This window comes from Muscardinus avellanarius (assembly GCF_963383645.1).
Source record: "Muscardinus avellanarius genome assembly, chromosome: 1".
NCBI classification, from domain to species: Eukaryota; Metazoa; Chordata; class Mammalia; order Rodentia; family Gliridae; genus Muscardinus; species Muscardinus avellanarius.
This window is the reverse complement of record NC_137786.1, coordinates 145,380,282-145,441,240: the sequence shown is the minus strand read 5'-3', so window position 1 is coordinate 145,441,240 and position 60,959 is coordinate 145,380,282. Positions and strand designations below refer to the sequence as shown.

The 60,959-nt window shown below is 41.6% G+C and overlaps 3 protein-coding genes across 5 annotated transcripts in view; 1 reads left to right on the top strand and 2 right to left on the bottom strand.

Annotated features, from left to right (window-relative positions):
- LOC308279845 (protein MFI) overlaps window positions 1-17,259 on the bottom strand; it is a gene marked incomplete at both ends in the record, with an annotated part of 34,328 nt that extends 17,069 nt beyond the window's left edge. The window contains 5 exons of the mRNA XM_080720041.1: window positions 10,101-10,228; window positions 11,192-11,392; window positions 11,493-11,546; window positions 16,026-16,118; window positions 17,179-17,259. Of these exons, the coding sequence (XP_080576167.1) occupies window positions 10,101-10,228; window positions 11,192-11,392; window positions 11,493-11,546; window positions 16,026-16,118; window positions 17,179-17,259 (557 nt within the window). The remainder of the gene's footprint in view (window positions 1-10,100; window positions 10,229-11,191; window positions 11,393-11,492; window positions 11,547-16,025; window positions 16,119-17,178) is intronic.
- Window positions 5,509-7,645, top strand: LOC308275609 (triacylglycerol hydrolase DDHD2-like; the record flags this gene model as incomplete). Its single annotated transcript, XM_080713966.1, is given in 4 exon segments — window positions 5,509-5,797; window positions 5,800-6,109; window positions 6,111-6,264; window positions 6,266-7,645. Coding segments are annotated over 4 exon segments (2,133 nt in total).
- Window positions 17,260-35,771: 18,512 nt separating the features above from the next.
- On the bottom strand, window positions 35,772-58,795 carry POGLUT3 (protein O-glucosyltransferase 3; the record flags this gene model as incomplete). Of its 3 annotated transcripts, XM_080719726.1 has the most annotated exons (8): window positions 35,772-36,104; window positions 40,050-40,154; window positions 41,155-41,349; window positions 44,238-44,434; window positions 46,994-47,210; window positions 52,741-53,027; window positions 54,861-55,058; window positions 58,594-58,795. In XM_080719726.1, 8 exons carry the CDS (start codon window positions 58,793-58,795, stop codon window positions 35,979-35,981), a joined length of 1,527 nt encoding a protein of 508 aa, XP_080575852.1. In that variant the 3' UTR covers window positions 35,772-35,978. The 3 variants fall into 3 exon arrangements, with proteins under 3 accessions (XP_080575852.1, XP_080575853.1, XP_080575854.1); XM_080719727.1 differs by lacking the exon at window positions 40,050-40,154; XM_080719728.1 differs by lacking the exons at window positions 44,238-44,434; window positions 46,994-47,210.
- Between the last annotated feature and the right edge of the window lie 2,164 nt (window positions 58,796-60,959).

Sequence of the window (60,959 nt, the reverse complement as noted above, 5' to 3'; positions counted from 1 at the left end):
CCTTTGCAATAGGTGATTACAAATAGATGCAGTTGATATATTTTGTTGCTAATAACACATTAAAACTATCTATATATTAATCAAGTTTCTATTCTATTTAACTCTGATGCACCTAAACTAAGACCTATGTGATGGAGTCTTTTTTGGTGGGATGGGAAAGCATGAAGCAACTTAATCACATTAACCAGAGAGACCTCACTTAAAAATCACCTGTCAATAAGTTGAATATAGCCAAGCCTGGTGGCACACACCTGTCATTTCCGTGTTTGGGAGCAGAAACAGGAGATAGCATGTTCAAGGCCAGCCTCAGCAACTTAGCGAGACTCTTGGCAACCTAGCAAAACCCTCTTTCAAAATAAAAAAATAAAAAGGGCTGTAGGTGTAGATCAGAGGAAGAATGGCCCTGGGTTCAATCCCCAGTACCAAAGTTAATAATAATTTAAAAATAACAACAACAACAACAACCAGTTGTGTGTGTGTGTGTGTGTGTGTGTGTGTGTGTGTGTGTGTGTGTGTGTAGTACTGGGGATTAAACCCAGGGGTATTCTACCTCTAAGCTACACCTCAGCCCTTTTTTCTTCTTCCTTCCTTTCTTTTCTTCTTTTTTTTTTTTTTTTTTTTTTGTGGTACTGGGGTTCCTGGAAGACCTTCTACCTCCGGGTTACACTCCCAGACCTATTTTATATATTTTTTTATTTATTTGGAATCTCTTAAACCAGCAAGGCTGACTATGAACCTGCGCCATCCTCCTGTCTCTGCCTCCCAAGCGCGGGGATTACAAGCGTGTGCCACCATGCCTGGCTTCTTTTTTCTTTTGAAACAGGGTCTCACAAGTTGCTGAGGAGCCGGGTGTGGTGGCGCATGCTTGTAATCCCAGCATTTGGGAGGCTGAGACTGGAGGATCACGGTTCGCGGACAGCCTCAGCTACTTAGTGAGGCCATCTGCAACTCAGTGAGACCCTGTTTCAAAATAATGAATAAAGTGCCAAGCGTGGTGGCGCACGCTTGTAATCCCCGCACTTGGGAAGCAGAGATAGGAGGATCGCACAGTTGAAGACAGCCGCACTGGCTTAAGAGACCCTGTTTCCAAATAAAATGTATAAAAATAGGTCTGGAAATGTAACCCACAGATAGAAGGGTTTCCAGGAATCCCAGTACCACCAAAAAAAATTAAAAAATAGGGCAGGGGGTGTAGCTCGGAGGTCAAAAGGTCAAATGCCCCTGGGTTCCATCTCCAGACCCGCAAAAAAAAAAAAAAAAAAAAAAAGTTGCTGAGGGCTTCAACTAAATTTTAGAGGCTGACCTTAAACCTGCAATCTTCCTGTCTCAGCTTCCTAAGTACTGGGATGACAGGTGTGTACCACCATGCCTGGTGATTTAGGTTTAATTTTTATAATACAAAGAAGAAATTAAGTTATTTAATCACTAAGTCATAGAAAGTGGACAGGATATTAGAGAACAAATAACTAGCCTACCCATTGTATAGATAAGAAAATAAATTCTAGCCGGGCGTGATGGTGCATGTTTGTAATCCCAGTACTTGGGAGGCAGAGACAGTAGGATTGCATAGGTTTGAAACCAGCCCCAGCTACTTAGTGAGGCTCTCAGCAACTTAGTGAGACGCTGTTTTCAAATAAAATATAAAAAATAGGTCTAGGAATGTAACCTGGAGGTAGAAAGCCCCTGAGTTCCATCCCCAGTATCATAAAAAAGAAAGAGGAAAGAGGAAAGGGTTAGGTTTATCTAGGAAACAGATATTAATATCTTTATGCTAAGTAATTTTTATAATTGTTCTTGTTTAATTCTCTTTAAAAATACAGCCATTTTTGGCAGGATTTGTGTGTGTGTGTGTGTGTGTGTGTGTGTGTGTGTGTGTGTGTGTGTGTGTGGTGGAACTGGGGTTTCTGGAAGCCCTTCTACCTCTGGGCTACACTCCCAGACCTATTTTTTTTAAATATTTTTATTTGGAAACAGGGTCTCTTAAGCCGACGCGTCTGGCTTCGATCCTGCGCAATCCTCCTGTCTCCACCTCCCAAGGGTGGGGATTACAAGCGTGCGCCACCATGCCCAGCTGGCAGTTGTTTTTGAATAAAGAAATTGAGATAGGGAGAGTTCAAGACTGTGCAAATATAAAATGTATAAAAGACTAGTATTCACATTTGACTCTAAATCCAACCTCCTTCTGTCTGTCTGCTCTTAACTTGGGCACAGAAATTAGTGTATCTGCCAAACATGAGTAAGTAGAGAAAAGTTATCAGGCCTTTACAACAACACTGGAATGCAACCATACATTGACAATGAGAAATATCATATTAGCTAATTTTGTTGTGCAAATATCATAGTGTGCTTGCATAAATCGAAGTGGTATGGCCTACTACATACGTAGCCTATATGGCACCTACTGCTTCTAGGCTGCGGATCTATACAGCATTTGCTGTACTGAACACTGTAGGCAATTGTAACACAGGGATATTTGTGTGCCTAAACACAGAAAATAGTAATTTTTTACAGCTTGAAATAAGAGTATACTTTAAAAAGATTTAAAATGGTATCCATTTTGAGTATACTTCTCCCCTGACTTCCAATTTTTCTATTTTATTCTTTCCAGATGCTGGTCAGCCTAGTCAGTGAGCTTTATACCTCTGGCTATTTCCCATTTAACATAAAGCAGAAAACCAAAGGTGCCACCTGAAGTTGAACTCTCTGGAACATCCAGAGAGTAAGTACAACTGGGACTACTTGTCAGCCCATCGAGGGACTAATCTAATGACAATCCACCTTGGGATGGTGCCAGCATCCTGTACAGATCCACAGTGAAGGAGGCCCGATGCATCCCTCCTCCACTCCCTTGTCACAGGGACTTTGGAGCCAGTGGCATGGACATTGCACAGAGGTGATGCGGTGTCTGAAGGAAACAGAACCACATGCTCATGCAGCTCCTTAGGCCTTCTGTACCTTCCCATCCCCATCCCTATCCCCATCCCCACACAGACCACATCTATTTGTACCGAAACCATGCTGTGTGCCTAAATTGTATGGTTCAGTGGATTTGACAGACCCAGGTCAGTGCATAGTCATGAAGCACTTGGTATTCTGTTGTCAAGCACCCAGCCCCTGCAGGACACAGGAGTAAGCCTGGAACTGGTTTGCAAATGGAGAATAGTTTTTGGTAGAGGAAAGTCTTCATTACCTGGGTTCCTCGACCCCAGAGATCTGTGCCATGATTCTTTTATTAAGACTCTTTAGAGCTCTGTACAATATTTCATGGTCTGCCACAAATATTTCCAAAACTGTTGGAACTGCTGGGTCATAAAGCCCAAGTGAACACCCCGTGGACCTACTGTTGAGTTCTCTCTCGATCCATGTCCCACCGAATCTGGCGACTTCACTGGGCCACATGGCAAAGGGGATGGAGCATAAATGTCATATTTTGACTCCCAGATCAAGAGGGGGCCAGTCAGTGCTGCACCTGTTCCTCGTGGATGGTTCAAGATACAGCAACTCCTTGTCTTCCAAACTCCCTTGTCGGTGGGTGAAACTTCTGTTTCCCTTTTAGAGGAAAGCAGCCTTTTCCTTTGTGAGTGATTTTCAGAGGCTGCACTGGTGCTCTCGCCACACGAATGGGTGCTGATCTTCCTTGGCATTCCTCAGCCGCCATTTGCCACTGCCTTTAGCGCACATGAGCATCCTATCTCAAGACAGTGCAGACAGAGGGCCTACTCCATGTTGGGGTGGCTTATAAGCCTAGAGAGTTTCAAGTATTTACCGCCTCTATTGGCAGAGACCGCTGTAAGAGTGGATTCTGAGGTTGTTAGGTTGAGTTGCGTGGGCTCAGCTTGGGCTGAGCTGATTTATACACTTGCCTGGGATTAAGGATCTACAGTGTTGGCTTGAATTCACAGAAATTATGTTAATAGTGTCCCTATAAGTTTTCTCCGAAGGACTTATATGGGACGGACAGCTCTCTGTAATTAGATGGACACGATTACAAGACGGTCCACCTTAGTAAAAGCCACATACAAAGGCTCCAAGGTTACAGAGATGGCAGCAATAAGGATAACCACGTGGTCTCATCCAGACTGTTCTGGCTAGAGACACAACTGACTGTATAGCAAAGACTGGTAACTTGTCTCTTATTTTCTAAAAGATATCACTAAATGTCTTTAAACTCTGGCTAATCAGCAGGCTCCTAACATTTTGCAAAGCTCATCTTCCTCCTGGTGTGTATCTGTCCTACTAAGTCACCCTGGAAGCTGTTACATTTTCTATTCACTGCATCCAGTTAGCGTAAGGTTGTCAGTGTAATGGATGGGCATGATCTGTTCTGTTCTTGCCATAAAAATGCAAGTTTGAGGCCAACCTCAGCAAATTAGTAAGACCTATTTCCAAATAAAAAATAAAAAGGACCGGGAGTGTAGCTCAGAGAATGCCCCTGGATTAAATCCCCAGCACCAACAAAACAAAACAAAAAAACTCCTTCAAAATGTACAATTTTTTTTTTTTTTTTTTTTTTTGCAGTACTAGGTATTGAACCCAGGGGCATCCTACCTCTGAGCTATACCTCCAGCACTATTTTTATTGCTTATTTTGAAATGTTGCAGTTTTGACATATATACAGTCTGAGAATGCATCACTAAAATATAAATCTACCCATCCCCATCCAAAGTAGCCTTGTGCTCCTTTGTAATCCTTTTATACCCCCCTCATTTCTAGCCACTACGGGTCTGCTTTGTCGAGGTTTGTCTCTATCTTCTAGAATCCTATGTAAGTGGAATCATACAGTATGCATTCTTTTTTACTATTTTATTTCCTTCATCATCATTTTGAGATATATCCATATGATTACGTGCATCATTAGTCCATTTCTTAGTATTGCTGTATAGTATTCCATTGTGTAGATATACCACAACTTGTTTAACCATTCACCTATTGGTAAACATTTATGCTGTTTCTGGTTATTAGCTATTACAAATAAACCTGATAGAAACATTTATATACAACCTTTCTGTGAATATAGTTTTTATTTCTTTTGGGGAAATATCTATGAGTAGAATGGCTGGGTTGACTAGTAAGTGTGTGTGTGTGTGTGTGTGTGTGTGTGTGTGTGTGTGTGTGACCTTTTTCCAAAGGAGCTTTACCAGTCTGGCACAGCAGACTACTTTAGCCATGATGGTGGGTATATGGGTTATTTAATCATTTTAGTTTCCATTTCTCTAATGCATTAGGCATGTTAATTATTATTTGCATTGCTAACTTGCTATATCAAATCTTTTGCCCATATAAATGAGATGGTCTTACAATTACTTTTGAGAATTTAAGGCGGCCCCGCCCTGGGCAGGCGCGGCGCTGGCAGCCCCCTCCCCCGGCCTCGGCGTGCCGCCCGGGGAGAGCCAGGGCGCAGGCTCCGCCCGCCTGCCGCCCCGCCCCGCCCGCGACATGAAGTGCGCCCCTGGCGCGGACGGCGCAGTGCGGGGGTGGGGGTGGTGGGGGTGGTGGCCAGAGAGCGAAATGTCGTCATTGGAATCACACCAGGAGCAATTGTCTCAGTCAGATCCATCCCCATCACCAAACTCATGTAGTTCCTTTGAACTATTAGACATGGATCCTGGCAGTTTGTATGAACCAGTTTCTCCACATTGGTTTTATTGTAAAATATTAGATTCTAAGGAGACATGGATTCCTTTCAACTCTGAGGATTCACAGCAGCTGGAAGAGGCATATGGCTCTGGAAAAGATTGTAATGGGAGAATTGTCCCCACCGATGGGGGCAGGTATGATGTTCATTTGGGGGAGAGGATGCGTATGCTGTATACTGGGATGAACTAGCATCAGAGGTACGACGATGTACCTGGTTTTACAAGGGAGACAAAGACAATAAATATGTACCCTACTCGGAGAGCTTCAGCCAAGTTTTAGAGGAAACTTACAAGCTTGCTGTAACTCTGGATGAGTGGAAAAAGAAACTGGAGTCTCCCAATAGAGAAATTATTATATTACACAATCCAAAGCTCATGGTGCATTACCAACCAGTAGCAGGGTCTGATGAGTGGGGTTCAACACCTACAGAACAAGGTCGGCCAAGAACAGTGGAGAGAGGAGTTGAGAACATCTGTTGAAATTCACTGCGGGGAACCTTTACAAATAGATCACCTGGTTTTTGTAGTCCATGGGATTGGACCAGCTTGTGATCTCCGTTTCCGAAGCATTGTACAGTGTGTCAATGATTTTCGTAGTGTTTCCTTGAACTTGCTACAGACACATTTTAAAAAAAGCTCAAGAAAATCAGCAGATTGGGAGAGTAGAATTTCTTCCAGTCAGCTGGCACAGTCCTTTGCATTCTACTGGTGTGGATGTAGATCTGCAGCGAATAACACTACCCAGCATTAGCCGCCTCAGGCACTTCACCAATGACACAATTTTGGATGTCTTCTTCTACAATAGCCCCACCTACGGTCAGACTATCGTGGACACAGTAGCTTCTGAAATGAATCGAATATACACACTTTTTCTGCAGAGGAACCCTGATTTCAAAGGGGGTGTATCCATTGCTGGTCATAGTTTAGGTTCACTTATATTGTTTGATATCCTAACAAATCAGGAAGATGCTTTGGGGGATACTGACAGTGAAAAGAGTTCACTAAATATTGCTATGGATCAAGGAGATAAACCAACACTAGAGGAAGAGTTGAAGAAACTTCAACTTGCTGAATTTTTAAATGTCTTTGAGAAGGAAAAAGTAGATAAGGAAGCTTTGGCTTCGTGTACAGACAGAGATCTTCAGGAAATGGGAATTCCCTTAGGACCAAGAAAGAAGATATTAAACTATTTCAGGACCAGAAAAAATTTAGTGGGTATTGGTAGACCAACCACACAGTCAGCCTCAGGAGTGAACATCCCCAAAGAATCTGAACTCTGCAGTAATGTTGACCATACTAGCAATGATACTTATCTAAATGTTGGCATTGGGCAGGTTTCTGTAAAATATCCCCGGCTTATCTACAGACCAGAAATATTCTTTGCCTTTGGACCTCCCATTGGAATGTTCCTTACTGTCCGAGGACAAAAAAGAATTGATCCCAATTACAAATTTCCAACATGCAAAGGTTTCTTCAATATTTATCATCCTTTTGATCCTGTGGCCTATAGGATTGAACCAATGATAGTTCCAGAAGTGGAATTTGAACCAATGTTGATCCCACATCATAAATGCAGGAAGAGGATGCATTTAGAGCTAAGAGAGGGCTTGAGCAGGATGAGTATGGACCTTAAGAACAATTTGCTAGGTTCACTGCGGATGGCCTGGAAGTCCTTCACCAGAGCTCCATATCCTGCCTTACAAGCTTCAGAAACTGCAGAAGAAACTGAAGCAGAACCTGAATCAAGTTCAGAGAAGTCCAGTGATGTTAACACAGAAGAAACCTCTGTGGCAGTTAAGGAAGAAGACCCACCTATCAATGTGGGGATGCTGAATGGAGGCCAGCGCATTGACTATGTGCTACAGGAGAAGCCCATTGAAAGTTTTAATGAATATTTATTTGCTTTACAAAGCCATCTATGCTACTGGGAGTCTGAAGATACAGTATTGCTGGTCCTTAAAGAAATCTACCAAACCCAGGGCATCTTCCTTGATCAGCCCTTACAGTAAAAATAACTCATCTATGTCTACTTAATATGGATATTGAGGGATCTTTTCCCAGAAAATCCACCTGTTTGTTGCTGCAGTTTCCCTCTCCACACCTGCATAATTTCCTGCATGTTGTCTGCCACTGACTCAGCATTGCGGTCTGGAAGATAATCTTCCAGAAAGCCAAGGGAAGGCCCTGTTACTTTTTACCATTGGCTTCGTGTAAGCACTTGCCACTCTTTCCTCATGCTTAGGGGTAGTTTGGGTCTTTATTTGCATTCTTTGATCATAGCATACAGATGCCACACTCTATTGCTTATTACTTGAGATGGCAGATAGTGTATTTGGGGTTTGTTAAACATTTTTCTAGGAAATTATTGCTTATCTTTAGAAAATATTTTAATTGAGGTTCAGATTCTTAATATGTAGAACACATTCTGGAATACAATTTTGATCGTTTTGTTCTCTGCTCCTGAAGGCTTTCTCAAGTGGATGTAGAAAGGTCTGTTGGGTGATATTATTTTTGTTTTTGAGCCAGCATTTCTTTCCTATTTGTACTGTATGCTGTAGATTGGAATATAGCTTAATATGAGCATTATTTACTCTCTTACCACTGATGGACAGACAGATTGCCAGGAATCACTGATGTCATTCATTGTTTTTATAGCCATTTGAGTTGCTGTAAGTCTGAAGTGAACACTTTAGTTCACATTAGGTACATCCCTAAAAGGCAAGTAAGTTATATAGTGTAGACATGCTCTAGGGACAATAGATGACGTTTGACTTCTTTGATAACAGCTTCTATTTTTATGTTTTAATAATTTTAGGGGGGTAAATGCACCACTGAAGCCATTCCTTGGCGAGCAGTGGTCGTTATCCTTTCCTGTCACCCTGGAGGTCAGTGGGCAGAGGTGGGTATGGGTAGATCAAGCCTGGGCCTTCCTTGTCATCTGCTTATGGAGTAATGCTGAATAAGTAACTTGCTGAGAGGTTTCAGATACATTAAATGTTTTATTTTCTCTATTTAAAAAGTTTTAATAAGAGTTATTGAGAACCAGGTAGTATTCATTATATATTAAAGGGTAGGCTTTTGTCAAGTTGCTATCTTCAAATTTATGTTTACTCTTCACATTAGAATAGGTACTATTTAAGAGTAAACCAAAGGACAACCAAGAGTGCGTCCCTGCAACCAAAGATGGATGGCATAACCCTGGAGAGCTAGATAAACCATTGTGTTCAGAAATGCTTCTTTCCTGCAGATGAGGGGAGGGAACTGTAAAGACCTCTCTTGCATCATCCATCCACCTGTGGTATTATCATGGCTGTATATTACACAAGCTTGATTGAAGTCCTTTATTAATCATACATTATTTGTACTGCTTCATTGTATCATGTGCAATCTCTTGACTAAGGTTATTTTAAACTCTAATATCATTTTGTACATATTTCTAGCTGCAACATTAGTATTGCTTATCTCAGTAAGTTAATGTTTGCATGGAAAGAATAGCACTGATTAACTTTCTAATATTTTGCACTTTTGAAATGTTTGTTTTTTACACAATTATATTTAAAACAGTAAACACTGGAATGAAAAAAAAAGAGAATTTAAAAAGATCTAGTAGATTCAAAGCCTTTTCCATATATATATATATATATATATATATATATATATATATATATTATTATACCTTACATTTTAATTTTTGGAACAGATCATTCAAAGAGTAAAAATCTTTAATTTTTTATAGTTTATGCCTCTCTATCCTGTTTTTAAAAAATGTTTGCCAAGACAAAGGAAACTAAGATTTTCTCCTTTGGTTATGGATGTTTTATGGCTTTTGCTGTTATGTCTAGGTCTGTGATCTCGTGAGTTAATTTATTTTTTTTTTAGGTACTGGGGCATTCTACCTCTGAGATACACCCTCAGCCTGATATTTTATTCTTTATTTTGAAACAGGGTCTCACTAAGTTGCAGAGGGCCTAAGTAGCTGAGGCTGTCTGCGAACCATGATCCTCCTGTCTCAGCCTTCCAAAGGCTGGGATTACAAGTGTGCACCACCATGCCTAGCTTGAGGTAATTTTAGATATGACATAAGAGTCAAGATTAAATTTTCTCCATTTGAATATCCAATTTATTGATGAGGATATCTTCCCAATTTAGTTACCTAGAGATCTTTTTTTTGAAAATCAACTACTTATCAACTCTGTTCTCTATTTCAGCTCTATTTCTTGACTCTATTCTAGTCCATGATATCTATATATAGTTTACACACACACACACACACACACACACACACACACGCACACACAACACACACACACATCTTTTGACATATACATCTTTTTTCGGTACCGCAATGTCATGATTATAGTAGCTTTATAAGTCTCAAAATCAAGCAGTGTAAGTTTTCTGAATCTGTTTTTTCCTAAAATACCATATAGTTCCTTAGTAAGTTTAAGTATTTAATCTACTTACATTTGCTTCATCCATTCTATTTTCCTGATTTTTCGTTTCTTTTCCAAATCTTGCCTTCTCTTTAGTTTAGAGAAATGGAATTCGCTTTTCTCTTTGTCTTCTATGATTTCTTTGTCAATGGTCCAAAACTATTGGGAAGTGAAAACAAACAAATGAATAGACACAGTCAGTTGAAATACTGATTGTGAGGTCATCAGGCAACAGACAAGGATTCCTGTGTGTGCAGTAGGAGTAGGACTGGCCTTTCAAGGTATTTCCAACTAAGTCACGAGTGTACTACTATTTCTAGTGAAAAGGCTGACAAAGTACTTGCACAGAGGAGTATAGTATTAATTGTAGTGAAGTAATGAATAAGTAGACATAGTCTAGGAGTATCTGTCTCCTCTCACACGAACAGACCTGACTCACTCTTTGTGCTACTGGCTTTTGATTAATCTTCTAGGAACAGAGAAGTACCTCCACTTTGTCCCGAGAGGCTCTGGTTTCCTCTATGACACTTTCTCCCGTATACCCACCCATTTTCCCACTTCAAGTCATCGTCCTCCCTCCACCACATGTCCACTAGATGAGGAGGAGCGTTTGCTCCCAGCCAGGACGTTAGGTATTTGCCTCTATTCAACCACTGAACATACTGCACTGTACTGAAATGTCTTGTTTACTTGACGAATTAAAAGGCAAACTATTTGAGGGGAGGACTAGGTCTTTTTCATACTATATGCTTGCCATCCAGAACAATGTTTGAGACATGATTGATATCCAAAATAGTTTGTTGAATGAATTCACACCTTGATCATGTTGACATCTCATGCTTACACAAACACCTCACATCCTTTAATCTGTACACCAAGCATACGATTCGCTCAACACCAGAGAATATTTTCAAATGGCATAGATTCAAACGTAATTATTAAAATAGAAGTAAACGTAAGAAAATTGCTATACTTAGAATCATTAGTAGCCCAGAGTAGTGTAGCTAAGCAAACACTTTATCAATTAAATTACTAGAAATTATTATTTTAAAAAAGTTTAAGTCAATGTTGAAAAAGACAAATACTTAAAATTCAAAAGCATTAATATTTCTCTTTTCTTACTCTATCAGAAACGGGCCTCCAGCCATTGTTTTCGATGCGGCGATACCAGCCACTGTGGTCCTCCTTCTGAGCACGATCACTCTTATTATGAAGTGCGTGCTTTGCGGGGAGCTTCGTGTAATCCCTAGGGCTGTTAGCACACAAATCTTCAACGTGTCTATGAGTAAAAATTTTATAGTATATATCAGGTGGAAATTTAACCTGTAAATGAAAAAGTTCAAAGGACTATTGTAATGCAAAAATGGTTCATTTATTTTTTAAAATTGTATCTTTTAAATTTCATAGAGATGTGCATACTTACTCCACCTAATCTGAATCGTACATGGATGCCAGCAGCACCATCTAGAAGCTCTGCCTATAAAAAAAAATTGCTCTTCAGCCTCTTCTTTTTTTTTTTTTTTTTCGGTGCTGGGGATGGAACCCAGGGGCATTGTACCTCTGAGCTACACCCCAGCCCTATTTTTTAGTCTTTTTATTTATTTATTTTTGTGGTATTGGGGGTGAAACCCATGGATTTTTCTACCTCCGGGCTATACTCCCAGACCTATTTTTAAATAATTTATTTGGAAACAGGGTCTCACTAATTTGCTGAGAGCCTCACTAGTAGCTGAGGCTGAGTTCGAACCTGTGCGATCCTCCTGTCTCAGCCTCCCAACAGGGGGGATTACAAGCGTGCGCCACCATGCCCGGCTGTCTTTTTATTTTTCTGAAACAGGGTCTCACTGAGTTGCGAAGGGCCTCACTATAGAACTGAGATTGTCCACAAACCGCGATCTTACTGTCTCAGCCTCCTGAATGCTGGGATTATAAGCATGCACCACCACGCCCAGCTTCGTTTTGCTACTTCTTATTCTATTGTTTTAAAATGGTGGCTGAATAGTGATGATTTTAAAAATAGGTCAGGTGAACAGACTTCAAATAATTAATTTTTCATTAGAGAGTATTTTATTTAGAAAGTATTTCTTATGGATACCATCAACTAAAATAGCTTTCCTTTCTACACAGTATATAAATATAAAAATGAAGTGAAAGTCTGGTGCGGTGGCGCACATTTGTAATCCCAGTACCTGAGAGGCTGAGGCAGGAGGATTGCAGGTTTGAAGCCAGCCTCAGCTACTTAGTGAGATCCTATTTCCAAATAAAACGTAAAATAGGGCTGGGAGTGTATCCCGAAGGTAGAAGGCCTCTGAGTTCCATTCTCACACACACACAATTTATTATTCATGAATCAGAAATTTTTATTAAATCATAAAATATATGATTTACTATAAACTATTATCTTGCAGGTAAGCAGACGTGATGGTACACCCTGTAATTCCAGTGCTTGGGAGGGTAAGACAGGATCACAGACTTGAGGCCAGCTTCAGCAACTTATCAAGGACTTCAGCAACTAAGTGAGACTATATTTCAAAATAAAATAAGGCTGATGGCAGAGATAAAATGCCCCTTGGTTCAATTCCCAGTACCACAGGGGGAAAACACACTCACACAAATAAAAAATAAAATGAAATATTATCTTATAGATAAATTCAGAAAAAATTGTAATTAATAGAGCCAAATTCAACCCAAATGACTTTTCTTAAGTAGGTTTTGTGAAATCAAAAATCCAAGTTCAAAAAATTTCAAGAATTGTATATAATAGGTTTTATAAATTTTACTGCCACCAAATAGAAAATAAAGAAAAAAAACATTGATCCTTTATCAGAGGACAGTTTAACTTTATCTTCTAATATTAGCTTAAATGAGAAAACAGATATCCTAAATTCTTCAGTCTATACAGCCTGAAATACATTAATTTTACAGAAAAATTTTCTCCTGACTAATCATTTTATGAATTCAAGTATGAAGTATGAGATTCTATTATAAACAACTTTTCATATTTGAGTAGTGACACCAAATATATATTCACATATATTTTTTCACTAACATTTGGACAAATTTTGAGTGTACAGCTCCATGAATTTTCATATTTATATATCTCATGGCATTTCTAAGCTGTATCAAAATACTGAACACTTTTAGCATTTTGGTTATCGTGTGATTCCCCTCCCAGTAGATATCCTCCAAAAATCCCTTTGTCACTGTAGGTTCATTTTTGCTAGGTTTCAAACTTCAAACAAAAGAATTATACAATATGCACTTTTTTTTTTTTTTTTTTTTTGGTGGTGGTGGTGGTACTGGGGATGGAACCCTTCTACCTCCGGGCTACACTCCCAGACCTATTTTATATTTTATTTGGAAACAGGGTCTCTTAAGCCAGCGAGGCTGGCTTCAAACCTGCGTAATCATCCTGTCTCTGCCTCCCAAGTGCAGGGATTATAAGTGTGTGGCGCCTGTCTACAATATGCACATTTTTGTGCCTGGCTTAATTTGACTCTGCAAAGAATCTGTGAGATTCATCCACGTAGTTGCATAGAGCAGCAGGTAGTTTTTTTTTATTGCTATCTAATATTTTATCATATGCCTTGATTTATTTATCAACCCTTTCTTTCAGTGGTACTAGGGATTGAACCCAAGGGTGCTCTACCACTGAGATACACTCCCAGCCCATTTTTGTTTTTTATTTTGAAACAGTCTAGCTAAATTACTGCACACTGGCCTCAAACCTATGATCCACCTTCCCAAGCACTCAGATTACAGGCGTGCACCACCGTTCTCAGCTATCAACTCTATTATTGTTGGACATTTGGTAAATCGAACAAAAGATGTGTAAGACCTCTACCTAGAAAACTATAAGGCATCACTGAGAGAGCGCCATGGGAAAACTAATGTGGAAAATCGGGCTTCCCAGAAAAAGATGCTAATGTGAAGTCTGGGTGCTACAGCTTTATTTGGAATCAGCAATCTATGAAAAATAAAAAAGATGAAGGAAGAAAAATCGGGCAGAGGAAGAACCTAAGCTGCAATGCAGCCCCCAAAGCCTGGGCCAGTCCTGCAGGGAACTCCCAAGTGAATTCTGCTCAAGAGTTGTTCCACATCACAACGCCCAAGCCTTTGCATCAGCCTGTTCTTGCTTTGTGAAGGGGCAGCAGGAAGCCAAGGCCCAGGCCTGGGACTGGAGAAGGTGGAACAAGGCAAGCCTCTTGCAGGTCCCTCAGGGAGCTGCCAGACAGATTCTGCACCTTGGCTTCCATATGGTACAGCAGAAATCTGGGCCTTCATTTTCCTGTCTGCTGCCAAACTGGGAAATGGGTAATGTCTAGTGAGTAATTAAAAACACAGAAATGCTTTCTTACCAAAATCTATAAACTTTATCTTCATTAATAGAAAGCCTGGCTGCCTTAAGTTGAAGGGTTTTTTTTTAAAACTAGATTCCAAAGTTCTAATAAGGTTGATTCTGACATTTATTCTTAGAGCTCCCTTCTTCATCATTTTTACTCCCCCAACAGGACTAGAAATTGATAAGCTATTTCAGAAATTTATAGGGAAATTCAAGGCATCCAAGAATAACCATGAAAATGCCTTCTTGAAGAAGAATTATGATTGGAGAACTTCTCTACCTTCTAGTAGACTTGCTGTTATAAAGCTCTAGTACTTAAGACCAGAGCAGAAAAATAGATCAATGGAATAGAACTCAGAAATGGACCAATATAGAAAAGGCCACTTGGTTTATTTTTAAAGTGGCATTGCGAAACAGCAAAGTTTTGTTAATTATTTTCCCCCCATTTTTTTTCAAGTACTGGGGATGGAGCCCAGGAGACTTCTATCTCTGAGCTATACCTCCAGCCCTAATTTTTATTTATTTTGAAACACGGTCTCACTGAGTTGCAAAGCCTCACTAATGATGGGATTCAGCCTCCTGAATGATGGGATTACAAGCGTGCCACCATGCCCGGCTCATTTCCCCCCAATTTTGTTATAAAGTACATGGAACAAAACTTACCATCATACCTGTTTCCAAGTGTATGGCTCAGTAATTTTAAATACGTTCATGCCAAGCATGGTACGCACGCTTGTGACCCCAGTACTTGGGAGGCTGAGACAGGAGGATCGCACAGGTTTGCAGACAGCCTCATCGACTTAGTGAGACCCTCTGCAATTTAGTAAGACCCTGTTTCAAAATAAAGAATAAAAAATCGGGCTGGAGGTGTGGCTTCAAGACAGAATGCCTCTGGGTTCAATCCCCAGTACTACAAAAATAAAAAATAAAAACACAATATTGTGCAAACATCACCACCACCCATCTCCAGAAGTCTTTTTACCTTGCAAAACGATGTTGCACGAACAAATCTATATCCCAGAGCATACTATAGGATTCTACTTATAGAATCTATAAAGTGTGATGTTAGAATTCAAAATCGTGTTCACCTTTTGGGACAGGTGCTGGCAGTAATTCGCAGGGCATCTGGGGGGGGCGTGATTTACAAAATGAATACATGGAGCTGGGGGATGCGTGCACAGGAGCTTGTTTTGTGATGAATCATTTAGCTGTACATTTATGCTTTATGAGCTTTCAACATGTGTGCAATACTTTGGTAAAGTGGTTTTTAAAAGAAAACATGTAGCTGGGCGTGGTGGTGCAGGCTTGTAACCCCAGCATTCAGGAGGCTGAGACAGGAGGATTGCATTTCACGGACAGCCTCAGTTTCTTAGTGAGACCCTTTGTGACTCAATGAGACCCTGTTTCAAAATAAAGAATAAAAAATAGGGTTGGGGGTGTTGCTCAGAGGTAGAATGTCCCTGGGATCCATCCCAAGTACCACACACACACACACACACACACACACACACACACACACACACACACAAACTTAGAAAAAAAAACACTGAATTTATAACAGCCACCCATTTTTAAGGGGAAAAAAGATAGTATATCAATAACAAATGTCCTTACCTCTTTAGGATTAATATATTTCACTATCTGACGTGGGTCCCCTTGTTTTCTTAAATTGATCAAACTTTTAAAATGATGAAATACAGCGACATTCTAAATGTTCAGACACATAAGATTTTATGGTCAGAATTGGATTTCTGTTTATAGTTAAACATTTGCCTAGTTAGAGTAAAAATAAAAGCTGTAAATATACATTTTATGCATATAAAAACTAGATTTTAGAAATATTATCTACTCAGGGCTTGCTTGGATTACCCAGGTAATGTTGGTACTATTCTCACAAGTTTAATTCTTAATTTTTTAATTTTATCACCACAGGCTGTGAATAAAAGAGCTGAGAGCTGGGAGACTGAGACAGGAGTATCGCAGTTCAAGGACAGCCTCAGTTACTACTTAGTGAAGCCCTTTGCAACTCAGTGAGACCCTGTTTCAAAATTAAGAATAAAAGCCGGGCGTGGTGGCGCACGCTTGTAATCCCCGCGCTTGGGAGGCAGAGACAGGAGGATCGCGCAGGATCGAAGCCAGCTGCGCGCGCTGGCTTAGGAGACCCTGTTTCCAAATAAAAATGTAAAAATAGGTCTGGGAGTGTAGCCCGGAGGTAGAAGGGCTTCCAGGAACCCCAGTACCACCAAAAAAAAAAAAAAAAAAATTAAGAATAAAAAATAGGACTTGGGGTGTAGCTTGGAGGTGGAATGCCCTTCTGTCACTAGTAACGCAAAAAAAAAAAAATTGCTTGTAATCCCAATACTTGGGAGGCTGAGACAGGAGGATCACACAGGTTCGCAGACAGCCTCAGCTACTTAGTGAGAGCCTGTTTCAAAATAAAGAATAAAAATGTTGCTTCAGGGGGACAGATGTGAAGGGACGGTTATCAAAGAAATAGTTTTCTGAGAGAAGAATTACTTAGGATTGGTTGACTAAATTTGCACTAATATGAAAAGTGGATAAGTATTGTAGTTAGAATTATTACAGGAATGAGGAGGATTCAACTATAAGCTTCCCAAATGTAGGTACTCAACATTTAGCACTAGACATTTAAGTGAAGAGTGGTACACAATTCTAAAAATATAGTAAAAACCTACTGAATTGTATACTTAACACAAGATTTGTGAGATATAAATTATATCTCAATAATGTTGCTAATTAAACTCACCAGGAAATTTTTCCAGGCCCTCTGAATGACTCTTGCAGCCTTCTCTTTCGTTGCAGAGTCTGGTTCCACTTTCTTAAGCATCGGAAAGTCCTAAAAGAAAATAAGCAAAAGGATGTATTTAAAATTATTTTAAGCCAGGCATGGTGGCACACACTTGGAATCCCAGGAGGATTGCAAGTTGTTGGCCAGCCTCGGGAACTTAGGCCCTCTGCAACTTAGTGAGCCCCTGTTTCAAAATAAATAAATAAACAAAATAGGCTACACAAAAAATTTATTTTATATGCTCCATTATGAAACTGTCTCTAGCATGCAACAGAAATTAAGTAGAGTTGTATAAATGAAACAATAAAAATGAGATTTGGTATCAAAATAATTATAATAAAATGGTTATCTAGTACTGATTATCTAATAGGTTCCAATTTGTTTATTTTTCTAATCCCCAAACAACTCTGCATAGATTTTATTAATATGTGTGTTAGAAATAAGAATACCATTATATAAGCCATGTACAATTTTACTCACTTTTCAGTATACATATGAGAGAAAATATAAGCTATGCATAAGATTTGCAAGTAACTCATGTTTTGGGTAGTTTTCTTACACATAACCAGAGAAGGACAGCTGGCAAAGTTAAAGAATAAGGATATGTTTAGTTTAATTTCATGCCGCTGTTTAGTGTAATCTTGGGGAAATAGCTTAACATCTTTAGGCTTCAATTTCAACACCGGTAACTACAATAAATTAACTCCAAAGGCTTTAGCTTCACAGCTTTGCGTTTACATTACAAAGGGCACAGTGTTCCGATGGTCAAATATAAAGAAGGAAAAGGGGCTGCGCTGAAGACAGGGAGACGCACGGATTTTACTTCATCTCAGTTACTAATACTTCACAGTACAGTGTCACTTAGTACATTTATACTAACAGAACGCTTCAGTGCTCTGTCATAGTTCAGAGTGAATTAATTTTGCTTAAAATTTTAAAATTCTGCGCCAGCATGGTGGCGCATGAGGAGAGAGGTTAAGACTGCGGTCATTGAAGTATAGACCAGGGCATTTTGTTTTGTTTCTTTATTTTTTTTGAGTTGGTGGGGGAGGAGGTCTTACTCTGTTGCCCCGTCTGACCTCAAATCCTGGCTCGAAAGATTCTCCTGCCTCAGTTTCCTGAGTGCTAGGATTACTATGCCACCATGCCAGGGGGTAAATAAAAAAAATTCGACTTCATGTTTAGATGTATGATCTTGCATAAGTCACTTAACTTATTCAGACTTCAGTTTCTCATTTGTAAAATATAGGAATTCAGTACTACCTGATGGAATTATGAGGGTTAAATCAGAGAACACAGGTAAAACAGTATAATTTCTGGTTTACCATAATTGCTCAATAAATCATATCTATTATTACAATACAAATAATTTTCCAGAATAAGAAGTATTTATGTGAATTATTTTGACTAAAAAACTGTGACTAAACATTTTAAGCAGTTATTCTCTTAATTTACAAATAACTATTAGAATAAATGAGAGTAAGAAATAATGATATTTGGGGCTTAAGATTCATTAATTTTGATCAAAGGATAATTTCTTGAAAATTACTTTTTCTGGCCAGCAGATGATAAATATAATTTATCTGTGTATTATAGGGTACTTCAGGAAAAAAGTGGTTTCCTTTTAAATCAGTTTTAATAGGTTTTCTGTTTTGTTTTGTTTTTTGGTACTAGAGATTGAACCCAGATACATTTTAACTTTAAGTTACTTCCAAAACTACTTTATTTTATTTTTCTTTTAATTTTTTGTGGTACTGGGGGTGGAACTCAGAGGTATTCTACCCCTGAGCTACACCCCTAGCCCTATTTTTTATTCTGTGTGTGTGTGTGTGTGTGTGTGTGTGTGTGTGTGTGTGTGTTACTGGGGATGGAACCCAGGGCTTTTCTACCTCCAGGCTATACTCCTAGACCTATTTTATACTTTATTTGGAAACAGGGTCTCCTAAGTAGCTGAGGCTGGCTTTGAATTGTGCAATCCTCCTGTCTTAGCCTCCCAAACACTGGGATTACAAGCGTGTGCCACCACGTCTGGCTTTATTCTTTATTTTGAAACAGGGCCTTACCGAGTTGCATAGGGCCTCACTAAGTATTAGCTGAGGCTGTCTGTGAACCACAATCCTCCTGACTCAACCTCCCAAATGCTGGGATTACAAGTGTGCTCCACCATGCCTGGCTCTGTATTTTTTTTTTTATGGTGCTGGGTATTTAACCCAGGGGCATTCTTCCTCTGAACTACACCCCTAGCCCGATTTTCTATTCTTTATTTTGAAACAGTCTCACTCAGTTGCAAAGGGCCTCACCAATAGTATCTCCTTTTGAAAGAGTCAATGCCCTTATTTATTGAACATGTTTACTATCTATTTCAACCTTGTACAATGTAAATTTTCCTCACAGCAGACTTTCTTCTTGTTTATTGCTATATCCTTCTGGAAAATGGTGGGTAATCAATAAAATTAGCTAGCTGGCTGAATAGGAGATTGGTTAAATAAAATATGATGCATTTGTATAATAGAATTTGCAAGATAAGTCAATATATTATATACTATTTATTTTAGAAAACTTATTAAACAAACTAATAAGCTGTTAGCTTCTCCCTTCACTATCTGGCTGACTTTTTTTTTTTTTTTTTTTGTACTGGGAATTGAATCCAGGGCATTCTACCTCTGAGCTACACCCCAGCTCCTTTTTTGTTTTGAAACAGGGTCTCACTAGGTTGCCAAGAGTCTTGCTACATTGCTGAGGCTGGCCTCGAACCTGTCTCAAACTCTTAAGTACTGGAGTTACAGGTGTACGCCATCATGCTGGACTTATTTTGCTGATTTCTAAACTAAATTGCATTGAGTTATAAGGAGGATTTTTACTTAGTTTGTCATGAGCAGGACAACACCACATTGCAGACGTAACCTGCAAACAGAGATAGGGTAGGGCCATGGGCCATGAGTGGAAGGCTAGATCTCCGCTAGATAGATCTTAGGTTGTGCTACTCTGAGTGTGGTCCATGATCTATGCCAATCCCTGATATGTTGCCAAAGGAGGTAAGGGAATGAAAACAGTTAGATCTCCTTAGCAATTTGCCATTGATGTGGTATATAAATACATGATCAGTGGGTTTGTAAGTGTGTATATCTTTGTAGCTAGTTTTCCTTTTTGTAGTAATTTAAAATTTTTACGAAAGCAATGATATTTGTACCTCTGAGCTACAACTCCAGCCCTATTTTTCATTCTTTATTTTGAAAAAGGGTCTCACTGAGTTGCAAAGGGCCTAAGTAGCTGAGTCTGTCTGAGAACTGCGATCTTCCTGTCTCAGTCTCTCAAATGCTGGGATTACAAGTGTGAGCCACCATGCCCTGGCTGATTTGTGACATATTAAAATGCAAATTGAGTTGTGTTTTTAAAATATCATTCTCAAGTTAGTTTTTATTTTTATCTTTTATTGTAGTATTGAGGATTAAAATCAAGGACATTCCTTCTACCTCCAAACTACACCCCCAACTCTATTTTTCATTCTTTATTTTTGAAACAGGGTCTCACTAAATTGTGAAGGGCGTAAGCAGCTGAGGCTGACCGTGAACCTGAAATGCTCCTGTCTCAACCTCTCAAATACTGAGATTACAAGCATGCATATATTTATTTTTTTTTTTACAAGCATTGCATTTTTTTGAGGGGGCGGTATTGGGGATGGAACCCATTCTACCTCCGAGCTATACCCTCAGCCCTATTTCTTATTCTTTTTTTTTATTTTGAAACAGGGTCTCACTGAGTTGCAAAGGGCCTCACTAAACAGCTGAGGCTGTTGGCGAACTGCGATACTCCTGTCCCTCCCAAATGCTGGGATTACAAGTGTGTACTACCATGCCCAGCTTCAGTTTGCATTTTTAAAAAATGCATCGTGCAGTAGAAAATGGAAAAAAAAACTAAGCAATTGCTTTCACTCAGCCATAAATGAAAGTCATAACAAATTAAACTTAAAAGATAAATATTCAAAGCTCACCATTTACTAATTATTTTGCTATAGTTTACTATTTTGTAGTATTTTCTTGAGATTATTTTTATCTATTTCAGGATTCCTTCCTTCCTTCCTTCCTTCCTTCCTTCCTTCCTTCCTTTCTTTCTTTTTCTTTCTTTCTTTCTTTTTGCAGGTCTGAGGATTGAACCCAGAGGCATTTGACCTCCAAGCTACACCCCCTGTCCTATTTTTTATTCTTTAGTTTGAAACAGGGTCTAAGTTACAGAGGGCTTCACTAAGTAGCTGAGGCTGTCTGCGAACTGCGATCCTCTGGTCTCAGGCTCCTGCGTGCTAGGATTACAAGCGTGCACCAACACGCTCGGCTTATTTCAGAGTTTCTTAACAGTGAAACCATTAATATTTGGGGCTGACATAAAGAAGAACAAAATTATATCATTTGCAAGAAGATGGAAAGCCCTGGAGAACATCATGTTAAGTGAGATCAGCCAAGCACAGAAGGAGAAGATACACATGTTTCCTCTAATATGCCCAAACTAGAAAACACAAAGGATACCAGTGGGACTCCAGATATTAGAGGGGAAATACTAGCTAAGTTTTAATGGGAAGATAGGAGAGGAGAAAGGCCGATCTTGATTAATGAGGGTCTACACCTGAACATGTGTAAAATTATGAATAAGACATGGTTAACCTGGACAACCATTGGTGGGAGGGGGGAAGAGAAAACGGGGGCGGGGGGGGGAAGGGCACCAAATATAGTGTAAATGTATACTACTTATGTTCAATAAAAAATTGTTAAAATAAAATAAAATAAAAAGCTGTAAAAAAATATTTGGGGCTGAATTTGCTTTGTGTGTGGTAAGGTTTGTTCAGTATGTGGTAGAATGTTTAGTAGAATCCTCCTATGTCCAGACTCTAATTTTAGTTGTGACTTCTGAAAATGAGCTTCAAAAGTGGTGGTGCATACCTGTAAATCCTGGTACTTGGGAGGCTGAGGCAGGAGGAGTCTAGGTTCAAGGACAGCCTCAGCAAAGTGGTGAGACTCTCATCAACTTAGTGAGATGATGTTTCAAAATAAAAATAAAATAGAGCTGGGGGTGTAGCCCCGAGATTGAATGTCCCTAGGTTCAACCCCCAGCACTAAACACACAAGTTATTGAATGTGTTAGTGGATTAAAAGTGTGTTGTTTTATATACCATTGCATTATGAATAACACAAAATACTGTGGAGATATTTTCCAGTATTCAAAATTATCTAATTCAGAAAATAAGTCACATCATCGAGGAATGGTGAAGTTCCACATATTTCAACAAAGAAAAAAATGCTCAGTTGCATCGAATGTTGCTGGAGGGTCAAGTAAATTGAGAATAAAAGATTCTATTTGGCCAGATAAAGTCACTAGTGACCTTTTAAGTACTGTTTCAGTGGAGTAGTAAGGGAAAAAGACAAGTGAGTTGAGGAAAGGGGAAAGTTGAGAAAGTAAGTACCATAATAAGTTTTTGGAGTGCTATAATATGAACAGAAAAATGGGCTGGTAGCTAGAGGGTAAAAATGGATTCAAGAGAATTTTTTAAAATATGAGAGATACTAAAGCATGTCAAGATGTTAAGTATGATCTAATTAGAGAAATTTAAAGCACAAGAGATAGGAAAATGTAAGGGTACAATTCTTCAAGTAGTTTAATTTTAACAAATTAAATTTATAGGATAAATAAGAGGACACAGTGGGCTCTCCATGTATACCAACACAGTGGTCACGGAGGAAGAGCACTTTGCCCCCCAAGAACAAAGCTTTTATCCCCTATGAAGACCCTCTTTCTCACCATTACATTGGTTGTTTTGTAACCAAGCAACCACATAGGTCCCCAATTGGTTTAGCTTTTGTGCCATAGGAAAGGGCTATCCTCAGGAAAATTTCAGCCAGCTAAGCTGACCTTTAAGTTGATTGGTCCAGCCCGCACCTATCTCAAGAAATGTTCAAGTTGAATGGGGGTCTCTTTTCTCAGAGCAGAGTGACCTTGCTTGGTTATCTACTGATTCTGGACACAAAGGTACTCTGCACTGATTGGCTGTGTCTAGGGGAAGGTCAGATTAACACAGTTACCGGTTGTCCAGAAGGGACAATAGGCTATAGAAATTTAACTTCTAAGAAAAAGGAAACCTAGGCTTACTATACTTAAAGCTTTAACTGAAGCCTGTCATGGCGTCACTTTGGTCCTTCAATGGTTACTATGAATCTCCAAGTAAACTAAGAAATATGAAAATAATTCACAATTTGCAAAATTATAAAAAGTAGTATTAAAACATTCTTCAAATAATAAAGTATTTTACAATGTTCAGGGACCACTTGTAGATTGATAAGATTTTACAAGTGTTTTACCTACTTTGGGAGATGCTATCTCAAATTAATGATAGCTTTTATTATAATACATCTTGGTTCCACTGGATCTATTTTTAGATTGAGAAAAGGCCCACAGGATGTACGTAGGCTATCCTTTTAAAACTGTACAACAAAATATATTTGCTGCGTCGGCCTGATGCATGCTTGTAATCCCCGCGCTTGGGAGGCAGAGGCAGGAGGATCCGGCAGACCGTGTTTCCAAATAAAAAGTATAAAGTAGGCCTGGGAGTGTAGCCTGGAGGTAGAAGGGTTTCCAAGAACCCCAGTACCACAAAATAAATAAATAAATAAATAAATAAATAAATAAATAAAATATAAAAATTTGCTAGGATCAGAACCTAAACTACCTATCTTGTTTATTTCTACAAAATGTCATTGACTCAAGAGAGGTCTTTCATGCCCTTCCTCAGTTTCATAATTTCGTTTTCCATTTTGTTTACCTGCGGTCCTTTATGCGGAGGCAGAAGAGAAGAAAACTACTAACCTACTCCTTAAAAACGCCTTTCCCCGTTCTCTAAACATTTTCTAAACATTTCACTGAAAAGGCCTATTGGGGATAGTGTGAGGTCGGTCCGCAGACCTGTCTTCAAGCCTGGCGTGGGCACTGTGCGCGCAGGCCCGCAGCGAGGGCTTTTCCCGCAGAACTCAGCTTCCCGAGGGCAGCGGGGAGGGTCCCGGACCGCGAGGGGGACCCGACGCCCTGGAGGCGACGGGGGATGGCGCCCGGGCTTGAAGGGGATCGCCTGCCCGCCCACGAAGAGGCCCAGCCTCGGCCGCCTGCGACGGAGCCAGGCGAACAGGACTGGACCGCCGCCCAGGCTTCTCTTGTTTCCTTGGTAACGCCGCAGCAGACAGTGACACGATTCTAATTCCGCTCCGCCCAGCCGTCAGTCCCGCTTAGTCCCGCCTTCGACCCCGCCCCCAGATCTCTAAGTGCTGGGGATCCCGAACCTTAGCCTACCACTCGGTCCAGTTAGATCTCAACGTTGTCTAGGAAGGTGTTTTCCACATAGTATGAACAAGTGACCAGGTGTATAGTATTTTGTAAAATATACTTTTTCAGCCCGGCGTAGTGGCGCACACCTGTGATCTCAGTACTTAAGAGGCTGAGACAGGAGGATCGCAGGGTTGAGGAAAGCCTCAGCAAGTAGGGAGACTCATTAACCTATCGAGACCTTGTTTCCGATTTTTTTTTTTTTTAAACAGGGCTGGGGGCTGTAGAGCAGAATTCCTTTGGGTTCAACCCCCCCCACACACACACACAGTAACAGATATAATAAACTTTTTTATTTGCTTTCTGAGCTATATATACCCCAGCCCTTTTTACTTTTTACTATTTTGAAACTGGGTCTGGCAAAGTTGCCCAATGGCCTCGAACCTGCGGTGCTTCTGTGTCAGCTTCTCAAGTACTAGAATCACAGCCATGCGCCACCGCGCCTAACTTCAAACAGGGATCTCAAGAATGCAGGAGGAAAGCCAGGCGTGGTGGCGCACGCTTGTAATCCCAGCATTTGGGAAGCTGAGACCTGAGGGTCAGGGTTCGTGGACAGCCTCAGCTACTTAGTGGGGCCCTCTGGAAAAAGAAATGTAGGAGAAATATAGTGGAATCTTTTCTATTTAATTCAGTTTATTCATTTGTATGTTAGAAAACCAATCCTAGCGATTTGACAGGTCTTGCTTGAGGTCTAAGATTACACCCATGACTGCAGTCCAGTGTTATTTCTAAATTTGAGCTCCTTAGCTGGTGAAGCATAAACCAGTTTTTAGTGTAAATAAGTGACGTCTTAGACGAGCTTTTAAATAACCTGGCATTATACAAATGCTGCATATCTAATGCAAGTCTGACTTGCTTGAATGCTAACTACCTAACATTGGGCAATGCTTTAGTGATGAATTATCAGTGTAAACTAATATTGTTCAGAACTGCCCAGGTACGCTATTTCCCTGCTGTGCTGATGCGTGCACTACAGTGTATAAGGGAGATGAATGTTCAGGGGGGAAATATTTCCCTATAAAAATATTTGTACAGAAGAAATTCCCTATAGGCTAATTCAGCTGACTCACTGAGCTTCCAGAGTTCTTTAAAATCCTTATCACAATGATAATAAGCAGGGGAATGAGCCTTATCACGATCATAATAAGCAGGGAATGAGCTTTAGTTCCCTTTCATGTAATCAGCCTTGATGCATTAATACACTGTAGCCATGAGTCATAAAGACTAAAAATATAGTCCTGGAATCATTATATATACTTGTAATCTTTAGTAGAAACTGGGTTTGTGTGTGTGTTACTGAGGATTAAACCCATGGGCATTTTACCTCTGAGCTACATCCCCAGCCCTATTTTATTTTTTATTTTGAAATAGGGTCTTTTTGCCGGGCATGGCGGTGCACGCTTGTAATACCAGTACTTGGGAACTTGGGAGGCTGAGACAGGAGGATCCCGGTTCACAGACAGCCTCAGTTACTTAGTGAGGCCCTTTGCAACTCAGCGAGCCCTGTTTCAAAATAAGGAATAAAAAAAATAGGGCTGGGGGTATATAGCTCAGAGGTAGGATGCCCCTGGGTTCAATCCCCAGTACTGGAAAGAAAGAAAGAAAGAAAGAAAGAAAGAAAGAAAGAAAGAAAGAAAGAAAGAAAGAAAGAAAGAAAGAAAGAAAGAAAGAAAGAAAGAAAGAAAGAAAAGAAACAAAGAAGAAGCAAAGAAAGAAAAAGAAATAGGGTCTAGGTTGCTGAGGCTGGCCACATGATCCTTCTGTCTCACCCTCCCAAGTACTGGGATTATAGGTGTGCCCCCCACCCACACACACACACCCCTGGCTAAAAACTATAGAAACTGGATTTAAAATTTTAAATTTACAGCAGGGCATGGTGGCGCACACTTGTAATCCCAGCATCTGGAAGGCTAAGACAGGAAGATCGCCATTTGCAGAGAGCCTCAGTTACTTAGCGAGGCCCTCCATAACTCTGTGAGACCCTGTTTCAAAATAAAGAATAAAAAATAGGGCAGGGGGTATAGCTCGTAGGTCGAATGCCCCTGGGTTCCATCCCCAGACCTGCAAAAAAAAAAAAAAAAAAATTAAATTACAGCTGCACACAATTCACAATAGCCAAATTATGGAACTAACCAATCTATCTATCAACAAATGAATGGATTACAAAAATATGGGATATTCACACAGTGGAATTCTACTCAGCAATAAAGAACAAAATTATGTCATTTGCAGGCAAATGGATGGGCCTGGAGAACATTATGTTAAGTGAGATCACAGAGAGTGAAAGTTTATATGTTTTCTTTCATGTGCAGAAGCTAGGGAGTAATCAGGATACCAGAGGGACTGCAGACAATGGAGGAGGCACTTCAGTGCAGCCAGGAGAGGTGCTGGGGGATGAGGAGGGGAAGAGTGAGGATCACTGAAGGAATTACTTCCATCAACAATACGTACATATGTGAGAATGTCAAAAGTTAATCTTCCCCTGTCTGGGGAAGCAGGGATGAGGAGAAGGCCAGGGAAAGCCCACCAAGTGCTTTGTGCATGGATGTCACTGTCAACATGATTGCATTATGATGTGACTCTATAATGCACCAATAAAAGTATATTAGAATAAATTAATAAAACTACAGAATAAAAACATATATTTATAGTTGCAAATGCTCCACAATATAAATGTACCTAATATAACTCAACTGTATACTTAAAATTTATAAGAATGATAAATTTACATATATTTAACCCCAATTTTGAGAAGTAAAAAATTATATATATGTATATGTCACCACATCTAGCAAAGAAAAATTAATTAATTTATTTATTTAGTGCTGGGGATGGAATGCAGGAGTATGCTACCTTTGAGCTATTACCTCTGCCCTACTTTATTTTTTTAATTTGGAAACAGGGTCTAACAAAGTAGCTGAGAGCTTTGCTAAATCTAATCCTCCTGTCTCAGCCTCCCAAGAACTGGAATTACAGGCATGGGCCACCATGGCTGGCTTGAGAAATAAATATAAAAACTATTAAATTAAGCCAGTAAATAATTCAGAACAAAAAACTTTAAAATACCAAATGAAATACTAAAGTATTTTAAAGATATATCACCTTATTACTGTAAAAATAAACTTTACACATTTTAATGAAGTATTTGTTTCTATTATTAAAAATATACATACATTCAAAATAATAGTTACTGTTGAGTATTTATGTTATCTAATCTGTGGCAGAAGAATTCAGAAATTTCTACATAAAAGGTTCAGATCTTTTCTTATTGGTCTATAACATGTATAAATCTTTCAGTTCTTCAAAAGGAAAAGTATCTTTTTAAAAATATACTTTTAATTGGTGCATTATGGTCTCACATCATAATGTAAATAACAGTGACGGTGACGTACACGCACACAGCACTTGGTGAGATTCCCTTGACTGCCTCTCCACTCTCTCCCCGCCCCCTTTCTCCATACAGGATATTCAGATTGACTTCGGTATTCTCACATATATGTACATCATGTTGATGATAGTATTTCCTTCACTGATCCTTCCTCTCCCTCCTCCTCTTCCTCTAAACCACCTCCCTGCCTCCAATTATCTGAAGCCCTTCTGGTATCCTAATTACTCCTTAGCTTCTACATACTAGAGAAAACATAAGATCCTTCACTTTCTGTGACTGGCTAATCTCACTTAACATAATGTTCTCCGGGTCCATCCATTTTTCTAAAACTGACATAATTTTGTTCTTCTTTATTGCTGAGTACAATTCCATTGTGTGTATATCCCACAATTTTGTAACCCATCTGTTGATGGGCAACTAGGTTGGCTCCATATTTGGCTATTTTGCATAGTGCTGCTATGAACATGGGTATGCATATATTACTGTATTTCTCTCATTTCAGTTCCTTTGGAAAAATACCCAGGAGTGGTATAGCTGGATCATATGGTGGATCCATTCCCTTTTTTTTTTTTATGAATCTCCACACTGATCTCCATAGGGGCTGTACTAATTTGTAATCCTACCAACAGTGTAGAAGAGTTCCTGTTTCCCCACACTCACCAACGTTTATTGTTATTTGATTTCCTGATGATTCCTATTCTGACTGGGGTTAGATGGAATCTCAATGTAGTTTTAATTTGCATCTCCCTGATTGATAATGATGTTGACCATTTTTTTCATGTATTTATTGGCCATTTGTATCTCTTTTTTTGTGAAGTGTCTAGTTCAATTGCCCATTTCTTGATTGGATTTTTAGTGTAAAGTCTTTTAAGTTCTTTGTATATTTTAGATATTAGTCCTCTATCAGAGGGATATCTGGCAAAGATCTCCCATTCTATAGGCTTTCTCACAGAAACGTTTTAGTTTAATCTTTCCCTATTTATTAATTTTTGTTTTAATTCTTGAGCTTTGAGGGTTTTGTTGAGGAAGTTTTCTACCTGTGCCATTGTGTTGGCATGTTGAATCAATACCCTCCTCTAGTAGCTTCAAAATCTCTGGTCTAATTTCCAGGTCTTTGATCCATCCCGAGTTGACTCTTGTGCAGGATGAGAGAGGTAGGGACATTTCATTTTTCTACAAATGGATAACCAGGTTTTTTCAACACCATTTGTTAAAAAGGCTGTCCTTTTTCCAATATATGTGTCTGTTATCTTTGTCAGAAATCAATTGGCTATAAGTGTGTGGATTTGTTTTTGTATCTTTTATAGTGTTCTATGTGTCTGCTTTTGTGCCAGTATCATGCTATTTTTATTGCTATAGCTCTGTAGAATATTTTGAAGTCAGGAATGATGATACCTCCTGCATGGTTCTTATTGCTGAGAATTGCTTTGGCTATTCTGGGGTTTTTTTGTTTCTCCACATGAAATCTTTTTCTGATAGGGATTGCACTGACTCTGTAGACCACTTTTGGTAGGTGGTCATTTTGATAATATTTATTCTGCCTATCCAAGAGCAAGGGCAATTTTCCATCTTCTAAGATCTTCTTCAATGTCTTTCTTTAGTGTTTTATAATTTTCATTGTAAAGGTCTTTTACCTCCTTAGTTAGGCTTATTGTTAGGCATTTTATTAGTTTTGAGGTGATTCTAAATGCAATTGTTTTCTGGATTTCTTTTTCAGTGGATTTAGGGCTGGCATATAGAAAAGCTGCTGATTTTTTTAGGTTGATTTTGTATCCCACTATTTTGCTGAATTTATTTATTTATTTTTTCAGGTCTGGGGATGGAACCCAGAGGAATTTGACCTCCGAGCTACACCCCCTGCCCTGTTTTTTATTCTTTATTTTGAAACAGGGCCTCACTAAGTTGCGGAGGGCCTCACTAAGTAGCTGAGGCTGTCTGCGAACCGCGATCCTCTGGTCTCAGCCTCCCAATCCTGAGATTACAAGCGTGCGCCACCACGCCCGGCTGCTGAATTTATTAATCAGCTCTAAAAAGCCTTTTGGGTCCTCTAAAAATAGGATCATATCTGCCACCCTGCCTGGATTAGTCGATGCATATCTTTACTGATGGGCTCAGGCATTTGTTTCAAAGCTTCCAGAATGGGTTGATATTGCTCCTTACATGGAGACTTCTGGTTTAGGTTGACCTCAGTTTCCAGGCCCTAAGAGTGTTGTGGTATTATAAAGTACATATCTGGTTTTTGTCTCTTATTCTTAGCACAGAGCTTCAAAAAACACTTAGAATTTCCTAAGTGATAGAGGGTTTATGTTATGCTAATGAAGTACATGTGGTGGGCCCCTAGATAGTTTCAGAATGAGAGATAGTCACCAGAAAGGCCAAGTACATGATTAGAGGGTTGGGACTTTATTATTATTATTATTATCATCATCATCATCATCATCATCATCGTCATCGTCATCATCACTTACTGTACTGGGGCTGGAACCCAGGGGCATTCTACCTCCGAGCTACACCCCCAGTCCTATTTTTTATTCTTTATTTTGAAACAGGGTCTCACTGAGTTGCAAAAGGCCTCACTAAGTAGTAGCTGAGGCTGTCCACGAACCACAATCCTCCTGTTTCAGCTTCCCAAATGCTGGGATTACAAGTGTGCGCCTCCATGCTCACTGGGCAAGGGTTGGGACTTTAAAAAGTTCACACATAGCCGGGCGTGGTGGTACACACTTGTAATCCCAGCATTTGGGAGGCTGAGACAGGAGGATCACGATTCGAAGACAGTCTCAGCTACTACTTAGTGAGGCCCTTTGCAATTCAGTGAGACCCTGTTTCAAAATAAAGAATAAAAAAAAAATAGGGCTGGGGCTGTAGCTCAGAGGTAGAATGCTCTGGGTTCCACCCCCAGTACTGCAAAAAAAAAAAAAAAAAAAGTTCATACATGGAGGGGAAAGGGGCTGGAGATTGAGTTCAATCACATGGGCAATGATATAAACATTTATGCTCATATAATGAGATCTCCACTTCAATTCTGGACATCAAAGCCCAACAGAGCTTCCTGGTGGGTGGGAACATTGATGTACTAGGAGGGTGACACGTACTGACTCCCCAAGGAGAGGGCATGGAGCTCTGTGCTCCCTCCTAGACCTCACCGTGTGTGTGTGTGTGTGTGTGTGTGTGTGTGTGTGTGTGTGTATGTGTGTATATATATATAATTTTTTGCATGTGTATGGTATTGAGGATTGAACCTAAAGGTATTCTACCTCCAAACCATACCTCAGCCCTACTTTACCTTTTATTTTGAAACAGGGTCTTGCTAAGTTGCTGAGGCTGGCCTTGAACTTGTGACCTTATTGTCTAGATCTCTTAAGTACTGGGATTATAGGAAGTCTCTTAAGTATTGGGATTATAGGTGTGTTCCATCATGCCTGTTTATATGTATTCTTTATAATAAAACTATAATCATTAAGTACAGTTGGTCCTCAATTTACGATGTTTTGGCTAACAACTATTTTCACTTTAAGATGGCATGAAATTGAGCCGGGCATGGTGGTGCAAGCCTGTAATCCCTGTACTTGGGAGGCTGAGACGGGAGGATCACAATTCATGGACATCATCAGCTACTAGGTGAGGCCCTCCGCAATTTAGTGAGACCCTGTTTCAAACAAAGAATAAAATATAGGATGGGGGTGTACCTCAGCGGTAGAAAGCCTCTGTTTTCAATTCCCAGTACTGCAAAAAAAAAAAAAAAAAAAAAAAAAAAAAGGAGCCGGGCGTGGTGGCACATGCTTGTAATCCTCGCGCTGGTTCAAAGTCAGCCTCAGCTGGCTTAAGAGACCGTTTCAAAAAAAAAAAAAAAAAAAAATATATATATATATATTAAATAGGTCTGGGAGTATAGCCCAGAGGTAGAAGGGTTTCCAGGAACCCCAGTACCACCACCAAAAAAAAAAAAAAAAAAAAAAGGCATGCAAGCAAGGTGCATGCAATAGAGCCCGCACTTTGAATTTTGATCTTTTCCTGGGCTAGCAATATACCTTAAGATACTCCCTCCCAATGCTGCGCAGGGGCAGCGAGCCATAGCGCCCTGTCAGCAACATGACCATGGGGGAAACTGACACTGTACAGTGCAAGTTGTTGCTTAAGCTATGATGAGCGGTAGGTTAGGTCCAGATGATGCATTTCCATCTTGTAATGGGTTCATCAGGATGTAACACTGTTGTAAGTTGAGAAGCGTCTGTAAAGTGCTTTCCTCCTGACTTTTGAAATGTTTTAGTGAATCATCAGACCTGAGGGGTTCATGGGAACCCTGAACTTGTAGCTCATTGGTCAGGGCTCTTACTTGCAGCCGGTGGTTATGAGGGTGGTCTTGTGGAGGATGAGCCTTCAAACCTCTGGAGTCTGATGTTAATGGATGATTAACACTGGACTTGTATTGAGGTACAGCATTCCTAATCCAAAAATCTGAAATCTAAACCTCTTTTATTTGTTTTGTGGTACTAGGGATCGAATTCAGGGGCATTCTACCTCTGAGCTATATCCTCAGCCCTTTTTTATGTTTTGTTTCCAAAGAGGATCTTCCTAGGTCGCTGAGAGTCTCACTATATTGCTGAGGCTGTCCTTGAACCTGCTATTCTCTTGTCTCAGACTCCCAAGTACTAGTATTACAAGTGTGCACCACCATCCCCGGCAAATCAGAACCTTTTTTGGTGCTGACGAGATGCTAAATAGTTTTGGATTTTGAGGCATTTTTGTGTGTGTGTGGTACTGGGGTTTCTGGAAGCCCTTCTACCTCCGGGCTACACTCCCAGACCTATTTTATATTATTTTTATTTGGAAGCATGGTCTTTTAAGCCAGCACGGCTGGCTTCGAACCTGCGCGATCCTCCTGTCTCTGCCTCCCGAGCGCGGGGATTATAAGCGTGCGTCACCACGCCCGGCATTTTGGATTTAGGATTTTCATATTAGGAATGCTCAACAGGTAAAGTTGATGTTAATATCTCAGAATCTGAACACTTCTTGTCCCAAGCATTTCAGATCATGAATGAGACAGGAGGATCGCAGGTTCATGGCCAGCCTCAGCTACTTAGTGAGATGCTCTGCAATTTAGTGGGACCCTGTTTCAAAATAAAAATTAAAAAATAGGGCTGAGGGTGTAGCTTGGAGGTAGAATGCCTCTGTGTTCTATCCCCAGTACCGCAAAAAAAAAAAAAAAAAAAAAAAAGAGGAATTTTTACTCTAGGGTCCCATTTTCTCAACTTATAACCCCCCCCCCCACCACCACCACCAGGATGATTTTTTTCCCTTCCAAACAGGGACTTTTATAATTCTTTTGACTTTGGCCTTAGTATGTCAGGAGACTATTTACTCTCTGTCTACCTTTATATTTTTGCCATCAACTAAATATAATAAATAGTGTCACAGAGTCACATAATTTATCTCTAATATTATATTTTTGCCCACTAGGGATGAAGTGGTGGTGAAAGAAGTTTGGGTTCATTTATTCATGAAGACATACTAAAATTAAAATTAGATCAACGCAGTTTAAGGTGATGATAATCTCTTAAAAACAAATGTTTCTTTTTCAAGCATTCATATAAAAATTTACTTTATTTAAAAAGTATATGAAATAATGTGTCATAACATTCTAGACATAGAATTTAAAACATTTTCTTTCCCTTCTTATGCCTCTTGTGTATTTGTTTTCTTCCCCCAGGTTGACATTCTTCTTTATTTTACAATTTGATTCATACTTGTAGCAGAAACAATTTAGATATTATAAAAAAAAAGTATAAGGCAAGAGTAAAAATTCCCTGTTTTCCATCCTTTTCTCAGATATTCGGTCTCCTTCCAAACTTTCAACCATTTTGGTTTTTATATAAATGGTTTGGTGTTATGTATGTTCTTTTGATTTTCACTGAACACAATCATGAAAATCTTTCACGACAGCATTGTTAGGGCCACTTCATTATTTTTAATGGTTATATTTGATTTCTTGGCATATAAATATCTAATTAGCCAATTCCCTAATGGTGGCTATGTTGGGTGTTTACCAACACAGCAATGGACACATTGATAGCTTATTTATACAAAGTGAGCCATTACATCTGCTTGTATAACTCTGATTTAAAAATCAGATACTTTAAGTGAAAATTTCAGCATTAAAAAATGACCCTTGGACAAGGTGGGTAGTGTGTGAACTGAAAAGGAGAGAATCAGAATTTTAGTAATCCCATTTTTTACTAAGTTATATTTAAGTCAACCAAACAGAAAACCATGTGAAACTCTTCTTAAAGGCTGTGGCCAAATTGGTGAGATGGAGGATTATTTAGATTAAAGCTGCTCTCTCCACAGAGTCTCTTGAGGGGTTCCTTTCTATTTCGTAAGCATAACTTTCCTGTTCCATCCCTTGAAAGCTGCCATGTTTGAAGAAGAAGAAAAGCTGGGTGTGGTGGCACACACCTGTAATCCCAGTACTTGGGAGGCTGAGACAGGAGGATTGCAGGTTCTCAGACAGCCTCAACAATTTAGCAAAATTAAAAAAAAAGTTAAAATAGGGCTGGGGGTCTAGCTCAGAGGTAGAATAATCCTGAGTTAAATCCCTAATATATAAAAAAGTAAAATAAAATAAAGTCTGAATATGATCAAATGGCTACACTGTTCACCAGATTAAGTAGATATTTCAATTAGGGCAGTGAGTATTTTTACATTGAGAATGTCGTTAGCTCCTGTTTTGCAGCTGTTGTTGTACTGGGTGGGGATTGAACCCAGGGACATTCTACCTCTGAGCTCCAACCCTTTATATTTTTTTACTTTTGAAATGAGGTCACACTAAGTTACCATTATCCTAAAAGGCACAGGAAATTTTCAAAGTTTTAATCTTAGCAATAAAACCCACTGAAACAGAGGAGCCATGGAGCAAGACATGAGAGTTTGCCTGTGTTGTTGACTTATCACTAAATCCCAGGATACAAGGTTTCCTGAAGCCTAGTGAGGCTTTTATGTTTTCAAAGATCCTCTTTAAAGGTTAAAAAGAATTCAAGATCCTCACTTGATTAGAGATATTTTTATCTAGTTAATATGTAGATAATGAAAGATACACATAGGATGCTGTCAAGGAGTGCACAACCCAGACAGATCGGAAGTGGCCAGTTTATGGCACAATTTCTCCTTCATTTTGCCTCAGGCTTTGGTGAAACTTAGCCAAAAAGAGACAAGCTGTGCTTTAAAAGAAAAAAAACATTCTGCCTACAGTCTCCACACTGCCTTTCTTTTCTTTCTTTCTTTCTTTCTTTCTTTCTTTCTTTCTTTTCCTTTTTGAGGTACTGGGGATGAAACCCAGGGGCATCCTACCTCTGGGCTACACCCCCAGCCCTATTCTTTGTCTTTTTTTTTTTAAAAAAAATTTGAAACAGGATCTCACCGAGTTGCAAAGGCCGGGATTACAAGTGCGCATTACCAGGCCTGGCCTTCCACACTGCCTTTCTTGACAAAGTCACTTTCTTCTTCCTTAATTATTCCCATCAGACTTTCCCAGGTCAGGAAACAGAGACAGCTATTCCTGAATGCCAAAAGCAGGTTGCAAAAGGAGAAGTGAAGCAGTGAGGAGGAGACAACATCCAAGAAGAAAAAAAAAAAATCCTACACAGACATTTTCCCTTCATAATTGGAAGCAGAGGAGAAAAAGCGAACGAGGGCTAGATCTAAGCCAACGAATGTGATGTCAACAGATGCACGGAGCGTGACTTAGATTTTGGCAGGCCTCTTTGTTATGATTTGCAAATACTCTTTTTAGAGGAAGCCGTGGTGCTGCTGATCACGGCAGTTTTTACTCAAAAGAAATGAATCTCCGAAGATGTTTGGTAAGACTTGCTCAGATAGCACCCTATCTATCCACATTATATAAAGCCACCATAAAAAAAAAAAAAATGGCTGACGGGGTAGTCTTCCGTACTTTTCACAGCTTAGCATCCGTCTCAAGTCTCCCCGGAGATGGAGCGAACACACCTGGGCTGCCTTACAGCTCTTGTCTCGATGGCCACTTCCGGCGGCACTGGCAGATGGACGTGTGATCATCTGGCTGAGGGACGAGCTCCATTCCATCCCGGATCTTGGGTTTGCTGGACTGGCGCGCAGCGTATTTCTGAAATGTGTGTTTGAAAGCAACTGAAGGCTGGGCCATACTTCTTTCTATTGGTCCCTCCACCTTCCCCCCTTCAACAACTGCATCTTAGGCCAAAAACAAAGGCCTTTCTCCTAGTCCTAAAGTTCTTTTTTTTTTTTTTTTTTTTTGGTGGTACTGGGGTTCCTGGAAGCCCTTCTACATCTGGGCTACACTCCCAGGCCTATTTTATATTTTTATTTAGAAACAGGGTCTCCTAAGCCAGCGCGCGGGGGATTACAAGCGTGCGCCACCACGCCCGGCATAAAGTTCAATTTTAACTTTAGCTATTATGGGCAGTGGTACGACACCTCATAACCTTGCAAGGAACCCTACTCTCTATGTTTTTATGTGTAAATAGAAAGACTGGATAAAAGAGATGCCAAGCCAAATGGCCATATTTGAAACAAAGAGCAGCTCTCAGCACTGGTCCTCTGCTCATAGACAATGAGCTCATTGCATATTCAAATCAGCAAATACAGATGACAGGCGTTTCAGGGTAAAGCGAGTGGTTGCTCACAGCCTGTACTTCAGGTCTGTGGTCACATCCAGCTTTTAAATGGCAACGCATCTGTGAAATGTTCCCCAGTTCCGCCACGGCAAGTGACTGATGTACTCCTATTAACGGGATATTTTCACTTCAGTGGTTCTGTGTCCATTTGGCAATATATTCCTAGTATTGGGGTAAACCCAACAAAATGGTGATATAAGTAAGTGAACACAAATTTTAGGGGGAAAAATCCTCCTGCTACTGAAATTAAAGCTATACCAACAGAAAGGACATGACCCTTTAAGGGAAGGAAGGACATTTGCTTTTATTTTGCCCACAGAAAAGTAAGTCGTGAGCCAGGCGTGGTGGCGCACGCTGGTAATCCCAGCATTTGGGAGGCTGAGACCAGCTACTTAGTGAGGCCCTCTGCAACTCAGTGAGACCCTGTTTCAAAATAAAGAATAAAAAATTGGGCAGGGGGTGTAGCTCGGAGGTCGAATGCCCCTGGGTTCCATCCCCAGATCCGCAAAAAAAAAAAAAAAAAGTAAGTTGTGGTTAAAAGTAAAATCATAATTTCCTGTATCTTTTCTTTCTGTCTAGATTTTACTGACTAAAACACAAGGAGTTACTCAAGGAACCAATCCTCTGATTCCCAGTCAACATTTGCACTCCAGGATTCAGCCCAAGATGTTAAAACCATTTTAAATAATAGTTTAGATTTGTTTGATGACGTGTTATATAGCAAGCAAAATATTTGCTTCACACTTCAGTTTGTGTGCTGTCCTTACAGAAGAGAGGAATAGTAAAATTCTATGTCCCTGAATGCTTCTTTATGTTCCCCAAAATGTAGCCAAGTTAAGAAAACAATGAGAGTGAGCCTGGGCCAGAATGCGCAAATACAGTGTGTGTGTGTGTGTGTGTGTGTGTGTGTGTGTGTGTGTGTGACTGGGGATTGAACTCAAGGGCTTTATACTTTGTGTGTGTGTGTGTGTGTGTGTGTGTGTGTGTGTGTGTGTGTGACTGGGGATTGAACTCAAGGGCTTTATACTTCTGGGCTACATCCCCAGCCCTGTTTCATTTTTTTATTTTGAAACAGGGCCTCCCTAAGCAGTGGAGGCTGGCCTTGAACCTGTACTAATCCTGTCTCAGCCTCCCTTGGGATTAAAGGCATGTGCCACCACACCCAGCCAAATACACACCTTGAAGGATGCTGGCTTTCTCATGTGTATGCTGGGCGTACAAGGAACACAGAAAACTAAACAAATTATGAATGTTACTGCGTCTGAAACCTAATGTATAAACCCCTGTTTCTGTGGCAACTGGTGGGGCTCAGAGGAGCACGGAGGAGGAAGTGCTCCTCCAGGCAGCTGTTCCTAGAAAAAGTGTTGTGAGGGACAGGAGGCGCTCCTCTCGGGCAAGGCCTGGGGGACATCCCTTGGAGCAGAGGTACATCTGTCCAGCCTGTACCCACTGGACTTTCTGGGGAAGCACCTGTGTATCCTGTTGTCACAGGACTGCTCCTGTATGCATTTTTCTTTTTCTTTTGTGGCATTGGGGATTGAACCTAGAGGCACTCTACCTCCAAGAGGAACCCCCAGAACTATTGTTTATTTTTATTTTGAAACAGAGTATCGCTAGGTTAATGAGAGTCTCACTATTTGCTAAGGCTGTCCTTGAACCTGCGATCCTCCTGTCTCAGCCTCCCAAGTATGCACCACCATGCCTGGCTCCCATTTTTAAATAAATGCTGTATCTCATACCTCATCTGCAGTAGTCAACTAGGTTGTGGGCATTCCACTTAGATGGCAAAGGCATGAAAATTAAGTAGAAAGGAGAACAAGGAGGTGACATTTTGAGCAGAAAGAGGTATTAATGATCTCTAGTCCAACTGTCTGATTTTCCAGACGAACAAGTTATATTAAGACCCCTTCCCCACCCAACAGCCTGGCGTGGTAGCACATGCCTGTGATCCCCAAACTTGGGAAACAGAGACCGTGAGACAGGAGAATCACAGGTTTGAGACCAGCCTCAGCAACACAGTGAGACTCTGTTTCAAAATAAAAAATAAAAGGGGATGGGGATGTAGCTCAAAGGCAGAATGCCCTTGGGTTCAATTCCCACACACAAAAAAGAACTCCTAAACCAGGTGTGGTGGCACATGCCTGCAATTCTAGTACTTTGGAGGCTGAGACAGCAGGATTGCAGGTTTGAGGCCAGCCCCAGCAACTTAGTGAGACCCTGTCTCAAAATAAAAATAAAATAGGGCTTGGGGGTGTAGCTTGGGAGGTAGAATGCCTCTGGGTTCAATACTCAGTAACAACAACAACAATAGGCTGGGAGAGCCAGGAAGGGTGGTGCACATCTGTAGTCAGGAGGAGGCTGAGACGGGAGGATCACAGGTCTGAGGCTAATCTCAGCAATTTAGACTCGGCAATTTAGTGAGACCTGTTTAAAAAAAAAAAGGCGGGGGGCTGAGGATGTAGCTTGGCGGAATGTTCTGGGTTCAACTTCCAGCACCAACAACAGAACAAAACCCCTTGCTGTGGTTAGATACAGAATGTTCTCTGTAGAGCTCATGTTTTTTTTTTTTTTTTTTTTTTTTTGGTACCCAGGGGCATTCTATCTCCAAGCTACACCCCCAGCCCTATTTTTTTTCTGTATTTTGAAACAGGGTCTTACTAAGTTGTGGAGGCCTCAGTAAACTGCTGACGTTAGCTGTGAATCTGCCATCCTCCTGTCTCAGCCTCCCAAGTACTGAGATTACAAGCTTGCGTCACCACGCCCATCTTAGAGCTCCTGTTTTAATGTTCAGAGCTGACATAATTGAGTCATAAATGAGGGTTGTAATCATCTCAGTAGATGAGTTCATTGTGATGGGTTTACCGAGAGATGTGGCTGGAGGTGGGTCCTGGGAGGTGAGGCTCTGGGGACTGTCCTCTGGTCTTGGTCTTGGAATCCCTAGCTTGTTAGCGCGCTCAGGCTTCCGGCCTCTGATGTGAGAGCCAAGCCTTGCTTTCTCCCTCTGCTTCCTGCCGCCATACCCTGAGCTTTGCAGATGTAACCTTCCTGACATGGACTCAAACTCTGAGGCCTCCAAAACACTGCGAGCGTCTTCCTTCCTCTAAGGTGTGTGGTCAGTTTCTTTCGGAGCACAGCAGTGAGAATGTTGACCGAGACTCCTGTAGACTAGGGATTCCACGGAGCAGAGAGCGTCTAACCTATACATTATACTTGTAAGGGCTCCAAACCCTGTTTTTCATAATACTGAGTGGAGATGAGAAACTTAAGTGCCACAGAGGGACACAGCATCAGTCCCTTTTTACCAGGGCGGGGCCCCCTAGGCTGACTCTGGGCCCCCTTGGGAAGCAGGCAGGAGTGCTCAGGCCAAGCACTTGGTCTGAGGACCATGACCCAGCCGATGGACACTCAGGACTGACCTGCAGCACTCTGTGATAGTAGCAGTAAAGCCTGTGTGGCTGGAGCAGGTCTCTGGCGGCCAGTTGCCCTTCTTTTGCAATCTTCTTGGCTTCTTCATCATTTTCCTGAAGTGATTAAAAAAAAAAAAAAAAGAAAATTATGTCTGCTGGGCAAATGTGAGGTGGGACAGGTTTGGGGCTGAATGTGAGCAGCATGGGAGACACAGAACTTAATAGAAACAGAATTGAGGAGCAAGGCTATAGAAACGGAATCCTTTCCTAGGTGTTTCTGTTAAAGGGAAATGATCGTAGACACATGGCCCTGATTCCATAGTTCTCACAGTACAGAAACCCTGTACGAGGACTGTCTTGTACTTTCCCAGCTACCCAGGAAGGAAGCGTGAGTTCCATCATCTGTCCCCGTGACTAGCTCTCCATGCTTATGAGTGGAATGAATCAGTTCTCTTGTTATGTCATCTTTGTAAAAGCTCCGTTGAAATATGGAATCAGCTGGGCATGATGGCGCATGCCGGTAATCCCAGTACTTAGGAGGCTGAGACTGGAGGATCGCAGGGTCAAAGCCAGCTTTAGCAACTTAGCGAGTCTTCCTGTTTCAGAATAAAAAATAACATAGGCTGAGGGTATAGCTTGGAGGTAGAAGGATCCTGGGTTAAATCCCCAGTACTAATAAATAGATAAATAAATAAATAAATAAATAAATAAATAAATAAATAAGGAGTCAGAGGAAAAAAGAGTAGCACAGTTGCCTTAAATGTTTTCTTGCACATAATACCCTTTAACTCTGGTCTTTTCAACCTGAGATTTACATTTCTGTGTGTTCTTTTTTTGGTATGTATGTAAGCACAAATAGTATTTCATTTAGAAAATCTGCATGCTACATAACACTGAACTTCAAATCTAAAAATGATCAAATGTACTGATATGGAGAACACAAAATGATTCTGATGCTAATTCCTTAGATATTTCCAGAGGAAAAAAACTTCCAGAAAATCATATTTCTTTTGATTCCATTTTGTCAAATTAAATTGTGTTGTGATGATACTCAAGTAACCAATACTGGTGAATTTATTATTGCCTAAAGAAATGAAAATTGCAGAAAACATACCTTGGCCCATTTGACTTTCTCTAGTAAGTCACTAAGATTTCTTTTAATCGGAACATAATGTTTCCAAGGCTCCAATGCTTTGTAGAAATGTTCGTAATATGGCGAGTCCTGCTTCAGAACAAGGCTGTCCCCCAGCATGAGATATGGATACCTGTAGGCAGCCACAGTCCCATCCACATTCACCTGATACTTGTACTAAAAGATTAAAAACAAAAAGATACAAACGAACAGAAAAAAACGCACAATGATTTCTTCACTTTTGCTTCTCATCAGCACTGTAATACTAAATACAAAGGAATTATTTTCTACATCTCAACTTCCATGCATAAAAGTTTTATTTTGTAACTTATATTTCTCTTTGTATTAAAATCATAAGCAGCCATTAACAGATCAAATTTTAGAAATATAATACATTTAAACATAAGCTGGTAAATAATTTTAGGTAATAGTAATGAATGCCTATTTCAATTATGTTATTATGTAATGGGGAATCCAGATTTCTGTATCCAGGTACTGAAACTATTTTGAAAAGTTCTATATTTGTTAATCTATTGATAACAATTTACATTTTCTCTTTTGTGTGTATGGAACTGGGGATTGAACCCAGGGGCATTTTACCTCTGAACTACATCCCCAGATCTATTTTTATTTTTTAGTTTGAAACAGGGTCTCACTAAGTGGCTGAGGCTGGCTTCGAACCTGAGATCTCCCTTTTCAGCATCGCAAGTACTCAGATTACAAGTGTGCACCACTATGCCTGGCACAATTTACATTTTCATTTTTACATTATTTCATTTATTCCTATACTCAACTCAGGAAATAGGATGACATTATCTCTCTCTCTTTTTTTTTTTGTGGTACTGGGGGTGGAACCCAGAGGCTTTCTACTTCCGGGCTATACTCCCAGACCCATTTTATATTTTATTTGGAAACAGGGTCTCACTAAGTTGGTGAGAGCCTCACTAAGTAGCTGAGGCGGGCTTTGAACCTGCGTGATCCTCCTGTCTCTGCCTCCCAAGTGCGGGGATTACAAGCGTGCGCCACCACGCCCGGCGACATTATCTCTATTTTATAATTTTTGAGCAGAGGAGACAGAAACCTGTAGAAATAGGTACTGTTTGCTTATGTTGGATTAATAAGCTTTGATTTCCATTTCAAAAGCAATTTAAAAAATATAACAGCTTTATTGAGATATAATTCACATACCCATTTACACTGGACAATTCAATGGTTCTTTGCAATCATTACCAGGATCAATTTTAGAATATTTCCATAATTCAAAAAGAAATCCTATACCCATTAGCAGTGTGTATTTCCTCCAAAAAAATCTTCCCTAGGCTGTAGGAAATCACTAATCTACTTTCTCTTTATTTTTGCTTATTTTGAACATCAAAAGCAATTTTTATAGGCATTAAATCTCATTCAGGCCAGCCATGGTGGCACACACCTGTAATCCCAATACTTGGGAAGCTAAGACAGGAGAATTGCAGGTATAAGGCAAGCTTCAGCAATTTAGTAAGACCATGTTTCAAAGTAAAAATTAAGTAGATCTGGGGTATACCTCAGAGGTAGAATGAGAAAAATATCTTACTCAATTATAATTATTGAAGCACTTTTTTTTTTTTTTTTGTGGTACTGGGGTTCCTGGAAGCCCTTCTACCTCCCGGATACACTCCCACGGGCTACACTCCCAGACCTATTTTTCAACATTTTTATGTGGAAACAGGGTCTCTTAAAGCCAGGGAGGCTGGCTCCGAACCAGCGCGATCCTCCTGTCTCCGCCTGCCAAGCACGGGGATTACAGGCGTGTGCCACCACGCCCGGCTGAAGCACTTTTTTACAAAATGAGAGAACTTGTGTTCAGAGAAATTTATAAACCTCTATTCTCTGAGTCCAAATACCCTGTTCTTTTTTTTTTTTTTTTTTACTATTGTGCTCTACAAAGAAGATATACTCTTAGTAATTAATTATTAATTATTAATTATTCTTTACAGTGCTAGGGATTGAATCCAGGACCTTGTGCATGCAAGGCAATGCTCTACCACTGAACCAGCACCTTGATTACTTCATAATTGGTACCCGGGAATTTCCTAGTCAGTCAGAGTTTATTACGTAGTTCCCATCTGTGTCTCCTTTGGGCCTATGGTAACGCTCTGAGGATGCGAGGCAGGCATCTCTGGTGTCTGGAGACCAGACACACTAGGGATGAAGATCCCACAGTAAGTGACAGAGGCAGGATTTGAAATCCAATTCCAGCTGGACATGGGGCCCATGGTTGTAATCCCAATACTTGGGAAGCTGAGACAGGAGGACTGCAGGTTCAAGGCCAGCCTCAGCAACTCAGTGAGGGCCTCCAAAACTTAGTGAGACCCTTTAAAGTAAAGAATAGGCCGGGCATGGTGGTGCATGATTGTAATCCCAGCATTTGGGAGGCTGATACCAGAGGATCGTGGTTCGCGGACAGCCTCAGCAATTTAGTGAGGCCCTTTACAACTCAGTGAGACCCTGTTTCAAAAATAAAAAGACTAAAAAAAAAAAAAAAAAAAAAAAGGGCTGGAGGTGGGGTGTATTTCGGAGGTATAATGCCCCTGGGTTCCATCCCCAGTACTACCAAAAAAAAAAAAAAAAAAAAAAAAAAAAGGAATAAAACAGGGCAGTCTTCCTGACTCAGCCTCCCAGGTACTGGGATTACAGACCTGTACCACCACACCTGGCTATGTATGCTCTTTTTATATATAAAAGACATTTGAGATCATTCATGTAAAAGACATTTATATTCCTAGCTTATAAAGGCAAATATATAAAAGAAAAAAAGAGAGATAAATACACCCAAACCCATGGTAACCCTTATGCTAAATTTTGAGCATTAAATATTGTTTCTCAGCTATTTGGTAGACAAAGTTAACAACAATGATGACAAAAGGAGCTATAATGAATTCTGTAATTCCCTGGGTCTGATGAGAAAGTATGAAAGGCTGTATCAGTTCACAAAACAGAAGAAATTTACATGAGCCCTCCTATTTGATAGACTTCTAACACAAGTTTATTGCTTCATATTTATACAGGAAGACTCAAGTGCATACCTTAAAAAAATCAAAGAAACCCATCAAATTGGCTTTTCCGAGTTCTTTTTCCTTCTCTTGGAAAAAGAAATATCCGGTAATTCCTGCATCAAGCAGCTGTGGATTTTCTTTGGACAGCTGTACCAAATGCAGCCTCTCCTCCCGGCTATCTCTACCTCTGAAGAACGCTTTCTCTGTTTTATTGATCCACGAAGGACCTAGAGGGTTGGGGCCATAAAAAACATGATTATGAATTCGACATTTTATATATTGCAAGCATATTCATCTGTAATCTGCTGTCATTTAGTGTTAATGCTCTTTTATCATGAACTCATCTCATAAAGGAGATGTTTCTGAAAAAAATATGGAATTGAGTCTCAATTTAGTAGAGTTATTTTCAGGTTTAGACTTTCAAAAACACTCCTTTTATTTGCTATGTTAAAGAATACGCCAATTGCACCCATTTATCTACTAATGAGAGCTCCCATAAGTATTGGTGCTTTCTTTTACTCGGCATTAGCAGATATCCAAAATAAGACTGGGCCATGTTCAAAGCAAAAAGATTCAGTGACAGTCCACTCAGGGAGGAAGAACTTCTTTCATTGTTTTTCAATCAAACACGGCTAGGCTTTTGTTCTTAGAGTGACCAGGAAAAACTGAATACCTAAGTCATACCTACAAATCTTAAATCCTCAATCTGCTCAGAATTTTGAACAGAGAAAGAGACTGGGGGTGGAGCTCGGAGGTAGAATACCCCTGGGTTCCATCCCCAGCACTGCAACAACAACAAGAGGCTATCAAAAAAGACAAGCTTTTTTTTTTTTTTCCCCCAACTCAGGGAGTTTGGTTTTTGTTTTTTTTAAAAAAAGGTGTGTACTGCCATAAATCTAGAAGAGGAAGAAAACAGGGCAAGAGGAATTTCGATTTTTAAGGGATCAAGAGGGACAGAAAAAAGAAAGGGGAGAATTTCTTTCTTTCTTTCTTTCTTTCTTTCTTTCTTTCTTTCTTTCTTTCTTTCTTTCTTTCAGTACTGGGTTCCTGGAAGCCCTTCTACCTCTGGGCTACACTCCCAGACCTATTTTTATATTTTTATTTGGAAACAGGTTCTCTTAAGCCAGCACGGCTGGCTTCGAACCTACGCGATCCTCCTGTCTCTGCCTCCCAAGCACGGGGATTACAAGCGTGCGCCACCACGCCCGGCGAAAGGGCAGAATTTCTAATCAAGTGTTGGAGGATATAATATCCAAATTATACTGTTATCACAATTCTCTTATATTTGCACAATGTCTTAAGATTTTTCATAATTATCTCTCATTTTACCTAGCAACACAAAGGTACCGGAGCCAGAATTAAGTGGCAACTTTATTAAATATATGCTTTCAAAAGATTAACTCAAAGCCAGGCGTGGTGATGCACGCTTTGTAATCCCAGCATTTGGGAGGCTGAGACTGGAGGATCACGGTTCGCAGCCAGCCTCAGCTACTTAGTGAGGCTCTTTGCTACTCCATGAGCCCTTTTTCAAAATAAAGAATAAGAAATAGGGCTGGGGGTGTAGATCAGAGGTAGAATTTCCCTGGATTCCATCCCTAGTACAAAAAAAAAAAAAAAAGATTAACTCAAAGAAGACTTGGTAAAGTAGGTTTGGGCGTTATGCACCCAAACCATGCAACTTTAATTTTCTATTGGAAGAATCCTAAACAAACCACTTTGGCATTGGGGGTGTTTTTGCTGTTGTTGCTTATTTTTTCTGTGGTACTGGGGAGTGAAATCAGGGCCTCACATATGCTGGGCAAATGCTCTACTACTGAGCTACATCTCTAGACCCAAGGGTGCTGTTTTTCTTGATTAAAAATAAAAATGGTTATTTTATTTATTTATTTATTTATTTATTTATTTATTTATTTATTTATTTTGCGGTATTGGGGATTGAGCCCCGGGGACATTCTACCTCTGAGCTATACCACCAGTGCTATTTTTATTTGTGTGTGTGTGTGTGTGTGTGTGTGTGTGTGTGTGGTATTGGGGATGGAACCCTTCTACCTCCAGACTACACTCCCAGACCTATTTTATATTTTATTTGGAAACAGGTTCTCTTAAGCCAGTGAGGCTGGGTTCGAACCTGCGCAATCCTCCTGTCTCCGCCTCCGAAAGCGCGGGGATTACAAGTGTGCACCACCATGCCCGACCACCAGCCCTATTTTTTATTCTTTTGAAAAAAGGGTTTCATGAGTTACAAAGGGCCTAAGTAGCTGAGGCTGTCTGTGAACCCGGATCTTCCTGTCTCACCCCCCAAGTACTGGGATTACAAGCATGTGCCACCATGCCTGGCTAAAAATGGTTATTTATTTATTTATTTGTTTGTTTGTTTGTTTGTACTGGGGTAGAAACCAGGGGCTTTTCTATCTCCGGGCTATAATCCCAGACCTATTTTATACTTTATTTGGAAACAGGGTTTCATTAAGTGAAAAAGTATTGCTGGGTAAGAAAGTTAATTTTTTTAGTTAATCTTTTAAAAGCATATATTTAATAAAGTTGGCGCTTAATTCTGGCTCCAGTATCTTTGTGTTGCTGAGAGCCTCACTCAGTAGCTGAGGCTGGCTTCGAACCTGTGCGATTCTCCTGTCTCAGCCTCCCAAGTGTTGGGATTACAAGTGTGCGCCACCACGCCCGGCTAAAAATGGTTATTTAAATAAACACATTTACTCTCTCTGCCTGAACATTCCTTTCACTGTATTTTACTTTCAAGTCTTTTTCTTGGAGAATTAACCTTAACTTACCTGTATTACCCTGGATAGAAAGGAGATCGTTTGTGACACCCCTCATTGCTTCAAGTGTGGAGTGGGTGATGTCATATGTGGGAAGGATGATATCTCTTGAGTCCAGAGAACCACACCAGGAAATGATAGGTATAGGGCTAGGCGTTGCGTTGACTTTGCGATGCTCCAAGGGCCAGTCTCCAAGATTAATATAAAATTCTAAATCTGGGAGAAGAACCTGAATATACAAGAATACAAATGTTAGTACTGGGAGGGCTCTAGTTTTTGGTGCTAAATACTACAGATTCTTGGCTCTCTTAAATGTTTCTGATAAAACCAGCTGTTTGAAAACAGGAGGAGAAGAGAGAACACCTCTTGGTCATCAGTTGTTATCTGAAAATCCCAGGTGAGGGTAGTACATGGAAATTTTTCCTAGGCAGAAGTCAGCTGTCCAGAAGTGGCATTTAAAATTTAATATTATTGCTGGGCGTGGTGCACGCTTGTAATCCCCACACTTGGGAGGCAGAGACATGAAGATCACGCTGGTTCGGAGCCAGCCTCGCTGGCTTGAGAGACCCTGTTTCCAAATTAAAAAAAATATAAAATAGGTCTGGGAGTGTAGCCTGGAGGTAGAAGGGCTTCCAGGAACCCCAGTACCACAAAAAAAATATTATTGCTGGGTATGGTGGTATACACCTTCAATCCCAGTACTTGGGAGGCTGAGACAGGGAGGATTGCAGGTTGGAGGCTAACCTCAGCAATTTAGTGAGGCTCTCAGCAACTTAGCAAAGCCCTGTTTTTAAATAAAAATAAAACGGGGCTTGGGGTATATTTCAGAGGTTTCATGGGTTCAATTTCCAGCACTACATAAACAAGTTAGTATTATAGAATTAGAAATTGTACAGAAAAGTATAAGTGGCTTTGAGAACTCTCTTTGCCACCTACCTAAGCAAGAATTCAAAGTTAGACCCAAGCCTGGTTTTCCATCACTGTCTCCCTGTTTTCCGCATTCATACCTTTGTCTCTGAAGTCGGCCACCCCGTTTCCACCTCCATGGCTAACGCCTCAGTCAAGGTCCCGTTCATCTGCCTAGAAGGCTGCAGAAGCTTCCTTGCTTGCTGCTCTGACTTTAGCTTCTCTCGGCTCAAATCTACTTTCCACATGGCCACCCACATCTTTAAAACCCATAATTCATGCCACTACCAGGCTTAAAAAAGCCACAAGCCAGCTGACACACACTTGCAATCCCAGCACTTGGGAGGCTGAGACAGGAGGATCGTGCAGTTTCGAAGCCAGCCTCAGCTACTTAGTGAGGCTCTCAGCAGCTTAGTGAGACCCTGTTTCCAAATAAAATATAAAATAGGTCTGGGAGATGCCGGGCGTGGTGGCGCACGCTTGTAATCCCCGCGCTTGGGAGGCAGAGACAGGAGGATCGCGCAGGTTCGAAGCTAGCCGCGCGCGCTGGCTTAGGAGACCCTGTTTCCAAATAAAAATGTAAAAATAGGTCTGGGAGTGTAGCCCGGAGATAGAAGGGCTTCCAGGAATCCCAGTACCACCAAAAAAAAAAAAATAGGTCTGGGAGTATAGTCCAGAGGTAGAAACTCCCTGGGTTCCATCCCTAGTACCATATTAAAAAAAAAAGTCACAAGCCTATGGGACAAGGTTTCTACTTTCTCAATCACGTTCTGTGTACGTGTGTGTGCTGAAGATTGAATCCAGGGGCAGTCTATCTCTGAGCCACACCTCCAGCCTATTATTATCATTTTTATTCTGAAACAGAGTCTCACTAAGTTGCTGAGTATCACAGCATTGCTGAGGCTGTCTTGAACCTGCGATGCTCCTGTCTCAGCCTCCCAAGTACAGGACCACGGGCGTGCGGCACTACATCCGGCTTCTGGTTCCCAAGTGAGACATCACTCACCTGGTTCCAGCTTAGCTTTAAGCCTCACCTCCCATCTGCACATGGTATCTGTTTGCTCTGGGCTGCGACCTGAAAATGCCATTCACTTCAGCATGCGATTCCTTGCACTTGGAATGTTCTTCCCCAACTCATTCAGTTTGGTAATATCCTTTCTCACCCTTCAGACCTGGATCTAACATGACCTCCTCTCTGACCCACTGCCCAGGCACTTGACGTCTCTTAATACAGGCCAGCCAGGCTGTGGTTCAACTATTTATGTGTATTCACATCCCACTCCCATTTCCACAGAACATAAACAATTCCCCATGAAGCGGGCTGCTTAAAGAGCAGGACTGAGTCTCACGGATCTTAGATTTCTTCCCAGACAGTGGGCAAAGAGCCAGGAATAAGAGGGAAGGATGGCCAGGGCTGGTGGTGCACGCTTGTAATCCCAGCATTCGGGAGGCTGAGACAGGAGGATCGCAGTTCGCGGACAGCCTCAGCTACTTAGTGAGGCCCTTTGTAACTCAGTGAAACCCTGTTTCAAAAATAAAGAATAAACAAAAAAATAGGGCTTGGGGTGTAGCTCAGAGGTAGAATGCGCCAGGGTTCCATCCCCAGTACTGGGGGGAAAAAAAAGGGGAAGGATGATGTGAATATCCCCTCTCTTTGCTGATGTGTGTGTGTGTGTGTGTGTGTGTGTGTGTGTGTGTGTGTGTTACTGGGGATTGAACTCAGGGCCATTCTACCTGTGAGTTACACCTCCAGCCCCCCTTTTTCTGGTGGTACTGGGGTTCCTGGAAGCCCTTTTACCTCCGGGCTACACTCCCAGACCTATTTTATACTTTTTTTTTTTTTTTGGAAACAGGGTCTCTTAAGCCAGCATGGCTGGCTTTGAACCTGCGCGATCCTCCTGTCTCCGCCTCCCAAGTGCGGAGATTACAAGTGTGCTCCACCATGCACAGCTGTTTTTTTTTTTAATTTTAATTTTAATTTTTTAAAATTTAACTTAATCTTATTTTTGGTGGTACTGGGGTTCCTGGAAACCTTTCTACCTCCGGATTACACTCCTAGACCTATTTTTAGGTTTTTTATTTGGAAACAGGGTCTCTTAAACCAGCGCGTCGAACCTGCGCGATCCTCCTGTCTCCGCCTCCCAAGCGCGGGGATTACAAGCGTGCGCCACCATGCCCAGCCTCCAGCCCTTTTTAATTCTTATTTGGAAACAGGTTCTCTCTCACTAAGTTGCTGAGACTAGCCTCAAACCTGCGACCTTCCTGTCTTAGCTTCCCATGTACTGGATGACAGGTGTGTGCCATCATACCTGGTCCCTGCTATTTTATAAACTCATCAATAAACTTCGCATCAGACATTCTTTCTGTGGAACAGGGTTCCTCAACCTTGCACTACTGACATTGTGGGCTGGGTAACTCTTTGCTGTGTGTGTGGGGGTCTGTCCTGCACACTGTAGGGTATCTAGCTATTAAATACAAGTAGCAAACCCCACTCAACCCACTCGATGCTAGTAGCAACCTCCAAGGAAAGACGGTCCAAAATGTCTCTACATACCACCAAAATGTCATAAGGGACAGAATCATCCCTAGTTGAAAAACCACTGCTACAGAGATAGGAACACAAGTAGCAGATACAAGAACACAGGCAGGGTGGATTAATGGTAGCCCAGGAAGAGAGCACTATCTTCAGGGTGAGGCACCTATAAGGCGCTCACATGCTATGGGTGAGATGGGGTAAGTGACTGGTGTTTAATCTAAGAACCGATTCAGCCATGCATCCAGCACTGGGGAAACTGCAGGTATCAGGAAGGTTGGCTTTTTGTTTGAAAAACTACCTTGATAAGCCGGGTGTGGTGGTGCACGCTTATAATCCCCTCTCTTGGGAGGCTCAGACAGGAGAATCACACAGGTTCGAAGCCAGCCTCAACTACTTGGTGAGTCTCTCAGCAACTTAGTGAGACCCTGTTTCCAAATAAAATATAAAATAGGTCTGGGAGTGTAGCCCAGAGGTAGAAAGCCCCTGGGTTCCACCCCCAGTACCACATACAAAAAAAAAACAAAACAAAAGACAACAACAAAAAACTACCTTGATGGTGAGGAAGACAAAAATTGCCCACCTCAGCGGGGTGTAGTGGCACACACTCATAATCCCAGTACTTGGGAGGCTGAGACACAAGGGATAACAGGTTTGGGGCCAGCCTCAGCTATTTAGTGAAGCCCTCTGCAACTTAGTGAAATCCTGTTTCAAAATAAAGAATAAAAAATAGAGCTTGGGATACACTTGGAGGTAGAATGCCCCTGGATTCTATCCCTGTTAACACACACACACACACACACACACACACACACACACACACACACATACCCCTCACCTCCATTCTTCCTCCTATATAAGCAGGAACCAGAAAAAGCAGGTGGTGGTTTGAATTGCTCTGCTTAAGAGGAATTCAGAGTTCTGCAAATATGGAAAAGGGGTTGGACAGCAGGGGAGGGGAGGGGTATTGGTGAATGTGGAGATTCTGAAAGGCAGGGGCCCAGCCACATTTGGTAAGAGCCCAAGGTCTGAAGATCAAAGTCAGTCAGTGGGACATTCCCAGGCAAGGATGACTGAGGGGTCTCACTAGGGCAGGGATGTCTCTTTTTAAGTTTACAGGGTTTTGCTTGTTTGTTTTTTAGTATGCACTGGTACAAAGTAGCCTTTCTCTGTTACTCCAGCCTTCAACAAATGTGCCATGCATACTATCTTCTAGAAATGCTCCTGTGAAATAAGGAAAATGGGTTCTAAGTTCAGGTTATTTTGAGGGGAAGAGAAGGAAACAGGTGTAGAAGGTAAAATCTGAGTGGAAAAAGTATTTGGCAGGCCAGAGAATTTAAAGACGAAAAGGAACCAGGCTTGGTGGCACACGCTTGTAATTCCAGCATGTGGGAGGCTGAGAAAGGATGATCACGGTTCGAGGACAGCCTCAGCCACTTAGTGAGACCCTCTACAACTCAGTGAGACCCTGTGGCCCTGTTTCAAAATAAAGAATAAAAAAAATAGGGCTGGGGCATACCAGAGAGAGAGAGAGAGAGAGAGAGAGAGAGAGAGAGAGAGAGAGAGAGAGAGAGAGGCAGGCTATAAACATCTGGGAGTTTAAAGAAACCTTAGGTATGCCCTGAATGGCCTGCCCACTTGGGATGAGGCTCAAGCCTTTTAATTTGATTCTTACAGGAATGAGACCCTCAGAGACAGAAAACTTATGAACACTCTGATGGCACTCTTCTGAGTATGAAATCCATTTGTACCCCCTTGCCATTCTAATTCTAAGCATTTAGTTCTTTTTTTGTGTGTGTGGTACTGGGGGTGGAACCCAGAAGCTTTCTACCTCCGGGCTATACTCCCAGACCCTTTTTTTTTTATATTTTATTTGGAAACAGGGTCTCACTAAGTTGCTGAGAGCCTCACTAAGTAGCTGAGGCTGGCTTCGAACCCTTGTGATCCTCCTGTCTCAGCCTCCAAAGAGTGGGGATTACAAGTGTGCGCCACCACGCCCGGCTTTAATTCTAAGCATTTAAATGTTGCAACAAGCCAGGCATGGTGGCACATGCCTGTAATCTCAGTCCTTGGGAGGATGAGCTAGGAAGATCGCAGGTTCAAAGACAGCCTCAGCAACTTAACAAGATCCTGTTTCCAAATAAAAAATAAAATAGGGCTGGGGGTGTGGCTCAGAGGTAGAAGGCCCCTGGGTTCAATCCCTAGTACCACAAACCACGATATACTCATACATACACACATACCTACATATATACATACATAATAAATGTTTTAACAAAACAAACTACTATTTCTGGACTAAATGCATGCATTCTCGTACCTTCCTTGCCAGTGACAGCAAAATCTCATCAGAAAACATTTTGAAGTCTGTGTATTTCCCTAAGGACCTCCGGTAAATGTGGTTATTGAGAATTGTGTAATGGACAACAGCGCCTCTCTCGTCCCCAAATCTTTTGGGGACTTCATTTAGCATCTGCTGGAGATTGATGCTGGGGAAGGAAACAAAATCCTCTTCAATCTGTGGTTCCTCGGTTGGACACGAAAGAGTTTTCTGCCAGGACTCAGGATCTTCTTCTGGACACTCACAGTACTCATGGTACACAGGGCCTGGGAAGGGAAAACACATAGGGTGCCATGCTCCATTAACAAACGCCACAAGCCAGGAGCTGTGCCTGCCCCTGGCTTCTCCAGATAGTGAACAACTGCCCTGAGCCGGGCGTGGCAGCCCGTACCTGTGATCCCAGTACTAGGAAGGCGGAGACAGGAGGACCACAGGTTCAAGGACAGCCTCAGCAAGTAAAGAGACTCATCAACTTAATGAGACCCTGTTTCAAAAAAAAAAAAAAAAAAATAGGGCTGGGGGTCTAGCTCAAAGGTAGAATTCCCACGGGGGAAGGGGGAGATAAAAAGTCTGAAATAACCTCCTTCCTTCTCCTCCTCTTCCATTCCCCCCCTCTTTCTCTCTCTTTTGCGGGTCTGGGGATGGAACCCAGGGGCATTTGACTTCCGAGCTACACCCCCTGCCCTATTTTTTTATTCTTTATTCTGAAACATGGTCTCACTAAGTTGCAGAGGGCCTCACTAAGTAGCTGAGAATGTCTGCCAACTGCAATCCTCTGGTCTCAGCCTCCTGAATGCTGGGATTACAAGCGTGCGCCACCATACCCGGCTCCCTTTCCCTCTCTTATACTAGAAATTGAATCCAGGGGCATTCTACCTCCCAGCAACAACCCCAGCCCTTTTAAAACTGTTTTACTTTGAAACAAGGTCTCACTGAGTTGCTGATGGTCTTGCTAAATTGCTGAGGTTGGCCTTAAACCTGTGAACCTTCCAATCACTGGGTGAAATAAGTTTCTAAGATACTGGACGTTGGGCAAGGAAGGAGAGTAAGTCTGAGAGATTGGGGGGAATTAGATGAATCCTATAGTTCTTACAGATTCTTACTATAAGGGAACTTCTAGGCAGCAAGGGAAGAGGTGGAGAGTCAGAGAGACCAAGACAGCTTGGACGGGGAGGACAGAGTACCTGAATGGGAGAACTAACAGACAGAATTGCTGAGATACGCAAAGGTGCCCTTTGTGTATTCAGCAGAGAATATGATTAGTTCACATGTCGGAGGAAATTATTCAAGGCAGGGGAGAGGAATGGTGCCTGCTGGTCACAAGAGTTGGCAACAAAACAGTGTCTCTTCATACTAGCCGGCTAGAAGGCCCCTGGGTTCCTGAGGCTTGGGGAAAATGTGCAAATATGTAGGCCTCAGTAGTGAGAATCCTTAGCCCTAGATTCAACAGGGCTCGAATCTTATCTAACAAATTGTAAAAGCAGAGCTTGAAAGGATTAAAGTCTCTCCTAGAAGCTGGGTGTGGTGGCACATGCCTGTAATCTCAGTACTTGGGAGGTTGAGACAGGAGGATCACAGCCTCAGCAATTTAGTGAGACCTTGTTGCAAAGTAAAAAATAAAATAGGGCTGGGAGTATAGCTGGAAACAATGCAAGGGAGAGGCAGCAGAGCCGTGTCTTTAAAACGCTAAAAGGAAAAAAAACCCCATAATTTATAATTCCATACCTAGCAAAAATAGGTGTTCAAAATAAAAGCAAAGTAAAGACTTCAGTCATGCCACAAGTATTCTCACCCTTAGAGGAATGTTAGAAACCCTTTAGGCAGAGAGCAAGTGGCATTAGAGGGAAGTATGAGTCTCACAAAGAAATAGAGAATATCGAAAATGATAACTGTGTAGGTAAATGTACAACTTTTTAATCCTTTAAAAATCTTTAAATCGCTTAATTTGCATTCCTTTACATTTCAAGCTAGATTGAGTCCTAGAGAGCGTCTGCACAATGTTTAACTCTGTTGAACATGACTTCAAGGTCTTTATAACCATTCTGAGAGGCCTGGGTCATACACGTAAGGCTGGCTCTGGATTATTAATAACCACTCACCTTTCAAAATATAGGGAGAGTGGGCCACATGCTCCTCACCATAAAGGACCTCTATCTTCAGCCCTTCATTGACAGTTTCGTACATCCTGTATCTCACCAAAAATGTTCCATCGTTCCGGTCCAGAGGCTTAGGGACATGGATCCTGGCTAACTCTTTAGGTGAAAGAGATTTGACTATTACTTTGAATTGTGTTTGACCTGAAAGAAGAAGAAATTCAATTAACTCTTCCAGTTCACAATTAAAAGTGGGCAAATTTCTCTAGAAGTTACTTTTTCCTGTAATGGTGGTGGTAAACAAAAATCCCTCCAGCCTGGCAGATCCTTGAGGCCAACAACTATGTCTCTTTTATGTCTTCAAACCAAGGATCTGACTTAATACTTGATTCATTAGTCATTTAATAAAGATTTATCAAATAAACAAGGTTCATAAAAGAAGCAAAGAAAACTTTTTGCCTATTTTTTTTTTTTTTTTTTGTGGTACTGGGGTTCCTGGAAACCCTTCTACCTCCAAGCTACACTCCCAGACACCTATTTTTTTTTATATATTTTTATTTAGAAACAGGGTCTCACTAAGTTGTTGAGAGCCTCACTAAGCTGCTGAGGCTGGCTCCAAACCTGCAATCCTCCTGTCTCAGCCTCCCAAGTACTGGGATTACAAGTGTCCACCACCACGCCTGGCTCCAACCTTTTTTTCTATTTTTACTTTGAAACAAGGTCTTTGTTGCTGAGGCTGGCCTCGCATCTGTGATCTTCCTGTCTCGGCTTCCCAAGTACTGGGGGACAGGTGTGCGGCACCATGCCCAGCCATGAATGAACCCTGGAGCCTCTTCAGAGAGTATAATGGCTACACCACTGAGATCACAATACAGAGGGAAATGTTTAAAAAAAACAACTGGTGAGTTATCTGAAGCCCAAAGCTCTAGCAAACAAGTTGTGATCAAACTTTTCATTTCACAACTATCACATTTTGAATTAAAGCATATTTAACATATCTTTTTTGAAATTAGTGAAACTGTTTCCTCTATCCTTAGTTTCTAAATCTATTGAATTGTAAGATTCAACTTTCTTTTTGTCTTTATTTCTCCACAGGGATCAGGATTTATTTTTGGATTTATTTCTCCACAGGGATCAGGAGAAATATTTCCAGTTTCTTTAACTTGGTAACAGTAATGTAGTATCTGCTAATAATTAAATACCAAATCCATATATTGTAGGATCCTTGAAACAAGTGTGATAAAGTTATAAAAGAAGTCTGCTAAAATAAATGAATTATAAAAGATAAACATGAGAAATTTATAAAGATGTAAGAATTGAAATAAAAATATTACAGTGATATATGACTATCCATGTTATGGTCTACAAATCTAAATTATTTACTATCTGGTTCTTTAAGCATATAAAACCAACTGTTTGAAGACTTAGGGTCTAACAGGTAGATCCTCTGAAAGTGATGATTGAGGATGACGTTAGGAGTGGTGTTGAGATTCAGACGTAGAGCAGGATCCACAGAAGTGGTTAGGGAAGAGACAGATACCTGCTCCGCCTCTCAAAATTCTCCAACGGCAAGCCAGGTGTGGTGGTACACACTTGTAATCCCAGTACTTGGGAGGCTGAGACAGGAGGATCGCGGTTCACAGCCAGCCTCAGGTACTTGGTGAAGCTCTCTGCAACTTAGTGAGACCTGTTTCAAAATAAATAATAAGCCGGGCGTGGTGGCGCACGCTTGTAATCCCCGCGCTTGGGAGGCTGAGACAGGAGGATCGCGCAGGTTCGAAGCCAGCCTCAGCTGGCTTAAGAGACCCTGTTTCCAAATAAAATATAAAATAGGTCTGAGAGTGTAGCCCCCCCCCCACAAAAAAGTTTGGTAATGATTCAGTTTTTACCCCAAATTATACCTGCATTATACAAAGCAACTAGGTTGTCATCTAAACTAATTCTTATGAATCACTATAATTAGAAAACACTTCTGCTGGGCTCTTGTAATCCCCACCCTTGGGAGGTGGAGACAGGAGGATCGCGCTGGCTTAAGAAACTCTGTTTCCAAATAAAATATAAAATAGGTCTGGGAGTGTAACCTGGAGGTAGAAGACCCCTGGGTTCCATCCCCCGTACCACCAAAATAATAATGATAATAATGATAATAATAATAATAATATAATAATAATAAAAGAGGGCTGGGGGTGTAACTCGGAGGTAGAATGCCTCTGGGTTCAGTCCCCAGTACCACACACACACACACACACACACACTCTTCAATGGCTCTCCTTTATCTGCTTCTAAAAATCCCTTGCTTGGTGTTCAGGGCCCTTGAAAACTTCAAGCTACAACCTGACTGCCTCTTTCTGCTTAGCATCAGTAAGTTATTTGTTTTCCTAAACTCCTCACTCTCCTATGTGTCTGTGCTTTCACACCTACTGGGATATCCCACTGTGGACCTGTCCTAGGCCCGCTCATTCTTTGAATATTTGCTCCTGAAATCTTCCGAGACCTTCCGAGGCGGACTCCGGCAGTTTTTCGATGTTTTTTGGCTGCACTCGGTACCTTCCTCTTTGGTAGAATTGTGTTGCACAGTGATGCGGGATTTGCTTATCTGTTTGCCCAACGACTCTAAGTTCCTTGATGAGCGGACACTGCCTATTCGTTTGTACATCCTCAGCAGGATTACCAAACATAGTAAGTAGGCCATGTATTCCATTAGTGACATTAAAATTTGTATACAAATGTCATATGTATAGAAGATTATGTATGTATACAGTATGCATATAATACACACATGCTATTACACATATGCAATATATTATAGCATATATAGTGCATTATATATAAAGTATATATATATATATATATATATATATATATAATATAAAAGCAAATTCTGTTTGGCTCTTAAATTCTTCGCTTTGCTTAATCACCATGCCCTCTACTCACTCCCAGTTCGGGGCTCACAGCCTGCAGTTAACTTTCCAGCAGAGGAAGAGGCAGCCAAGTTGATAAAACAGGGTGACAAGATAGCTGGAGCCCCAGACTTAGATACAAATTAGCAAACCCTGAAAGTCAATAACTGCAAACCAGCAGGGCAAGTTGCAAGAAGCTGGCAAGGGTAAGATGTGAAGGAAGGACATGGTGGCAGGAGGGCCCAGCAGAGATTTCTGGGACCAGATCCAACCTCTTTAGGGTAAAAGCCCAACGATTTCCAGGTCGTTTCATTAAGTCCCATCTAGCCGGGCATGGTGGTGCACGCTTGTAATCCCAGTGCTTGAAAGGCTAAGACAGGAGAATGGCAGGTTCGAGGACAGTCTCAGCAGGATGTAGTGAGACTCTCATCAACCTACAAGGCCCTGCTTCCAAATAAAAATAAATAAATAAATAGGGTTGGTGCTGTAGGTCAGACATACACCCCCCCCCCCCCAGCCTCTGGGCTCAATCCCTAGTGCATCTATAATGGAAAAAATAATCCAAACTAAAAAGAAAAGGCGTGCAGGCCGCCCCGTTTCCGCCTGGTTCCCGGACACTTCCTCGGGGCTGGGCTCCTTGCATTGTTTCAAGTTGCACCGGACGCGATGGGGGTGGGAGTCCCGCCTGCAATGTTCGCCGGTCTACGCCCGGGGAGGAAGGACCCACCCCAGCCCCGACTCGCGGCGCGGGCCGGGGCCGCCCGGGCGGTGGGGGGCTCCGAGTCCTGCAGCCGGGGCGGCTGCTCGGCTCCGGGGGAGGGGCGCGGGGCCGGCGCTACCTGGGGGCGAGCGGGTGAGGTTCCGGCCGCGGGGGTCGACCGCCTGCAGGTAGAAGTAGCGGACGGGCAGCACGGCGGCGGCGCGCAGCCCCGGGCCCCACGCCAGGCTGCGGGGCGCGCTCACGGGCGGCGCCGCGGCCCCCGCGGCCACGAGCAGGGCGAGCTGCAGCGGCAGCAGCGCGGCCCGCGGCCCGCGGCGCATGGTCCCGGCCTGGGCTGCGCGGGCGGCGAGGCCCCCGGACCCAGGCCAGCTGGGCGGAGCCGGGCAGGGCCGCCGCCGGCCCGCCCCTCGCCCGCGCCTTCCGCCGCCCCCGCCGGGCCGCCCCGGGGAGGCGAGGATGCGCCCAAGGGGCCCAGGCCTCTGCACACCCTCGAGCCTGTTAACCCCATACAAAGGCGTGCTAGCAGTGCTGGGGATCCATTGAAGCCTGGGCTCCGCCGCCAGGCTGCATTCCCAGCCCGGTTTTCTGTTTTGTAACAGGGTCTCTCGCCAAGTTGCTGAGGCTTGGCTGGCCTCGAACCTGTGATCCTCCTGTCTTACCCTCCCGGATACTGGGATTAAGGTGTGTACCACCCCCGCCGTGTTGAGGAAACTGGTTGTAAAGGATGCAGAGACAGTGGTGCTTAGTGTGCCCGCTCCGGGAGAAACTTCCTTTGGCCAAGGAATATCACTGGGTTCACAGGCTGCAGAGCCCTTTGTCCCCCAGCCCCCACGCCCACACATGCGTCCTTGGTTTACACCTGCGCTCACCTGTTTTTCTGCCTAGGTGTGGTTCCCTCCACGCCCTGTTCCCCCTTCAACCACATTTCCCTCTTTCAACAAGTGTTTCCTGAGTGTCCTCTGAGTTTGAGCCAAGCGTAGTTTGAGGAACCAGGTAGGTGAGTCCATCTCAAAGCCATCTCAAAACTACCTGTTCCAGGTCGTTACTGGGAAGTGGTAGGTCTTGGCCTCCTCCACCACCTCTCAGCAGCTGGAAGCTGGATCAAGGAAGAGACTGGCAGCGGCCCGGAGTCCAAACTGCTGTCCACCTCTCTTTTGTGACCACTGTATCCACATTTCTTAATTATTTTCTCTTTATCTGCTTAAAGCTTGAAAATCTCTCTCTTTCTTTCTCTCTTTCTCTTTGGTACTGGAGATGGAACCTAGGGGCATTCTACCTCCGAGCTACACTATTCCCAGACCTGTTTTTTCTTTTTTATTACGAAACAGGTTCTCACTGAATTGCAAAGGACCTCACTAAGTAGCTGAGGCTGTCTGCGAACCGCGATCCTCCTGTCTCAGCCTCCCAAATGCTGGGATTACAAGTGTGTGCCACCATATCTGGCTCTAGGCTTGCATCTATTTAAAGGAAATAAATATTATCTGCATAAGGAGATTGAAAAAAAGAATCATCTCTTATTAAAGACTCTCAGACTTTGAAACATACAGGGCTTCCTCACCCTCTTGGCGACTTCACCCCAACCCAGGCTAGAACCCGGCCCTGGGTAGCCCTCTGTTGCCTGGAGGTTTTAATTGGGCTACTCAGCATCTTTGCTATGACCAGGTTTTACCAGGGCAAAGGCCACATTTTCACCAGTTCTCTTGACCTATTTTAGAAACACTAGGTGTAGGTAGACAGTGTTCTTTGTACTTTAGGAAAGTTATCAGGATCTGATAGTAAATCACTGGTAAATTGTAGAGCTGACATGTAGCATTACTCGGTATTACCTTCACTGATGACTTTTATTTTTTGGAGTTGTCAGTATGTGTTAGATGAAAAAAGACTTTTTGGCCGGGCGTGGTGGCGCACGCTTGTAATCCCCGAGCTTGGGAGGCGGAGACAGGAGGATTGCGCTGGTTCGGAGCCAGCCTCACTGGCTTAAGAGACCCTGTTTCCAAATAAAAAAATATAAAATAGGTCTGGGAGTGTATCCCGGAGGTAGAAGGGCTTCCAGGACCCCCAGTACCACCAAAAAAAAAAAAAAAGACTTTTTGTTTTAGTGGTACTGGGGATTGAGCCCAGGGGCATTCTACCTCCAAACTACACCCCCAGTCCTATTTTTTATTCATTATTTTTGAAACAGGGTCTAGCTAAATTGCAAAGGGCCTCACTAAGTAGCTTAGGCTGGCCTCGAACCTGGGATCTCCCTGTCTCAGCCTCCCAAGTACTGGGATTACAAGCATGTGCTATCACACACTCTTTGTTCACACTTTTCCAAAATCAGACTAAAAATTTTGTTGTTTTTCAGAGAAATGATCTGAGGGCTAGCTATTGCCAGGCAACAGTGAAATATGCCCTAGTGAATTACATCACACTTGGAGTGACACTTAGTCTTTTTTTCTTTTCTTTTTTTGAGAATCCATCAAGGAAGCCAAATAATTATAA